This window comes from Pongo pygmaeus, chromosome 13, assembly GCF_028885625.2.
Source record: "Pongo pygmaeus isolate AG05252 chromosome 13, NHGRI_mPonPyg2-v2.0_pri, whole genome shotgun sequence".
Lineage (NCBI taxonomy): Eukaryota > Metazoa > Chordata > Mammalia > Primates > Hominidae > Pongo > Pongo pygmaeus.
In genome coordinates, this window is record NC_072386.2 from 16,464,955 (window position 1) to 16,537,043 (window position 72,089).

The following is a 72,089-nucleotide window of genomic DNA, read 5'->3' on the forward strand; positions in this document are numbered from 1 at the left end:
ACAGTGATTGATCCCATTTAGGTAATGGAAAGAATACTTTTGTTGTCAGTTTTGCCCAAAAGAAGTTAATATGAGGATTTCATTTGACCAAATCTAAAATTGTCTTTTCTTCTACCTTCAGATGCATTAAAATCCATGTGGCTGGCCTACATTCTAAATTATTTTTCATTTAAATTGTACTGCACTACAAAACCAGAAGTGATCTTCAGGTAAGTTGAAACAAAGAGAACCTCCATTGTTCCTTCTTTTTTTTTTTTGACAGTCTCGCTCTGTCGCCCAGGCTGAAGTGCAATGGTACAATCCTGGCTCACCGCAACCTCCACCTCCCTGGGCTAAGGAGATCCTTCTGCCTCAGCCTCCTGAGTAGCTGGGACCACAGGCACGCACCACCATGCCTGTCTAATTTTTGTATTTTTTGGTAGAGATGGGGTTTTGCCATGATGGCCAGGCTTGTCTTGAGCTCCTGACCCCTCAGGTGATACACCGCCCTCTGCCTCCATTGTTATTAGAGGAAGTGTGTGAACAGAAGGGCCCCAGGCATTATTGATTACCATCAAAAAGTATCCAGGAGGAAATCCTAGATAATCAGAAGTGGGCACTTGAAAACATTTCTGTCAAGACTCTGCTTTTACAGAACTTTACTTTGGGAAGTTTAGAAATGATGTATCTAATATGGGAGAGTAAGGTGGAAAGTAAGGTACAGAATGTAACTAGGCACCGGCAATATTACTTAAAGCTGACAAACTAATTAGTAAAATTATAATTAACATTACAAATATAAAAACTAAGAAATAAAGGAAACTAAAATTGGAGGTTGAAGAATGAGTTGAAAGATAAACATACTGAGGCCGGGCATGGGGGGTCACGCTTGTAATCCCAGCACTTTGGGAGGCCGAGGCGGGTGGATCACGAGGTCAGGAGACTGAAACCATCCTGGCTAACCCGGTGAAACCCTGTCTCTACTAAAAATACAAAAAATTAGCCGGGCATAGTTGTGGGCGCCTGTAGTCCCAGCTACTCGGGAGGCTGAGGCAGGTGAATGGCATGAACCCAGGAGACAGAGCTTGCAGTGAGCTGAGATTGCGCCACTGCACTCCAGCCTGGGCGACAGAGTGAGACTCCATCTCAAAAAAAAGAAAGATAAACATACTGATTTTGTCATTGGTTATGCAATAGGAATTATTAAATAACGTTTAAATAAACATTGTCCTGTTAAAATTGCTCCAAATAATGGGAATATTCTATACTTGCATTTTCAGCACAATAATTACTTGATACAAGTAGCTATTGGGCACATTAAATCTGGCTAAAGTGACTGAGGAACTGATTTGTTGTTATATTAAATAATAAAGGCAAATAGTTACATGTGGTTCATGACTCTCATCAGGCCACGGAGCTCTAACTAAATAGATAATTATGGAAATTACATAAGATTCTAGTCAAGAATTATAAAGGGCATGACATTTTACCCTATATGCAAGCTAACATGTTAGCTTGCCAAGTTTCATGGATTCTGGCAGGAGATACAAGACTTCTGGGTCAAAGACAAAGGATTTTATTGCTCACAGCCACAACCATATCCAGGGCACCAGCATTTTTTTGTGTTGTGATGGCATGCAGGGTACACGTATGACAAGCTTTCAGTATAAAATTATTTTTGGAAACAAAACATTTAAAAGGGATTAACAGCTTGTCTAGACTAAAGCAGACCACACTATGGATTTGTAGAGTGGTAGTGTGAACACCAAATGTCCATGCAATTGAGGTAAAACTTTTGTTTTCAGAATGTTGTCTCTTAATTCTTTTATCTACTAGTATCTTAAGCAGTGATTTTGAGGCCATATTAGGTTTTACAGGACTGGCCTAACATTGTTGCCTGGAATGTGGGTAGCAGCAGGATGGTAACAGTAGAGTACACACAAGAATTTTTATAAGAGATAAAAACTAAAAACTCTAAGGAGTATGTCTAAGGCTCTTTGAATCAACAGAAAATAAATATCTTGAAAAGGAGGTGGAATATGAGTTGAAGATGCATCAGGGAAATGACTGTTTTGGCAAAAATAAGTGAACAGATGGGAAAGAGGAAAATTGCAATTTGATGGTGAGGATGATCACTGTTGAACAACACTGATATCATAAATAGACAACGGAGCCAAGATACAGTAATGAACCCAATCCAGAGAAGTGGAAAGTGACTTTTACCCCCACCAGTTTTATACTTCTGCTTGTGCATTTATGTCTGTGATGTGATAGGGATATTACAGCCTGGGTTATAAGTCTGTTCTTTAAATATAGGTAACTGTTGACATCCTAAATTTATTTTCATGATGAGTGGAATGGAAAAGAGAAGTCCAACCGGAAGTATATGGACTAATGAGTATCCTACCATTGTAACTTATAATTGACAGTTGGAGAATCTGGACCCTGTTATCCCTCTCTAATCTAAACCCTGTCTCTGATAAAGTCCTGACAATTTTTGTGCACTGATTTTGCTTTTTATTCTACTTACTCTTCACATTTCTTGTTTAATTCACTATGTTATCTGATTTTCCAGTTCCTAGAATTAATCTTAAAGACTATTGTCCTCTATTCACTATTTCTTTATTTTTCTTTACCACTGAGTTTTGAAAAATCACATTTTAAAATACCAAAATACCTGTGTACATTCAATGCCAGTTTCCCAAAGACAATTTTTCTGAACATATTTTTTTCCAAATGAAGAAAATATAGAAAATATACACTTGGAATCACTTTATTCTGTGGATAATATGCCAGAAACCAAAATATCTAATCTGTAATAAGGCTTATGTATATAAGTCTTATTTTATAAGAAAGGATTAAGAGACCTTATTTTTTCTCATTTTTAGAGGACCATCAACTTGATAACATCTTAGAAAAGAGTAAAGAATTAAAAAAACAATTTATTTCAGTTTTATTCACAACTTTGGAGAGTATACTTGCTCCCTAAAGAGCAAAAGTATGTTTCTAGGAAACTATGAGATCTGGGCATAAATATATTTTCTTCAAGAAAAATGCCCTGTAAGTATGCACTGCAGGCCCTCATAACCTGAGTATGAATTCACTGGCCTTGTGTTATCAATATTTAAGAAAAAGACATGGCTCTCCAATATTAGAGATCAGAGAACAAACACTGGAAAGATATCCTGTAAGAATTGTCAAAACTTGAAAGCCTTCAGAGCTGTTGAGTGATGCCAGGGAAAATGGTAAGGTAGAAAGCATCAGGGCTCATCCTTCACAGAAACACACACACAAAAACAGAGCAAAATCTGTCAGAATCAACTTTGTCAGAACTCTGAAAAATAGTCACAGTTTATAGCAACCGAGCAAATGCTAAGCCAAAACAGAGGCAACTGAAACATGTGTTTAAGGAAATCTCTGTCAAACCACTAGCTGACCACAAGATAAAGGAACAAAAAACTTCAGAGGCTATCTTAGTCCATTTGGGCTTCTGTAACAAAATACAATAAATGGGTAGTTAATAAACAGCAGAAATTTATTTCTTACAGTTCTGGAGGTTAGAAAGTCCAAGATGAAGGTGCCAGCCTGCCCTTTCATAGACAGTGCCTTCTCACCATGTCCCTACATGATGGAAGGGGCTACTTAACTCTCTGAAGTTTCTTTTATAAGGACATTAATCCCAATCACGAAGTATCAGCTCTCAAGATCTAATCATTTCCCAAGACCTCACCTCTTCACACCATTTCCTTGGCGGTTAGGATTCCAACATAGGAATTTTGAGGGAAGACATATACCATAGCGGGTGCCATAAAAAACAAAGAATACAGTCTTTAAAAAACTGGTTTATAAAAGTCAGTATACAAATAAGCAACTACAAACCATGGCGAACAACAGTAACAGAACTTTAAAAGAGAAAAACATATTTTCAGAGTGACCACATTATAACATTTAAAATGTCCAGTTTTCAACAAAATATTCTAAGTCATGCAAAGACATAAGAAAAAAATGGCTAATTTACAGGAAAAGAGAAAAGAGAAAGTATCCTTGAACAAGAACAGACATTGAACTTTATAGACAAAAACTTTGAATCAAATGTCCTATAGATGCTCAAAGATCTAAAGGAAATCATGGAAAAGTAACAAAAGGAAAGCAGAATGCAACGTATACAAACTAGAAAATATCATCAAGGAAGTGGAAACATAAAAGGAACAGAATAAAAATTTAGGAAATGAAATGTACAATATGCAAGATGAAAAGGTCACCAGAGGCTTTCAACAACACATCTGAGCAGGCAGAAGGTAGAATTAACAATCTTGAAGATAAGTCATTTGAAATTTTTCAGTTGGAGAAACAGAAAGAAAAAAGAATAAACAATAATGAACAGAGCTTGAGAGACCTGCGAGGCATCATCAGACATACTAATGTATGCATACTGAGAGAAAAAAAGGAGGGAAAGAAAATGACTGAAACTTTCCAAATTTGATTTTTTAAAATGAATCTACCTATCCTAGAAGCAGCAAAATGGTGCTGGAAAAGTAGATATCTACATGCAAATGAATGAGCTGACCCTTACCTTACACCATATACAAAAATTAACTCAAAATGGATCAGAGACCTAAACTAAGTGCTAAAACTCTGCAACTTTAGAACACAATGGAGGAAACTCTTCACAACACTGGATTTGGCAATGGTTCTCTAGATCTGACATAAAATGTACAGGCAGCAAAAGAAAAATAGATAAATTGGAATTTATCAAAATTGGTAATTTTGTGCATCAAAACAGTCTCAGCAGAGTGAAAAGGTAATACACAGACTGGGAGAAAATGTTTGCTAATCACATATCTGATAAGGGATTAATATCTAGAATATATAAATAATTCCTACAATGTGACAACAAAAAGAAACAATCTAGCTTAAAGATGTGCAAAGGACATGAATAGAGACATTTCCCCAAAGAATATATACAAATGGCTTAGAGACACATGAAAAGATAGCCAACATCCCCAGTCATGAGGGAAATACAAATCAAAATCACAAGATATGACTTCACACTGATTAGAATGGTTATTAATTAAAAAATAATAATGTGTTGGTCACGATGAAGAACAATTTGAATGCTTGCACATTGCTGGAATGCTACAGCTGCTGTGGGAAACAGCATAGCGGCTTCTCAAAAATTAAACAGAGAATTACCATATGACCCAGAAATGGCACTTATGGGAATATATCTAAAGAAATTGAAAGCAGGGACTTGAACAGATATTTATATTCTCGTGTTCCTAACAGCATTATTCACAACAGCTAGCATGTGAAAGTAACCCAAGTGTCCATTAATGGATGAATAGATAAATGAAATATGGTATATACATGCAACGGTGCATATTCAGCCTTAAAATGGAATGAAATTCTGATAGTTGTTATAACATGAGTGAACTCTGAAGACATTATGCTAAGGGAATGAAATAATCCAGTCATAAAGGACAGATATTGTATGATTTCACTTATATGAGGTATCTAAAGTAATCACACCCATAGATACAGAAATTAGAAAGGCGGTTGCCAGGGGCTACGGGGAGGAAGGAAGAGGAAGTTATTGTTTTTAATGGGTACAGATTTTCAATTAGGGAAGATGAAAAAATCTTGGAGATGGATGGTGGGGATGGTTGCATAGCAATGTGAATTGAATATTCTTAATTCCACTGAACTGTACACTTAAAAATGGCTAAAATGATAAACTTTAGTTAATGATAAATTTTATGTTATTTTATCTCAAGAAATTCTTATTAAGCTATCATGAATGGATTTAGCAGCTGCTGATGATTACCGTCTACAACAATTATTTCAGGTTGCACGGTGGTGATAGTCTTTTAATCCTTGTGAAATTATTAACTCTATTTTTTCCTGCAAAGAAGGCCTTTTCCTCTTTAACTCTGTTACCCTAAAACAGTTTGTACTGCATCATTTTTAATAGTAGTCATGATTTTTTAATGATAATCAGTTTCATGCAGTTTGAATGAGCATCGGGTGATATGGCTTCAAATTCAGAATATTTAAGAATCTCTGCTATTTGAAAAATGTGTGTAATATTTGTGAACTGAGAAAAGAACCCAAAGTAGCTTCAGAATAACAAGAAAATAGTTATTCTAGGCCCGGCGTGGTGGCTCACGCCTGTAATCCCAGCAGTTTGAGAGGCCAAGGCAGGTGGATCACGAGGTCAGGAGATCGAGACCATCCTGGCTAACACGGTGAAACCCCGTCTCTACTAAAAATACAAAAAATTAGCTGGGCATGGTGGTGGGTGCCTGTAGTCCCAGCTACTTGGGAGGCTGAGGCAGAGAATGGTGTGAACCTGGGATGTGGAGCTTGCAGTGAGCCGAGATCATGCCACTGTACTCCAGGCTGGGTGACAGAGCGAGACTCTGTCTCAAAAAAATAAAAAGAAAGAAAAAGAAAATAGTTATTCTAGCCAGCCAGACTCGTAAGCAGCCATTCTGGTGGGTGTGTAAAGGGATAGTCATTCTTATTCTCTCTCAGTCGCACTCTCCATTGCTCTGATTACTCTTGTCTTGGTCTAGTTGGCCTGGGAGTGACGGACATTTTCATAAATTAACTTCTTGATTTGAATAATAAATAATTACTTTAAAAGAAGGAAAGGACCCATATCACTTTGCCTTCTTCATCACTGAGGTTTGCTTGACAGTCTAGCTCAGACAAAAGAGAAGGTGGTTGCTAGCCTGGCTTGTGGTAGGCACTTCTCAGAGTAAAGCCAAAGGAACATTCTTAATGGCTTCAAGTGTCTGCACTTGACTTTTATGTCTTCCTCAAATGGGATAAAATCTTTCCCATAGCGAGCGCTGGTTTTCCTGAGTGGGGGCTTACCCTCCATTCTGCACGTGATCTCTTCCCGCCTTCTGAGCGTGAGTGCCAGTGTTACCTCTTCAGAGAAGCCCCTGCCAACTACCACGAGAATTCCTGTCCTTGTCTTCTGCTCTGTTGTCTCTCATCATAGTCCTTATCATCTCCACCTCTAGATGCTAAGCTAGGGGAAGGTAGGTAATGTCTTGTTAATTACCAGAAATCCACTGCCTAGTAGTATCTAGCAGATTTAGGTCCTTGTTCCTTTCTCAAGAAATTTTTGAGCACATATATGCTCAGTGAGACAAAGACAAGCTCCCCGTCCTCAGGAAGTTGACATTTTGTTGTTAGTCAACATACTTAGGATACTTTGTGTAGTGAGAGAACTATGAGAAAAAAGAAAGATAATAACAGAGGTGAGTAGTGCTACTATGGATGGTCACAGACTCAATTAGCTTAAATTCTTTGATAAGATACTTCATGGAATGAAGTAGAAGCCCGGAAGCAAGTCTGACTAAACTTCACAAAGACCTGTTCTTACAGCATAAAGCAATGCAATTCAAAACACAATAAACAGACTTTGGTTTCTGGTCTGATGCAAAGAGTTTGGAAGTCATTATTCTTATCTTCCTAGCAAGAATAAGGTTGAACAAACTGAAAACTAACAACTCTTCTTAGCTCAAGTAGAGAATTGAGATCATGGGACAAACTGCTATCAGGACAACTGGAGAAACAGACAGGCAGATACAGAGAATCACAGCTTACCAGGAGCAGATGCCCAGAGGAAGATGTCCACAGCAGTATGGGCAGCAACCTTTTAAACTGTAATTCGTAAATTGCTAGAGGCTCAATGTGGACTAACTTTAGAGTTAAAACCTCAGAAGAAACCTGGTCTTGGAGGCAGCCCCCATACTTCACAGAGTTTTACTTGCAAGATCCCTACCAGGTTCTCAGTATAGAGATCAGAGAAAATTCCTTTGATGATTTTTCTCAGGGTGGAGGGGAAAAGTAACCATTTTTGAGACGTGCTCAGAGCTCTCTGCTCCCCTTAACAAGGCCCACACTCAGGGGAACTACTTTACCAGAACCCAGCCTAATGGGTTTTTATGAAAACCTAAGTGACCTGGGGAAGGCAATCCCCAACCCCAGCTCCCTTCAGACTTTAACAGGGACGAAAAGAAATATATAACTTCAGTTCACTAAAAGACTGGGATCTAACCAGAGGGTTATAGAAGGCTTGCCCTCCTCCCACTCATTACTACTGCATCAATAGTGCTCCTGCATGATAGCCTGGAATTACAGTTAAAAGAACTGAAGGCTCAGACCCTATTTCCGGAGTCTATGAACACCCAAAGACAACAGGGGAGACAGAAACAAGGACACTAGAGGAAATTTTTGCTTTTAACATCACAGCTATGGCAAACAGGAAACACAGTTTAACTCTTAGCCAGACAAACATTAAACTTTACATTATCTATCTACTGCAGTTCCTTTTATCTGATACATCGTATTCAGCTTCCAATAAAAATTGCAGTGCATTAAAAGGCAAAAATAACACAATCTGAAGAAACAAAGCAAGCATCAGAACTGGACTCAGAATTGGCAGAGGTTTTGGAATTACTAGACTTGAAATTTAAAATGACTCTGATTAATATGCTAAGGGCTATAATGGAAAAAGCGAATACCATGCAAGAACTGATGGATAATGTAAACAGGGAGATGTAAGCTCTAAGAAAGAATCAAAAGTAAATGTTACAATTCAAAAACGATGAAACAAAAATGAAGACTGCTTTCATGTGCTCATCAATAGATGGCATATAACTGAGAAAGACTCCGTGAGCTCAAAGATATGGCAATATATACTTCCAAACGTTAAACGCAAAGAGATAAAAGATTTTTTAAAAACAGAACAGAATATCCAAGAAGGTGAGATAATTACAAAAGTAACATACATATAATGGGAATACCAAAAAAGAGAGGAAAAATAAAGATAAGAAATAGTTGAAGTAATAATGGCTGATAATTTTTGAAAATTAATAACAGGCACCAAACTATAGACCAGGAAACTAAGAGAACACTTAGGATAAATATCGGATAACATACACCTAAACATATCATATTCAAACTGTAGAAAAATAAAAAACAAAGAGAAAATCTTGAAAGGAGGTGGGGGGAGGGGATGTTACATGTTGAGAAACAGAGTAACAACCACATCAGACTTCTCTTCAGAAACCAGGCAAGTGACAGTGGAGTGAAATATTTAGTGCTGGCCGTGGCTCACGCCTGTAGTCTCAGCACTTTGGGAGGCCAGGGTGGGCAGATCATGAGGTCAGGGGGTCGAGACCATCCTGGCTAACACGGTGAAATCCTATCTCTACTAAAAATACAAAAAAAAATTAGCCAGGCGTGGTGGCGGGCACCTGTAGTCCCAGCTACTCGGGAGGCTGAGGCAGGAGAATGGCGTGAACCTGGGAGGTGGAGCTTGCAGTGAGCTGAGATCGCACTACTGCACTCCAGCCTGGGCGACAGAGCAAGACTCTGTCTCAAAAAAAAAAAAAAAAAAGAAATATTTAGTGTTGACAGAAAAAAATTCATCAACTTAGAATTTCACATCCAATGAACAACTCTGTGCCCACAAATTCTATAACATAGATGAAATGGACCAATTCCTTAGAAGACAAATACACCAAAACTCACACAAATAAGAAATAGACTACTTCAGTAGGCCTATATCTATTAAAGAAATGGAATTAATAATTAATAACTTTTTATAAAAAGCTCCAAGCCAATATAGTTTCACTGGTGAATTCTGCCAAACATTAAGACAGAAATTCTCTACGATCTTTTCAGTAAAATAGAGGGGATACTTTCTAACTAATTCTATAAGCCAGCAGTGGCCTAAGACTAAAATCAGACAAAGATATTAAAAGATAAGAAAACCATAGATCAATGTTTCTCATGAATATGGAAGTAAAATCCCTCAACAAAATATTAGCAAATAGAATTCAACAATATTTAAAAGGAATTATATACCATAATTTGGATTTAGCCCGCGTATGTATGCACAGCTGTTTCAACATAGAAAATCAATTAATCTGGGCTGGGCATGGTGGCTCACACCTGTAATCCCAGCATTTTGGGAGGCCGAGGCAGGCAGATCACGAGGTCAGGAGTTTGAGACCAGCCTGACCAACATGGTGAAATCCCGTCTCTACTAAAAATACAAAAATTAGCTGGGCATGGTGGTGTGCATCTGTAATCCCAGCTACTTAGGAGGCTGAGGCAGGCGAATCACTTGAACCTGGAAGGCAGAGGTTGCAGTGAGCCAAGATCGCAACTGTACTCCAGCCTGGGCAACAGAATGAGACTCCATCTCAAAAAAAAAAAAAAAAGGAAAAAGAAAATAAATTAACCTAATCCATCTTGTCAACTGGTTAAAGAAAAAAATCATATAATCATATCAATAAATGCAGAAAATGCATTTGACAAAATCCAATCCCCATTTATGATAAATACTCTCAGCAAACAAGGAATAGAGGGAAGCTCCTCAGCTTGATAAAGAACATTTACAGAAAACTCATGGCTGACATCGTAGTTAAATGCTGAGAAAGAAAATGCCCCTAAGATAGTAATCAAGGGAAGGATGTCCCCTCTCACCACACCTATTCAGCATCATACTGAAAGTCCTAGCTAATGGAACAAAACTCTAAAATGAAGTAAAAAGCCTACAGATAGGGAAGGAAGAAATAAAACTATATTTGTTTGCAGATGATATGATTGTCCCTGTAGGAAACCCCAGAGTTGACAGACAAACATCTGGAACTAAGTGATTATTAGCAAGATTGCAGCATACAAGCTTATTATACAAAAGTCAGTTACATTCCTATAAGCCAACAATGAAAATTGGAATTTGAAATTGAAAACACACAATTTATATTATCATTAAAACAATGAAATACTTAGGTATAAATCTAACAATATGCATGCAAGATCTATATGAGGAAATGTACAAAACTCAGATGAAAGAAATAAATAGCTAAATAAATGGAGAGATACTCCATGTTAATGGATAGGAAGATTCAATATTGTTAAGATGTTAGTTCCTACCAACTTGATCGATAGATTCAACACAATCTCAATAAAATATCAGCAAGTTATTTTGTAGACATCAACAAACTGATTCTAAAGTTTATATGGAAATGCAAAAGACCCAGATGGTCAACTCAATATTGAAGAAAAACAAAGTCAGAAGACTAATACCACCTGGCTTCAAAAATTACTATAAAGCTACAGTGATCAAGGCAGTGTCATATTGGTGAAATAACTGACAAGTATTAATAGATCAATGGAACAAAATAGAGAACCCAGAAAAAGACCCACACAAGTATCAGCAACTGATCTTTGACCAAAGAACAAAGGCAATACAGTGGAGAAAAGTAGCCTTTTCTACAAATGTTGCTGGCACAATGTGAAATAAAAAAAGCTATGCTCCAAAGTTCCTTCCACATTTTCAGGTATCTTCATAGCAGTACCCCACTCCTGGTTCCAATTTTCTGTATTAATCCATTCTCACACTGCTATAAACAGCTACCTGAGATGGGGTAATTTATGATGCAAAGAGGTTTAATTGACTCACAGTTCTGCAGGCTTACCAGGAAGCATGACTGGGAGGCCTCAGGAAACTAACAATCATGCCAGAAAGTGAAGGGGAAGCAATCACATCTTTACCATGGCAGAGCAAACGAGAGAACGAAGGGGGAAGTGCCACACACTTTTAAACCATCAGATCTTGTGAGAATCCACTATCACCAGAGCAGCAAGGGGGAAATCTGCTCCATGATCCAATCGCCTCCCATCAGGCCCCTCCTTTAATTTGACATGAGATTTGGGCGGGGACACAAATCCAAACCATATCAGGCAGTGAAACTATTTTTTATGATACTGTAATGGTGGATATTACATCATTGCATTAGTGGAAATCACACTAAAAGACATGCATTTGGCAAAACTCAGAACTGTAGAGCAGATAGAATGAAAGCTAATATAAACTATGTATTTTAAATGTACTAAGCTAATGCAATATATTAATAATAGGGGAAACTGTGTGTGGGTTGATGAGCCGAGGTATATGGGAACTCTGTGCTTTCTGCTCAATATTTCTGTATACCTAAAACTGCTCTGTACATCTATTAATATCCCAGCACTTTGGGAGGCTGAGGTGGGCAGATCGCTTGAGCCCAGTAGTTTGAGACCAGCCTGGGCAACATAGTGAAACCCCATCTCTGCCAAAAAAAAATACAAAAAGGCCAGGCATAGTGGCCCACGCCTGTAATCCCAGCGCTTTGGGAGGCCGAGGCAAGGTGGATCACCTGAGGTCAGGAGTTTGAGACCAGCTTGGCCAACATGGTGAAACCCTGTCTCTACTAAAAATGCAAAAAATTGTCTGGGCGTGGTGGCACATGCCTGTAATCCCAACTACTCGGGAGGCTGAGGCAGGAGAATCGCTTGAACCCAGGGGGCAGAGGTTGTGGTGAGCCGAGAATTGCACTGCAGCCTGGGCAACAGGAGTGAAACTCCGTCTCGAAAGAAAAAAAAAAATTAGCCAGGCATGGTGGCCCGCACCTGCAGTCTCAGCTACTCAGGAGGCTGAAGTGGGAGAGTAGCTTGAGCCCGGAGATGGAGGTTGCAGTGGGCCGAGATAGCGCCACTGCACTCCAGCCTGGGCGGCAGAGCAAAACCCATCTCAAAAAAATAAAATAAAATAAAATAAAAATAAGAAAAGTCTATTAATTAAAAAAAAAGTTATAGTACCTATCGATTCCTAATTCTTTAAACAGTCAGATGGGTATACACGTTTCAAAAAAGGTTTCCTCATGAAAATGCAAGGTTGGTGTAATAATCATTTTCATATTTTGGGTTGCATGTGTTTTCACGCGTTACGTATGTATTTTGAACAGCTAGCTTCCTCCTCCAACCCCCATAAACCCTGCTGATCACAGATGTTACTCGTTTATGTATTCTAGTATTTGTTCGATTTCACAACCTTATTCATAAAGCTATTTTTATGTACTTTTACTTCCCTTGGCAACTTTGAGTTTAACGGCATACTTCTGAAGGGATAGTAAAGCCTCTCCACTCCCTCTGCACTGCACTGCCCCACACGTCTTTTACTGAGTATGAAAAAAAAGAATCAGACCCTCAGAATGGTAGAAAATAGTAAAATGAACATCATATGCACGTATTATACAGATTTAACAATTCTTCACTTATTACTATATCTGCTTTCATTGTTTTGAGAAATTATTTTTAAAGTATTTCAATTAAACTACAAGCATACAATTGTAAATGTTTCTGTACATATCTTTTAAATATAAGAACAATGTCCTACATCTTCTAGCTATTATTCTCAAAGTAACGGTAACTTTCTTTAATATTTCTAATGTCCTGTCGATAGTCATGTTTCCCCAATTGTTAATGTCTGTTTGAAGTGCTTTTTTCTCCAACCAGGACCGCATCAAGAACCACGCTTCGCAGTTTGTGGTCATGCTGACAACCTCCGGGAATTTGGGAAATCCCTGGGCTCCGAAGGTCCCTCCCAGCCGGTCAAAGCAGCAGAAAAAATTATAGTACTTCCTTCGGACGCACGGGCTTACGGGAATTGTAGTTTTCAATGTTAACGCGCCTACCGCGCAGCACTTTGGGAATGGGGCTTCGGCGCTCGCTCTGCGCATGTGTAAACCCAGCCCTACCTCCTGCAGTCCGCCCTCCCGGGCCTGAAAGGGACACGGCGGTGTCCGAGTCTTTAGGTCTGCGCGGGAGCGGAGGCTGCGCACCTGGGGTGAGAGCGTCGGTGACAGGGCTCCGCGCGGTCCAGGAACCTGGGGACGGGCGGGCTTGTGTGCGGAGGACAGCAGCAGGCAGTCTCAGGAGTCCCCAGGATGGCCCTCCCCTCTTCTCCCCGGCCCAGTCCGCGGGCCCAGGCCGAGTCCTGTCCGCAGGTGTAGGGGCTGCTGGGCCCTGCGGGGTTGCGGGCCGGGAAGAGGAATGTGCGTGGATAAGGTTGACGGCGAACAGGAGGAGGTTACTAGTAACTCGTGTTCCTATTCTGAGAATTAAATAAGTTGTCACCTGTAAAGCATTTTGTCAAGTGTCTGTAATAGTCACTGTGTGAAATGTAAGCTGCTCTCACAATTATGAGACACTTATTCTCATCGTTTGGTATTCCACCTGACCCTCACGACAACCTCTTTGGTATAAACGTGCCATTTTTAAAAAAATGGACGAAAGTTCATGGGGATGGGTACCCCAGGGCACACACTAGTAGGTGAGAGAGGTGAGATGCAAATGCTGAGAGATGTGACTCCCTCTCCTGCTCGTTCTAATATGCTGTCTGCCTGAAACCCAGACTTGCCAGTACCTGCCTAAAGCCTTCAGAGCACTTATGCAGAGTGGCCTGTTACCAGATCTGTGTAGATGATTGTGAAATGTGGACAGAATCTCACCAAGTGGTAGATACATTCTGCGATTTGTCCGGTCTCTACAAAACCTCTGATTCAGGCTTAGGCTCCTGAATCCTCTTGTGTTGTTCCCGCTGTCTCCTCAAAGGCACAGATTGATATTCTGGTGCTGTGCTGTCCAATAGAAAGATAAGGCAAAACACAAATATAAATCAGAATTTTTGGCCAGGTGCGGTGGCTCATGCCTGTAATCCCAGCAGTTTGGGAGGCCTAGGCCAGTGGATCACTTGAGGCCAGGAGTTCGAGACCAGCCTGGCCATCATGGCAAAAGCCCATCTCTACAAAAATAAAAAAATTAGCCAGGCGTGGTGGTGCACTCCTGTAATCCCAGCTACTTAGGAGGCTGAGGCACGAGAATTGCTTGAACCCGAGGCGGAGGCTGCAGTGAGCCGAGATTGCACTACTGCACTCCAGCCTGAGTGACAGAGTGAGACTCTGTCTCAAAAAAGAAAAAAAAAAGAGTTTAATATTTTTCAGTAGCTACAGTAAAAAAGAAGAGGCAGGCAAAGTCAGTTTTACTGCTTTATTTTACTTAACTCATTGCATCCTAAATATTCGACTTGTGGCACTGGCCAAACTTCAGGTGTTCAATGGTTCTATGTGGCTGATGGCTGCAGTGCTGGATAGCACATTTCTAGTGAATCTCAAGAGTCAGGTTTAGGGTATTAGGTGAAGGTTTCAATTGAGTTTGTTTCTCAGGCCTAAGTCCCAGCCCCTCTGGAACAAAGCAGCTCCTATGAGGCAGTCAAGAGGGAGTCCTGGGGACTACTGCCATAGAAGAACAGCCCATATGATGGAGACCTCTTCTAGAGCATCAGAGCAGAGGCAGAAGATTCTAGAAAGAAGCAGGTCCTGATTGCTTCCCCAGAGGCGGTTGTTGATTCCCTATATATGCGTCAGATTTCGTGATGTCGCCACATCCAGAAGCCATCACAGACCATGTGACTTTGCTGTGGACTAACTTGCAGAAGGCAATTCCCTGGGGTGGAGAGGGATGAGTGACTATCAAGCTGAGTGGAAAAAGACACTTTACTGGAGGGCTGGTTAGGTCATGATATCCAGGGAAGACGTAATCAGCTGTCCAGATCCCAAACAGCAGCCTATTTTCCTTTCTTCCTTCACTTCTTCCACATTGTGAGTCCCTCTCACACCGTGTTCATCACCACATGTGGCATTTAGAGTGATAATAATGCTCCCTCTTTCCTGGTAGTAGAGGAAGAATTTCCTATATTGGAAGCCCAAAAATATGGGGCCTGAAATTCCTTGCATGAAACATCCCATCTTTATTTTTTCCATGGAAGCGCTAATTCTGGGTGTAAAGACAGTAAGAACTTGGTTAATAAGTCAGCCCGAGTAGTTCTTTTTTAAAAAAATTATTTTTAAATTTATTTATTTTTGATTTTTTTCTATTTTTAGTAGAGACAGGATTTCGCCATGTTGACCAGGCTGGTCTTGAACTCTTGGCCTCCAGCAGTTCATCCCCCTCGGCCTCCCAAATTGCTGGGATTACAGGCGTGATCCACTATGCCCGGCTGAGTAGTTCTTTGACATTAGCTTTAATGAAGGTAAACAGCTTCATCTCTGTGTACCTGAACTTGCTTAATCCTTTGTTTTCTTTTTACTTTTTTCTTAGTCAAAAGGGAACATAATTGTTAATAAATCAACATAATTATAAAATCAACAAAAAACAGTATTTACTCAGTGAAAATGTAAGTTTAAGCACACATAATCGTATCAGAGATGCACATATTCAGGTGTGGCTATCTTTGAGTGGTCCTTCCTGTCCCTTTTCAAGAGTCAAAGGGATATTCTGCATTGGGAATCCTTTTCTCCAGCTGAGTGCAATGACATTTTTTTTTAGGCACATGAATAGGATTACATGCTCCTTGATTACAGTAGGGTTATGTCGCAGTAAAACCATTATCAAGTCGAACCATCTCATGTCAGGGACCACCTCTGTAAGAACTGTGAGGCAGACCAGGTCTCTCATGACCCCATTGCTCTTTCCTCCTCCTCAGCTGAACCTCCACAGTTCTCTACACTCTTCCAGGAGCAGCAGAAAATGAACATGTATCAGGTGAGTTCGGTTTTTAAAAACCAGTTTATTTTACAATAGGTTTTGTAAGGGTTTATGTGTCTGTACATTAACATGGAAAAGTAGAAATAGAAATGGATCAGACACATTCATAGAAGATGTAGAAATGCAGATGAATAGCAGAGCAAAGTGGCATGTGGATAGATGCAGATCCTCTGATATTACAAATTTACCAAATTAAGTTTCAGATTTATTTCTGAGGTTATTGACAGTCATGGTGGAGTGTCAGACAGACAATACTCAAAGGTTTACATTGATGAGAAAGATAAAGCAAACTGATTTATCATGGAATATAAACATAAAGATAACAAAATGTATCTGTTGTTCTTCAAGTAGGTGACTTAGTTAATAAATTGCCAAATAACAGAATATTACTTCTTCAATAGAAGTAGAAATTGTAATGCTAAATTTGAACACATTCAGTACTATTTTTCAAGTACTCCAATGCAAGGGTTGAATTTAACATTTTTCTGATGAATCAACTGAGTGTCTTTAAAATCACTCTCCATAAATATTTTGAGTACCCATGATATTCAGGTTGCTCAGCAGATGGTCCAAAATTCTGTTCTCTTTCAGATATTTCCACACTTAGCATTTAACATCAACTCTCCATGGGATGCCTTGATTTTTTCTTGCCACTTGCCTGGGACCTCCAGTGTCCCTACCCAGAGTATAATCAAATCCAGTGGATGTGGTCTTTTCCTTAACTTGCTTGGCTTTTCCGCAGCACTTGCCTCAATGTCTCACTCTGTCCTGGAACATTTCCGTTAGTGATACTTGCACCTCACCGGTCCTTCACCGGCTGATGCCTTCATGGAGCCACCTTCCTCGTCCTTTCACTCGGCTCAGCCTCAGTTTCTGTCCTTGGCTCTTTAGTCTTCTCTGTTGTCTCCAAATGATTTTGTCTTCTCTTGTTTTTTTCTTTTTTTAAAACCACTTTTTTGAGTTTCATTTCATGTATCTTACCATGTACCCATTTAAAGTGTAGAATTCAGTGATTTTTTTTTTTAGTATATTCTCAGATAATGTGCTAATATCACCACAGTCAATTTTAGAACATTTTTATTGCCTTAGAAAGAAGCTGTGTACATTGTAACTACCACTTGATTCCCTCTGAGCCCCAAACAACCACTAACCTACTCCTCTGTCTCCATAGTTTTGCTGAACCACTCCCTTTATTATTTCTTATAGGCAGTCTTGCCTGTGATGAATTCTCTCAGGTTTTGTTTACCTGGGAAAATTACAGTTTCTCTATTTTTCCTGGATATAGAGGTTATTGGTTGACAGTCTTTGTTTCAGCACTTTGAATATGTCACCCCATTGCCCTCTGTCCTCCATAGTTTCTCATTAGAAATCAGCCTGTAATATGATAACTTGTTTCTCTGTTGCAGCTTTCCGATTGTCTGTCTTTTTAACGTCTGATTCTCATGTCCAGGTATGGATTTCTCTTTTCTTTTTTCTTATCTTTTTTTTTTTTTTTTTAGACAGTCTCTCACTCTGTCATCCAGGCTGGAGTGCAGTGGCATGATCTCGGCTCACTGTAACCTCCACCTTCTGGGTTCAAGCAATCCTTGTGCCTCAGCCTCCTAAGTAGCTGGGATTACAGACATTCACCACCATGTCTGGCTAATTTTAGTATTTTTAGTAGAGATGAGGTTTTACTATGTTGGCCAGGCTGGTCTCGAACTCTTGGCCTCAAGTGATCTGCCTGCCTCCTAAAGTGCTGGGATTACAGGCGTGAGCCACTGCGCCCAGCCAGTGTGGATTTCTTTCTCCAAGTTTATCCTACTTAAAGTTTGTGAAGCATTTTGGGCATGTAGATTTATCATTAATATCAGATTTGTGGGGTTTTTTGGCCATTACTACTTCTGATATTGTTTTAGACCCTTTCTGTCTCTATTCTGTTAGTCTATTTGGCATATGTTGATAAGCTTGATGCTGTCCAACAGTTCATTTCTTGTTATTTTTCCTTCTGTTTCTCACTGCATAATCTCAGTGGGCATGTTGTCCAGTTGCTTCATTCTTCTACCCGTTCAGACCTGCTGTTGAACAGGTGTTTTTGGTAAAATGTTTGTTTTAGTTTTGTACTTTTCAACTTCAGAGTTTCTATTTGGTCCCTTTTTATAGTTTCTGTCCATTTATATCCTTTATCTGGTGAGATATTATTCTAATACTTTCCTTTGGTCCTTATATATCATTTCCTCTAAGTCTTTGACCATATGTAATATAGTTGATTTAAAGTCATCGTCTGTTTAAGTCCAATGCCTGCTTCCTTGTGAGCAGTTTCTGTTGATTGTAGTTTTTTCCTGCATATGGGTCTTACTTGGTTGTTTCTTTTCTTGTTTTGCATTTTTTTGTTGAAAACTATACATTTTAAATAAAATAAGGTGGCAACTCTAGAAAACTTTCTCAATTTGCAGGAGTTGTTGTTGAAATTTGTCTAGTGACTTTTTAATTGATTCAGTAGAGCCTGTGTTTATTGTCATGTGTGGCCGCAGAAGTCTGCAGAAATTTTCTTAAATGCCTGAAACCTTAAGTAAGGCTCTCAGTCTTTGCCAAAGAGCCTCATGAGTGCTGGGGCATTCCTTCAACAGACATCCAGGCAATTTATAACCCCATGTTAACCTTCACTTCCTTCACTTCCAGTTCACCCCAAACCCTAGGGTCACCCAGGGTGACAGTTTAGGGCCTTCTCACATCTTTCCAGAGCATAATCACAGCCCTGGGCATATGCTCAGCTCTATGCATGTAGGTGACCTAGAGTCTCTAGAATCTATAGGAGCCTTTCAAAAGCTTTATGAACATCCCATTCTCCAGTTTTTCCTTTCTAAAAAGCTTTTCAATTAGGCTGTTATTTATGTCAGGTGTTATCCACCGCCTCAGGTAGCTGCTAAGTTAAACAATTGCCTTTGAATGTTTTTGGCAAATGCCTTCAAAAATAAGGCTTTTCACACTGGGGAACTCTGACTTAATTCAGAGAATCAGCCTTGCAAGTCAGCTCTTCCAGGGAACCACAGATTAGGTCAGATAATGAGGGTTTTCTGGGAATGAGGCTTTGGTCAACCTTTGACCCAGTCTGCCTCATCCAGTGGATACCAGGCCGCTGGATTCTCCTGTTGTTTCAGATGTTTCTCAAACCTAATGCTGAGTGGCAGTGAGAGGGAAGGAAATAGGGCAGGTTGAAATGACACAAGATCATTGTTCTTACTGTGATGCAGCTGTTTTTCTCATGTCAATGTTCCGCAGATTGCTGTAAGCCTTTGGTAGCTTCTAGAGTTCTGAAAAAGTCGATTGTGCAGTTTTTGCCAGCTTCTCATTGCTTTTATGGAAGAAGGAATTTTCTTGGATCTTCAGTATCTTCACTGTCATCACTTGCTAATTTGAATTTGAAGTCTTCTTGTTGTGGAAACTTTCTCTTTTCTCAATTTCTAAGACTCTGCCCCCTCCTGATTCTATTATTATTTTTCGGAAAACATCTCTGGCTTTGTGGCCTGTACTTTTTCTGCTTTGTGGTTCCTCAGGTGTTGTTTTTGGTTCTTTTCTTTCTTCAATCCCTGTGTGCTCAAGGAGCTGTCTGTCTGTCTCTGCTAACTTTACTCACCACCTAAATTGCTAGTGACTCCTAAATGCTTATCTTCATCCCCATCTTACCTTCTGTGCTCTAAAATCATGTGTATCCTGGTTGAAGGAACAGTTCTAGCTACGTATCAACATGAACAGAACTCTCACTGAATCTTCTAACACATGCTTTCTTCTTTCCCAAATACCAATTTTGGCACCACCAAGCAGCTGCTTATTTTGAAATATACATTACATTATTTTTCACTCTAGTCATCATCCTGTGCAATAGCTCAAAAACTATTCCTCTTATGTAACTGAAACTCTGTGCCCTTGACCAATGCGTCCCCATTCCTCACCCCTCACCCCCAGCCTCTGGTAACCACCATTCTACTCTCTACATCTATGAGTTTGAACTTTTTAGATTCCACATGTAAGTGAATATAATTTGAAATATTTGTCTTTCTGTCAATTAAAAACAAAATTTTTTTAAAAGGAGCTTCTCATACAGCTAGATTGAGTAGCTGTACAAGAAAGTATTGTATTAAATGGGTGTTGCTTCTCTTGTGTGATTATATCCCTATTCTTACATCCATTGCTGTGACCTCAGTGTAGGAAGTGTTCTTTTATGCGAGTCTCTTTGGTTACAACTATTGTAGCTGTTCTCTGCTCTTCACCTGCTCTACCCTTATATATTTCTATACATTTATTTAAACATAAGTTTGGTCAGGGTATCTCCAGACTTCACATATATCCCTTCTTTAGCCCCCAGAATTTACAGTGATTATGTCCAGGGAGGGTGTGAATGTCCCAGAGACTACCCCGGATAATTTGCGGAGATGTGGAAGAAGGAAGGAGGTGGTTGGAAGGAAGTTGTTTTACATTGAATTTTTTTGTCTTACAAAAACCTAGAATTCATAAATACATAGAGAAATTATGGCAAGTTAAAAAATGTTTTAATTGAGTTACATATGTTAAGACAATTTTGGGTCTAAAATAGGTCTTTATAACCATTCATTTGAGTAGTAGCTCTCAAAGATATTTTCTGTGTCACCCAATTCTGAACCGTTGAACAAACCATTGTTATATTTGTTGTGATAAATGTTGTTACAGGCATCAGTGTCATTCCAGGACGTGACCGTGGAATTCACCCAGGAGGAGTGGCAGCACCTGGGCCCTGTCGAGAGGACCCTGTACAGAGATGTGATGCTGGAGAACTACAGCCACCTCATCTCAGTGGGTGAGCACAGCTTACCATGGGGCTCTCTCGAGAATATATGTCCCTTTTTAAAAAGTGTCAAAACACATGGACCCTTTATAGAGATTAAAGGGCTTTGGATTAAAAGGTCTGAAGTAGTTGAAACCTTTACAGAAACAAAAGCAACATGTCATTACTTTCCCATTAAAAATTTCAAATGAACACCCTCAGTTAATGCTTTGCTGCCATATCTTTTTTTACTTTTGGAAACCCAAAATCCTGTGAATCTGGTCCATGTATACCCTCAATTATTTTGTTTACAGGATATTGCATTACTAAACCCAAGGTGATCTCCAAGTTGGAGAAAGGAGAAGAGCCATGGTCCTTAGAAGATGAATTCCTGAACCAGAGGTACCCAGGTGAGTGGGCATTAACAGAAGGAGTCCCCTGGGGGTACTTAGACTTTAGAGGGAGAGCACCTTTGAAAGCTTTTTTGAAACAGCTTTATTGAGATATGATTCACATGCCTGCAATTCACTCCTTTAAAGTGTACAGGTCAGTGACTTCAAGCAACCACAGATAAAACTATTCAGGGAAGAAATATTGCACTTTCATTCAACATGTATAGACATTTTTTTCCTGTCACTATTCCCTGAGCAATATAGTATAACAACTATATACATGGCATTTAGATTGTTATTAGGTAGCATAATTAATATGGTGATGATTTAAAGTATACAAGAGGATGTGCATAGGTTATATGCAAATACTATGCCATTTTGTATCAAGGACTTGGGCATTTGTGGATTTTGGTATTTAAGAGAATCCTGGAACCAATTCCCCATGGATACCAGGGAATGACTGTATATGCAGACATCACCACAGTTAATTTTCATCACCTCAAACATACCTGTACCCTTTAGTTATCACTCTCCCATCCCCCCTGCCCTCTGCAGCCCTAGGTAACCACAGTCTACTTCTGTGTCTATAGATATGCCTATTTTAGACATTTTATATAAATTGAATCATATATAATATGTGGTCTTTTGTGATTGGTTTATTTTGCCTAGCATAATGTTTACAACTGATATAAAATACACGTTTCATTCTTTTTATGGCCAAATAATGTCCCGTTGTATGGATATACCACCTGTTTGTCCATTTATCAGTCAGTAGATATTTGGGGTTCCACCTACAAATAATGCTAATATAAACATTTATTTACAGGTTTCTGCATGGACAATTGTTTTTATTTCTCTTGTGTATATTCCTAGGAGTGAAACTGCTGGGTCATATGGTATCTGTGTCTTTATCTGTTTGAGGAACCACCAGACTGTTTTTCTAAATGCAGCATTTTTCCATTCCTAACAACAGCATATGGGGGTTCTGATTTCTCCACATCCTCACCAATACTTGTTATTATTTGACTTTTTGATTCTAGCCACCCCAGTGGATGTGAAGTGATATCTCACTGTGGTTTTGATGCACATTTCTGTATTAGTCAGCTAGGGCTATCATAATAAAATACCGTAGGCTGGGTAGCTTAAACAACAGAAATTCTCATGATTCTGGAGGCTGGGAGTCCAAGATGAAAGTACTAATAAGTTGGTTTCTGGTGAAGCGTCTCTTCCTGGCTTGAAGACAGCCACTTTCTTCCTGTGTGTTCATGTGGCCTTTCCTCTGTGCACATGCAGTGGGAGAGAGAGAATACTCTGGTGTTTCTTCCTCTTCTTATAAAGGTATCAGTACTACTGGATTAGGGTCCTTCCCTGTGACCTCATTTTTACCCTTTTTGCCTCCTTGAAGGCCTTGCCTGCAAATACAGTTACACTGGGGGTTAGGGCTTCAAGATAAGAATTTGGGAAGGACACAAATAAGTCTATAACAATTTCCCTGGTCACTAATGATATCAGGCATCTTTTTATATGCCTATTAGCCTTCGTACGAATAAATGATTCCAGAAATCTTAAAAAGTTAGAGTTTTCAATGTCATTTTTAGAATAAAAAAGTAAAATCATCTTATTAGAAGTGAAGCACAATTAAGGTTTTTGTTTGAAGCCGTACCAACACATAGCATCACATAAAGATTGACATAATTTAGATCAAGTATGTTGCTGAGTCACTAAATGTAAATTATTGGATCATATTGATTGTGTAAAAAGGATATCCCTAAATAAGCAACATAGAAAGATCATTATAAAAGATCAGTAAAGTTGGGCCAGGCGTGGTGGCTCATGCCTGTAATCCCAGCACTTTGGGAGGCCAAGGCGGACGGATCACGAGGTCAGGAGATCGAGACCATCCTGGCTAACACGGTGAAACCCCATCTCTACTAAAAATACAAAAAATTAGCTGGGCGCCTGTAGTCCCACCTACTTGGGAGGCTGAGGCAGGAGAATGGCATGAACCCGGGAGGCAGAGCTTGCAGTGAGCCAAGATAGCGCCACTGCACTCCGGCCTGGGCGAAAGAGTGAGACTCCGTCTCAAAAAATAAAAAAAAAAAAATCAGTAAAGTTGTTGAGTCAATAAAGATAAAATAATGTAGGTTTCATGTTCTATATCATTCAGATTTGAATTCAGGCAAGAAATTCATTAAAGTAGGAAAAGCTCTCATTCAAGAGCACAGGGAAATGAAAACCTTTAAGGATTTGAATGACTGCACCAAATAATATAATATCAATGTTTCTAAAACATAAAATAATGGAGTTCTAAGAACTTAAAACTCATTAGAATTAGGACATCATAATATGTCTCATCTGATTAAACAGTAGGTACAATGGACATTAAATAAATATGCCTAGAGAGGGTATAAATTACATTTGTATTAAAGTGAACCATACATTTGTGTATATGTATGCTAATGCAAAAAACAAAACTTTCATGTTTTAATGGAATAATGATAAAATAGAGTATACTATTAGTCTAAAGAGAAAACCTCAATAAATCTAACAAATTAGAATAAACACAAACAGTATTCTCTGAACCTAGTTTGGTAAATCTAGAAATTAATAATAAAATGAAAAAAATCCACATGAAAAAATTTTAAAGTATCTCTTTTAAACAATATACAAAAAAGTGTAATGCAATTTTGGATTTGATTTCTGTAATGAAATAATTGTAACTGCCAGTTAGAAACCATCAGGTGTAGCTAAAGTAGTGGACAGAAGGAAGTTCATAGTCTCAATAAATTAAGCAAGAACAGCATCAAAAATACAATAGTGAAAACAGAAGAATTTAAAAGTAAAATTAGAAATTAATAAAATGGAAAACAGAAATGGAATGTTTCTTACAAGAAAAAGAAAATGAATTAAACTTCAGCTAACCCTGTCAAAGATAAAAGAGAGGAAACACCTATATAATAAATTCAAGTCGGGATACATTTGTAAAGAGGTAATGTTATAGCAAACACAATCCCATTCATAAAAACGAGTGATACAGGAGGATTTGCTGCTCTACCAGATATTGAGGCTTTATGTAAAGTGCTGTGTAGCTAAGTAGCATGGATCTGGGGGGTGGGATGATTTAGTAAATTAGTGAAACAGAGTAGAAAGTTCAAGAAAAAAACATGAGGCCAGGCTTGGTGGCTCATGCCTGTAATCCCAGCACTTTGGGAGGCCAAGGTGGGTGGATCGCAAGGTCAGGAGATGGAGACCCGTCTCTACTGAAAATACAAAAAAATCAGCCAGGCGTGATGACAGGCACCTGTAGTCCCAGCTACTTGGGAGGCTGAGGCAGGAGAATGGCGTGAACCCAGGAGGCAGAGCTTGCACTGAGCCGAGATTGCACCACTGCACTCCAGCCTGGGCGACACAGCAAGACCCCATCTCAAAAAAAAAAAAAAAAAAAAAAAAAGAGAGAAAAGAAAACATATACTTGATAGACATCTTAGATAGATGACACTGGAGAACAATGAGGAAAGGATCTTAAGGTATCCATATAGATCAAAGCAAAACAAAAAGTCAAATTCAGTTGGCTTAAGACCTAATTATCAAAGCAAAAGTGGAAATATTCTAGAAGGTCATATAGAATAGGTTAATGACTCTTCTTAGGGAAGGATTTAATAAAATGCAGAATGCATTACCCAGGGGAAGGATGGAGTAAATGTATTCCTTTCTACTCTACCCACGAAGTGCAGCTAAATATCTGTATATAGAGGCATGCCTCAGAGATATTGCAGTTTCTGTTCCAGACCACTACAATGAAGCAAATTTCACAATAAAGCAAGTTACACACAATGTTTGTTTTCCTAGGGCTTATAAAAGTTTTATGTTTACACTATACTTTAGTCTTTTAGATGTGCAATAACATGTCTAAAAAACAGTATGCATGCCTTAATTAAAATATTTGTTTGCTAAAAACTGCTGAGTCAGACACAAAGTGAACACTTGCTGTTGGAAAAATGGCACCAACAGACTTGCCCAACTCAGGGTTGCCACAAACCTTCAGTTTGTAAAAAATGCAATATCTAGCCAGGCACAGTGGCTCACACTTGTAATCTCAGAACCTTGGGAGGCTGAGGCAGGCAGATCACTTGAGGCCAGGAGTTTGAGACGAGCCTAGCCAACATGGCAAAACCCTGTCTCTACTAAAAATACAAAAAAATTAGCCAATCATGGTGGCTCGTGCCTGTAATCCCAGCTGCTTGGGACGCTGAGGCATGAGAATTGCTTGAACCTGGGAGGTGGAGGTTATGGTGAGCCAAGATCACACTACTGAAGGGTGGAAAGAAGAATGAAGATGCACTAGGGGTCTTGGCATCTGACAAAATACAAGGTGGTTAGTGTTATCAGAGTCCTTGTGGGGCTCCTGATCTTTCACCCATGCCCAGGGTTAATGTAGAAGCCTCAGCTAGGCACAGTGGCTCACACCTGTAATCCTAGCATTTTGGGAGGCCGAGGCGGGCAGATCACCCAAGGTCAGGAGTTCGAGACCAGCCTGACCAACGTTGCAAAACCCCATCTCTACTAAAAGTACAAAAATTAGCCAGGTGTGGTGGTGGGTGCCTGTAATCCCAGCTACTCAGGAGGCTGAGGAAGGAGAATCGCTTGAACCCAGGAGGCAGAGGTTGCAGTGAGCTGAGATTGTGCCACTCCATTCCAGCCTGGGCGACAAGAGAGAGACTGTCTCAAAAAGAAGGAAAAAAAAAAAAGTAGAAGCCTCCTCTTCCACCCCCAGGGCATCAGATCAATGGGGAACTGGACTTCCATCCCTACGTAGCAGGCAGTGATGCTGCACCTCACTCCCGCTAGTATAACTTCAGAGGAGGCTCACTAAAACTGAATATTAATTTTGATAAAGTCCAACTTACTAATTTTCTTTTACAGAACCTGCTTTTGTTGTTCTATCTAGAAACTTTGAAACTCAAAGTAACAGATTTAGGAATCCTATTTTCTTCTAGAAATTTTACAGCTTCAGTTTTTACACTTAGTTGATAATCCATTTTGTGTTAAATTCTATAGAAAGTATGAATTATGTGTCAAGTTTAATGTTTTTGGAACAGGGAGTCCAGTTATTCCAGCATCACTTTTTGAAAAGACTGTTACTTCTCCAATGAATAGCATTTCCACCTTTCTTAGAAAACAGATGGCTGTACATTTGTGGGTCTATTTTTGTAGTTTCTATTCCTTTTCATTCATCTACATGTCTTTGCTTATGCCAATACCACATTAACTTGATTACTCTAGCTTATTAAGTTTTGAAGTCAAGTACTTCTCCAGTTTTCATCTTCTGTATAAATTTTTAAGTGAGGTTCATAATCTTTACAAAGGAAACATGTTGGCATTTAAACTGGAGTGGCATTGAATCTGTAGAGCTTAGGAGAACTGATATCTTAACAACGTACAGTCTTCCAGTCCATACACAAAATATCCCTACTGATTTATTTACTATTTCTTTTATTTCTTTCATCAATGTCTTTTAGTTTTTAGAGCACAGATAATGAGGCTTTTTTAATTTTTGTTTTTAATTTTGTTTTGGTGCTGTGATAAATATTGTTTCTGTGATTTAAAATTCCAATTCATCATTGTATGTTTGTAGGCATACGTTTGTATATTGGCATTAGATTCTGCCCTTGCTAAAAACACTTATTAGTTCAAGGAACTTTTTTGATTTTAAATTATTTTCTGTGTAAATTTACTCTGTATCTTTGTGTTTTTATTCTTACCTTTTTGCACTGGCCGGTCCTTCCAGTGCAATCTTGTGTAAAGCTACTGGTAGTGGGCATCTTTGTCTTTTTCCTGATCTTAGAGGGAAAACATTCAGTCTCTCTTGAGTATAATGTTAGTTATAGGCTTTTTATAGATTACTTTTATTAAATTAATAAATGGATTTTGAATTTTGTTAAAATTTTTGGTATTGGTGTATTGTGTGATTTTAGTTCTTCAGACTACTGGTAGGAGATTACATTGACCTGAAATGCAGCATAAAAACTATGGTTTTTATAGTATTGCAGTATAGTAACTGTTTGGCATTTTAGAGGTAAATTTCACTGATATATTATCTATGTTTATGTATTTTGGTGTACTTTTTGGGACATTTTTGCATTTATGTTATGGGAGATATTGGTCTGAAAGTTTCTTTTCTTGAATAGTATTTGCCTAATCTTGCTATGAGGATGAGGCAGGCCTTATAAAATGATTTGGGAAATATTCCATCTTTTATTTTCTAGAAGACATTGTGTAGGATTGATATTATTTCTTCCTTGGATGTTTGGTAAAATTTACTAGTTAAAACCATTTGGTCCAGAAGTTGTTCTTTGGAACTGCACACACACACACACACACACTCACACACACACACACACACACACACACACATATATATATAGAGGAAGATTTCATTACATTCTTAAGCCTTATTTACATATGCAAACATAGTTAAAATTTGAGTAAATTAGACATTCAGTTAACATATCCTCCATCATAATGAAGTAAGTTAATATGTTGTCGTAAATATCCTTTTCACTGACAGCTCATTTAGAAAAAAATGTCTTTTAGATTATTCTACCATTATGTTTTAACATTTGACATAGAATATATTCTCTGTGGTTACAATACACATTCACCTGCCCCTTCTTTCCACTTAGATTGTCCAAATAAAGTTAGTTTGCTTTTATAGTTAAAAAAAAAAGAGAGATTAGAATGCTGTTACAAAACGGTGTCAGAGCTAGCTACTTCACTTTTCACCATGTAAGGATATAACAAGAACTGAGTGGTCTGTAAACCAGAAGACATCTTCACAAGAACACAGTCATGTTGGCACCCTAATCTCAGACTTCCAGTCTCCTTCACTGGGAAAAATAAATGTGTATTCTTTAAGCCATTTAGTCCATGGTAATTTGTTGCAGTAGCCTGAACTAAGACAGAGTTATTGTTAATGTTGTTTTATTATCTTGTGAATGTCTGTTAGTAGTTAGTCCTCTCTTGAATTTTTGGTATTGATAATTTGTGTCTTCTCTTTTTTTCTCTCTGATGGTTTTTATCATTAAAAAAACTTTTAAAAAAATTAAGCTTTTGGTTTGACTTTTTTGTCATCCTTCTACTTTCTTTCAACTTAATGTCCTGTCTTTATTTAGTTTCCTAAGGGGGAAACAAGCATCTGACTGGAGATCTTTCTTTTCAAATATAATTTTTTTAAAGACAGAGTCTCACTGTATCACCCAGGCTGGAGTGCCGTGGCGCAATCTCAGCTCACTGCAACCTTCACCTCCCAAGTTCAAGCAATTCTCCTGCCCCAGCCTCCTGAGTAGCTGGGATTACAGGTGTGCACCACCATGCTTGGCTAACTTTTCTATTTTTAGTAGAGAAGGGGTTTCACCACGTTGGTCAGGCTGGTCTCAAACTCCTGACCTTGTGATCCACACGCCTCAGCCTCTCAAAGTGCTGGGATTACAGGCGTGAGCCACCCCATCTGACCAAAAAAATTTCAACCCCAAATTTATCTCTGTATACTGCCTTAGCTGCATCCACAAATTTCTGTATTCTAAGTTGTTTTGTTTACATTCACTTCAAAATATCTCATTTGAGAATTCTTCTTTCACCCATGGGTTAATTAGGAATGTATAACTTACAGTTCTTTTGTATTTCTCCAGATAAATTTGTGTTTACTGATTTCTGGTATAATTTCTCTGTGGCCTAAGATCATCCTCTGTATAATTTATTTCTTCTATATTTGTGAAGGTTTGTCTTACAGTCTAGAATATAGTCTGTTTTGATGATTGTTCCATGTGCATTTGAGAAGAATGTGAATTCAGCTGTTGAATGCATTGTGTCTTCAGGTTTGAAGCCATGGTTATCACAAGTGCTACTTTATCTTATCTCTTCTGCTTGAGTATTGGGCCAACTGTGTGTTCCTGCCTCTGCTCTTACTTCTGTGCTTCTTTTTTTCTTCTTTCCTTCCCATAGCTGCTATGAGTTCTGTCAGTGCCCTAAAACAACTTATTATATTCTTGCCCTTGCAGATTAAGACATTTGTTCCATAAATTAGATAATAATTTGGTTCCAGGCAGAATTTTGGTAGTGGCTGCTGTGACCATCTCCCAGCATATGCCAAGAATGGAACTTTCTCAGGATTCTTCATGGCTCATGGAAGAAAACATATAAGAGCATGCAGATCCTGTGTATCTATGGCAGGGAACATTAGCTCCCTGCTCAGCCTCCATGGAACCACAGGAGTGTATCATTTTGGTTTGGCCTGAGCATGAGAAAACATCAAAAGTGTTTCCTGTTCTGTTAGACCACCATTTTCTCAGACCTCTGGCTGGAAGAAGCAGGCTTTTCTTTGTGCTCTTTTTGTCTGTGCCTGTCAGTGCAGGATTGTAGGTTTCTTCAGCACCCAGTCTAGGATATAGAATAGCCTTGGAATTCCATACTGTGTCGTTTCTTAAGTCCTGAAGTCCACTTTCTTTCCATTTTGTAGTCTTTGTATATTTGTTAATCTTTTTTTGTTGTTTTGTTTTTTTCTCTAGGGATTTTTAATTGTAAGAGGGAAGGTGGGAGGAAAGGGGTTACTACTCCACCTTGACTGGCCCCGGAAATAATTCCTGTTTTATAAACAGCATGGATGAGGAGAGAATCTGTCTGTGTGCATGAATTATTTAATATTTGGAAACATGACCAGAAACAATAGAATAAAATACATAACAAAACATGGGCCGGGCACAGCGGCTCATGCCTGTAATCCCAGCACTGTGGGAGGTCAAGGCGGGAGGATCGCTTGAGCTCAGGAGTTTAAGATCAGCCTGGGCAATGTAGCAAGACCCTGTCTCCACTAAATATAAAAAAAGTTAACAGGACATGGTGGCATATCCCTATAGTCCCACCTAGTAGGGAGGCTGAAGTGGGAGGATCACTTGAGCCTAGGAGTTCAAGGCTGCAGTGAGCTATGATCACACCACTGCACTGCAGCCTGGGTGACAGAGCAATACCCTATCTCAAAAACCAAAATCAAAATATGAGTATAAGTTCTTCTCCATGAGAAATGTAAGATTTATAGTATATTTTCAATTTTTCTCATTTTAGGATATTTTAAAGTTGATCACATCAAAGGGATCCAGGAAAAACAAGAAAAACCTCTGTGGCAAGAAATATTCATCAATGATGCTGACAAAACATTGAGTAAAGAAGGACAGAAAGTTTTAGAAAAACCATTTAATCTGGAAATAGCTCCAGAGTTCTCAGAAAAAATATCCTGTAAATGTGACTCACGTAGAATGAATTTGCCAATTGCTTCTGAATTAATTATAAGTGAGAGAAAATATTCAAGAAAGAAGACTGAATACATGAATGTGTGTGAGAAATTGCAGCTTGATATTAAGCATGAGAAAGCTCATGCTGGAGAGAAATCTTATGAACATGGTGAAAATGCGAAAGCTTTCAGTTATAAGAAAGATCAGCATTGGAAATTTCAAACTTTGGAGGAATCTTTTGAATGTGATGGATCTGGACAAGGTTTACATGATAAGACAATTTGTATTACACCTCAAAGTTTTCTAACAGGAGAAAAGTCCTGTAAGGATGATGAATTTAGAAAAAACTTTGATAAAACCACTTTATTTAACCACATGAGAACTGCCACAAGGGGGAAATGCTCTGATCTTAATGAATATGGGACATCCTGTGACAAAACCACTGCTGTTGAATACAATAAAGTTCACATGGCTATGACAAACTATGAGTGTAATGAAAGGGGGATTAATTTCAGTAGGAAGTCACCCCTCACTCAATCTCAGAGAACTATTATGGGATGGAGTGCTTTTGAAAGCAATAATTGTGAAGAAAATTTTAGCCAGAGCTCAGCCCACATAGTACATCAGAAAACACAAGCTGGAGATAAATTTGGTGAACATAATGAATGTACAAATGCCCTCTACCAGAAATTAGACTTTACAGCACATCAGAGGATTCATACACAAGATAAATTCTACCTTTTGGATGAACATGGGAAATGCAGAAAATCCTTTTACCAGAAAGCACACCTCGTTCAGCATCAGAGGCCCCACTCAGGAGAGAAAACTTACCAATATGAGGAATGTGCAAAATCCTTTTCTTCAAGTTCACTTCCTATTCAGCATCCTGGAACTTATGTGGGATTCAAACTTTATGAATGTAATGAATGTGGGAAAGCTTTCTGTCAGAATTCAAACCTCAGTAAACATCTGAGAATTCACACAAAAGAGAAACCTTGTGATAACAATGGCTGTGGGAGATCTTACAAGTCACCCCTCATAGGACAGCAGAAAACAGATGCAGAGATGGAACTCTGGTGGCAGTGAATATGGGAAGACATCACATCTCAAAGGACATCAGAGAATTCTCATGGGGGAGAAACCCTATGAATGTATTGAATGTGGGAAAACTTTCTCCAAGACATCACATCTCAGAGCACATCAGAGAATTCACACAGGTGAAAAACCCTATGAATGTGTTGAATGTGAGAAAACTTTCTCTTACAAGACACACCTCAGTGTACATCAGAGAGTTCACACAGGGGAGAAACCCTATGAGTGTAATGACTGTGGGAAATCTTTTACCTATAACTCAGCCCTGAGAGCACATCAAAGAATTCACACAGGTGAGAAGCCCTACGAATGCAGTGACTGTGAGAAAACTTTTGCCCATAATTCAGCCCTCAGAGCACATCATAGAATTCACACGGGGGAGAAACCTTATGAATGTAATGAATGTGGAAGGTCTTTTGCCCATATTTCTGTTCTCAAGGCACATCAAAGAATTCACACAGGGGAGAAACCCTATGAATGTAGTGAATGTGGGAGATCTTTCACCTACAATTCAGCCCTGAGAGCACATCAGAGAATTCACACAGGTAGAAAACCCTATGAATGTAGTGACTGTGAGAAAACTTTTGCCCATAATTCAGCCCTCAAAATACATCAGAGAATTCACATGGGGGGGAAACCCTATGAATGTAATGAATGTGAGAAAACGTTTGCCCATAATTCAGCCCTTAGAGCACATCAGAACATCCACATGGGAGAAACTATGAATGTAGTGAATGTGGAAAAACTTTTTTCCAGAAGACACGCCTCAGTACACATCAGAGAATTCACACAGGGGAGAAACCCTATGAATGTAGCAAGTGTGGGAAAACTTTCTCCCAGAAATCATACCTCAGTGGACATGAGAGAATTCACACAGGGGAAAAACCGTATGAATGTAACATATGTGGGAAAACTTTTGTCTATAAGGCAGCCCTCATAGTGCATCAAAGAATTCACACAGGGGAGAAACCCTATGAATGTAATGAGTGTGGGAAAACTTTCTCCCAAAGAACACACCTCTGTGCACATCAGAGAATTCATACTGGGGAAAAACCCTATGAGTGTAATGAAAGTGGGAAGACGTTTGCTGATAATTCAGCCCTCAGGGTACATCACAGGATTCACACAGGGGAGAAACCCTATGAATGTAATGAATGTGGGAAGACTTTCTCCAAGACATCACATCTCAGAGCACATCTTAGAACTCGCTCAGGGGAGAAACCCTATGAATGTAGTGAATGTGGGAAAACCTTCTCTGAGAAGTCGTATGTTAGTGCACATCAGAGAGTTCATACGGGGGAGAAACCCTACGAATGTAATGTATGTGGGAAGCCATTTGCCCATAATTCAACCCTCAGAGTACATCAAAGAATTCACACAGGGGAGAAATCCTATGAATGTAATGATTGTGGGAAAATGTTCTCCCAGAAATCACACCTTAGTGCACACCAGAGAATTCACACAGGGGAGAAACCCTATGAGTGTAATGAATGCGGGAAAGCTTTTGCCCAGAATTCAACTCTCAGAGTACACCAGAGAATTCACACAGGGGAGAAACCCTATGAATGTGATGAATGTGGGAAAACTTTTGTCCGTAAGGCAGCTCTTAGGGTACATCACACCAGAATGCATACCAGAGAGAAAATCCTAGCATGTAATGGATTTGGGAAGTCCTGAGGGAATGCATACCTTACCATGTCACACGTAGTGCAGAAACTCATGTGACATAAGCTGGGAACTTGTTTCCCTTATCCATTTCCCTTTTCATTAGGCTCATAGCTTGTCAAAGAATCCCAATATGCCATTTATTCAGGTGGGGCTGACCATGGGATGTGGTGCTAATGATATATATTACATTTACTCTTGGCCCTTAAAAAAAAACCACCTCACAGTCTTCCTGGTTCATAAGATGGATTTGGAGGTTATTTCTGCAGCAAACTTGGGTCCTGTGTGTTAAAAACCATAGAGCACAAGGTCAAGGAAGCTAGAGTCTGAAAAACAAACAGAATTCACTTCCAGGTCTTCACCAGGGTTTTGTTTTTGTTGTTTTAAAGCAAGAGTTAAGTTTATAGTCTGTTAAGCTCTTACAAATTTGGCTTATTAGTTAAATGGACATAGTTTAGCTTAACCTTTCCATTAGAGTGAGATGAAACCCTATGAGTATAATCAGTTTTAAAAAAACTAATCAGTTTATTGTGCATCAGAGATGTCACATGAAGAAGAAAACTTGTCAACATCCAGGATGATCAGGAGCCTTCATTAAAACAAATTTTAGGGAAAACCACAAAAGCCTTCTTAAAGTGAATTGCATTAAACATCAATTATAATAAAATTTCATATTTTGAATAAATGACATTTTTCTAGGTATTTTTTTCTGAGGAAATATGTCAGTTTTAGAATTGGAGATAAAATATTCACCTAGAACTGATGTACCAAGCTTCTGTTTTGTAATATCAAAAATTTTATAGAACATATATAAGAAAATATTTACCTGTAGAAAAACTCACTGTAGAATGTGAAGTTAAAAATGGAATAATTTGAATTCTATGGAGAATATGAATAAATGTGAATAGTCTGAGCTCTGTGGAAGATCTTTTAGTCTGTATATAAACGTTATAACTCACTGGTGAGTTCTAGTGGGCGCCAACAGCCAAATCTGCACTGGGCATGTTCACTTCCTTTTCTGAGTGACTGTGTCCTCTGTTGGCTTCCCTCAATGCTGTTAGATTTTGGCCTGCCTGCTATGTCTGGATATTAATTAGTTTTGTCCTAAAACTAGTCTTGCCTATTCTTCTAGGACCTTGGAGATAGCTGAGATTTCCCCAGTCACCTTGTGTGTTTGTGTGTTTGGAGGGGGGTTGCTGGGGAGGACAGGGTGATTCTTACATACTTTTTGTTTGCCTTTATTTTTATTTTACCCCACTCCACTTACTCATTTTGCACAGGATGATAATAAAGCAAGTGGTCTCCTCTCCTCCGTTGTATGCATATAGCCTCAGCATCCTGTTTGGAATATTTTCCTCCAACATCATGATGCCTCCTCACACTGCGTCGCAAACCAGTGGTATTTCTACCAAACGAAGACAGCAGGTTTTGGAATTGGAATGAAAAGGGCTACTTTGTCCCAGAAGTACAGTCCTGGTATGAGAAAGCAGACTCACTTTTGGTAAAACAATATAGTGTGGCATAATCTTAGCCAAGAAAGCATTTAGTTTATGTGCCATCATTTTAGCCTACGGTTTGATGAGCACAGAAAAGAAAGTAGACAAAATCATTTTTAAAACCTAGACCAGTAACAATTTTTCCCAGCCCTGATCATCTTGCTTTCTGCAAGTTTGATCTGATAGGTTAAGCATGAGGACAATAAATCAGTTGACCCAAGAAAAATGTCTCTAATGCCCATCCCTTGTTATATTGTGGGCAAGGATAGTGTGAGGGAGAATGATGGCATCTTTAGAATTAGTTAGAGGACAGGTGTCTCCTTGACACTGTTGTTAACAGTTAATTGAGTAGCGTCACTGCAAAGATGAGCCATAAAAGAAGAGCCCACCTTCGGACGAGGACCATATCAGCACCTCCAGGGCTGGCACATCAGACACTGAGGGACTACTTTGGGCAGCTCATGAGGAAAAAGGGAGGAATGATGAAGGAGTTGGTGTGGGACTGGCCCTGGTGCTGCTTACCTTCCTCAGGTACTTACTGCTCCTGGCAGAAAGGTGCCATCTGTTATGGAAATATGTTTCCTTCTTTTGTATTCTCCTTAGTCTCTGATACCATGATGCTACTTGAGCTTACTGCACAGTGCCCAAGGGAATTGAGGGTCAAAAAGCATACCTTTCTACATGCTTAATCTTCAGAAAAATATAGATGAAAAGGAGTACTCTTTTTTAAAAAAATTATTTGAGAATGTATTTACAGAAAAATTACAATGATAGTTTGTATATACTCCTCACCCAGTTTCCCCTATTAGCATATTACTATGGTATGTTTTTATAACCAAGAAACATTGATAACATTATTAACTAGACACTTTTTTTTTTCAGATTTCACTAGTTTTTCCCTATTGTGCTTTTCTACTTCATGATCATGTTTGGGCTCAGAAAAGGATACGCTAAAGTGAAGGCCTCAGAAGCTACGTTTTCTCTGTCAGTTATGGACAGGTAACTCCCTAGGCAGTGAAGCAAGTGACACCTTGAGAAATGGCCACAAGGCCTAAAACTACAGAACTGCCACATTACAAAAAAATGTGGTACTTTAACAGTGGCAGTTAAACAAGAGTCAATTGCTAATGAAGGCTCACAAGGCCCAAAATGACAGTGCTTAAATATCTACCATTTATTAAGGGAACGGGTACAACATAGCAATACCACTAAAGTCAGTATTTACATCACAGCCAAAGGCTGCCTAACAGCAAGGGGTCTGGGTAAGGGCCATGCACGAACTCCATTTTTCCTTGTGCAAGTGTTGTATGGACACAATTTCACAATCACATAAGGATTCAACATGTGCACAAAACACATCAGAAACCCCAAAATGGATTCTCTGCTGGCGTCTCTTATACCCTGCTGGACACATAGGCATATTCTTGCTAGGAAACAAGCCCCAACAGCAGAGGACTCTGAAGGTTCCAATGAGACCAGGCATAAATCATCAGTCTCACTGTTAACGGTAAACACTGCTGATGCACTGTTAAAACCTGCTCCCAAACATCTTGGACTCATGGATGAAAAGCAGCACTATTAATCAGTATGTTTTATTCCTTGACCAATGATCAGTGATATGCAAACACTTCAGTTCACACTAATTCCAGGTCTGCTGGGCTTACCTTTTACAGCATTCCACTCCACCCCCATAATTTTTGGTCAGAGCTTTTTACAACAAAACAATCAGTCTTAGCTTGACGGAATCATTTGGCTTTCAACAGCATATAATCAATAGGCAATCAAAACACACATACAGATTTGAAAGAATTGTAATCACCCCTGAGGGGTTGTGAATTTAAACCATCCTGTAATGCCAACAGGAAGTGCCACATATTTTGTACATTTTTTTCTCCCTGATCTTCAGCTATCTGTATTGTATGATATACATCAATTGAGATTTATACTTCTATTAGTATACATTTATACTAATTGAATTCTCTATGAAACGAACCATATGAGACAGCCACATTAGTGTTGTTTCACATAGTCATTGCCTGAGCTCCAGTCTGCTTATTGATTAGAAGGACATAGATCAATAGTGGAAGTATATTTATTAGATTAGTCATTTTACAGCTTCTTCATTTGTTTAAAGTGGAGAAAGTTTTGGCAGTCTTTTGCCCTAGGGGACATCTGAGTCAAAGCTAAGAGAGCATGTTATTCACTTGTTGTAAACCTCTCTTAGGACATCAAAATTATCTTTGATTTTTCCCTTTTGTAACACACACTTACTGGCTCTCTTCCACTCAGCCTGATTCACTTTTCTCTCATTTATCATTAATTTTAAAACAAACCTTTCCTCCTGAAGTCAGTAACTCATTTGGCTATAGTGACAGTAGCAAGATGAGACATGCCAGGACTGCTTCATTTGTCCATTTGCACACATATGGGGATGGATTGGATAAGTACAGAGAAATATTGGCTATTCCACCCAATAGGCAGCACAACATTTGCATAGGCAGTCCCAACTTGCCGAGATGCAGAGTATCATCCACCCCATTAATCTCTTTGGAATTCTTGTCATTAGTCAAAGTGGGCATACTGTCTGGTTTTGTAATATTACCAGACACTTGCACCTTAATTTTAGCCCCATTATAGGGACTTCCAGATCCAGCATTGGAAACAACAAAATTGTTGTGAAGTAGAGAACAGTTGTATATAAATTCCCTTTTATTTTCTACCTTCTCCAGTGCCACCACAAAAACATACCCATTTATCCAACCAAGACCCATCCTTAGTCCTCTCATGATGAGTTGAAAAACACTATACTGGAGATTCGTAGATCAGCTCTCGGCTCTCCAATCCTTTGTCCGATCTCCTATTTTTAAGCAAATATTTTAATTACTCATTTCAATTGTTTATCAAACCATTACTTTGAGGTTAATATGGAATACAATATTTCTTTCCACAGCATCGCACTGCATGGGCAGTCAAGTGAGTCACTTCATCTGAAGAAATGTAACAAACAGGATAAACTGATACAGAATATTTTGTACTGGTCCTTTGATAATATTAGAAGCATTCAGTCATTGGGTACTTGAAGCTAACCCCAGAAAATGTATCAAGTTCTGTCAATATCCGATTAACTTCATTCAGAACAATCAATACTCATTTAACTATACCAAGAGTAAGCAATACTTAACAGTTAGTTACTAGAACCTCCAATGAAAATTTAGATGTTACTCTTACTGGAGTTGTCTTATATGCGATAAGCCATTTTTCTCTTACTTCTTTCAAAATTTTCTCCATATAGCATTCAACATTTTTACTATGATGTGTCTTGGTGTGAAGCATGTTGTGTATATCCTACTTGGGGTTTGTTGAATTTTGTAGATGTTTAATGTTTATTCTCAAATTTGGGAAGTTTTCAGATATTATATCTTTAAATACATTTTTCTGCTTTTTGCTCTCTCTCTCTTGTCCTTCTGGTAATCTTTTCATGCATATATTGGTGTGTTTAATGGTGTCCCACCTTCTGCTGAGGTCTTCTTCATTTCTGTTTGTTGGATTGCATACTCTCTATCCACTTATCTTTTAAGTTTTCTGATTCTTTCTTCTGCCAGTTCAAATCTCCTGTTGAGACACTCAAGTGAAACTTTGATTCAGTTAATGTATATTTCAACTCAAAAATTTTTGATTCTTTTTATAATTTCTCTTTATTGATATCCTCTTTTTCATAAGCCATTGTCATCATATCTTTCTATACCTCTTTAAACCTGGTTACTTTTAGTTCTCTGAACATTTTAAAATTTTTAATTTTTGTGGGCACCTAGTAGGTGTGTATATTTATGGGGTGCATGAGATGTTTTGATACAGGCATGCAATGTGAAATAAGCACATCATGGAGAATGAGGTATCTATCCTCTCAAGCATTTATCCTTTGAGTTACAAACAATCCAGTTACACTCTTTAACCCATTTTGCATTTAGGAAAAAAGAAAGTTGCAGCTCACTGCCAGTGCAGTATTCTTGGGGCAAATGGGAAATGGGTTATTTTAAAATATGCTATTAAGTTATTATTGACTGTACTCACTCTGTTGTGCTACCAAATAGTAGGTCTTATTTATTCTTTCTAACTATTTTGTTTTGTACTCATTAACCATCCCAACCCTCACCCCACCCTCCCACTACCCTTCCCAGTCTCTGGTAACCATTAGTTCTCTGAACAAAATTTATAACTGCTTTGAAGTCTTTGTCTGCCAAATCCCACATCTGGGCCTTCTCATTAGCAGTTTATATTATCTGCTTCTCTTTTCCTTCCTATAGGTAATACTTTTCTATTTTCTTGCATGTCTTACAATTTTTTTGTTGAAAATTGGATATTTTAAATAATACATTTTAGCAACTCTGGATACTAATTCCCCTGACCACGGGGCTTGGTTGTTTTGTTGTTTTCTTGGTTATTGAGTGACTTGGATGGACTATTTTGGTGAAATCTATTCCCCAGCAGTAGCAAGCCTCTAATGTCACTCCTCAGAGGGCACAGCTTTGGGCACTGGCACAGTCACCTTGGGAAGACAGTAGTTTTAGCAGAACTCATGTAGGATGTCTCTTTTCCTGTTCTCTCTGTGAAGCTGTCTGACTCTGTTGGTCATACCCAGCTGTTAATGTTCACTAATTTCCAGCTGATTTCTTTCTTGTGCATGACAGTATCCTGGGCCAGAAGTTCCCCATGCTTAATCCAATTAAATTTGGGTTCCTTTTCAGGGGTAGATTTTGAAGTTTGTTCTGACCCCAGGAGGGGTCTTTACCTGGTCTTCCTAACTAGCTGGCCTGTAGTTTGGCTTATTATCATGGAGCTGCAAACCTCCTCTTAACTGCTTACCAACAAAATCTCCATTGTTTTCAAGTGTTCCCTTAGAGTGGAACTCCCCCAACTCTGGTTTAAATAAAGTCAGAACCTTTGGGAAGAGCATCAGAGCTCTCTGTTTTTATAACATCTCCCCGAGGAAAAAAATCTCTTTGCCACTTCTCTAGAGCTGGGGCTGGAGACAGTGGCCCATTTTTCTCAAAGTGACACTGCTGTTTTTGTGGGTGGAAGGTGCTGGTGAGGGCAGTAGTCTCTGAACTTCTCAGCTTACCTCTCTGGTCTGGAATCTTTCCCTCTGAGCAAGCTGGGGTGAAGGTATCAAGCATTCTCACCCTGCCATGCATGAAATGGAGCCTTTGAGTGGGGGACAGAGGAGCCTCTGAGTGGGGGATAAAAGGAAGCTCCTGACCTCTTGGCTACACTCACCTGGAATTTAGCCTCTGTGCTAAGGAGTTGGGAGAATGAGCTATGCTGGTGGCCTTACCCTCCAAAGGAGCCATCATAGCTCTTGACTGAAAGCTGAGTATAGAGAGAACTCCATCTTTGTGGCCATACCTATCTAGAGTAGAGATTGTGTTACACTGAGCAGTGGAGAGGGAGTAGAGAGAGGGAGCAGGTCAGGGCCCAAGTCTCCAATTCTCACTATTCTTACTGAGAATTTTATGAAGACATTTTTCACTTTCTGTATCCTCTTAAGTTGATTTTCAGAGACTTTAAAAGATTGTTATTTTTAAGATAATTTAAACCAGTTATAGTTGTTTCACTGGAGAATATTTAAATAAAAATATTCAGATACCAAAATTCAAAATGTGTGATATCTAGCAAAAAATTACCAAGAATTCAAGGGAGAAAAATGTGATCCATAATAAGGATAAAATCAATCATGACAGAAGACTCATAATTAACACAGATGATAGAATTAGTAGACAAGAACACTTAGAAAGCTACTGTCAAACTTCTTGCTCGAGCAGCAATGTGTAAATAGGTTGCAAGTTGTCACTTCAGTTCTTACAGCAAGTAGAGCCAGAAGAAACAAAGCTTTTCTTTAAAGCCATCACAGAACTGAGGTCACAGGGCAAACTGTTACCCAAAAATCTAGAGAGATAAGCACTTCTAGAGATATACAACGGAGACCTTCTTACCTAGAGCAGAGGCCACAAAAACCATAAGCTGGTAGAAACTCTTCAGTGGTAATTTTGATGCATTATTGGAGGCTTAGTGTGAATGTGATAGGGACAGGAGGCAGAGAAATTCTGGGCTGGAGAGGGTGAGTCCTTGGCAAAAACCCCACCCTGAAGCCAAAAAGCCTAATACCATGGTCCAAAGTGAGAACTTACATCCCTGTTTTCCCACTCGAATGTTGCCTTTTCCAAAACCACCCATGGCCTGCCTCACCACCCCATTCTGTGCCTATAAAAACCCCAGGCTCAGCTAGGCACGGTGGCTCACGCTTGTAATCCCAGCACTTTCGGAGGCTGAGGCAGTGGATCACGAGGTCAGCTAGGCACGGTAGCTCACGCTTGTAATCCCAGCACTTTCGGAGTCCAAGGCAGTGGATCACGAGGTCAGCTAGGCACGGTGGCTCACGCTTGTAATCCCAGCACTTTCAGAGGCCGAGGCAGTGGATCACGAGGTCAGCTAGGCACGGTGGCTCACGCTTGTACTCCCAGCACTTTCGGAGGCCGAGGCAGTGGGTCACGAGGTCAGCTAGGCACGGTGGCTCACACTGTAATCCCAGCACTTTCAGAGGCCGAGGCAGTGGATCACGAGGTCAGGAGATTGAGACCATCCTGGCTAACACGGTAAATCCCTGTCTCTACTAAAAATACAAAAAATTAGCCAGGCGTGGTGGCACACACCGTCTGTAGTCCCAGCTACTTGTGAGGCTGAGGCAGGAGAATCACTTGAACCCAGCAGGAAGAGGTTGCAGTGAGCCAAGATCGTGCCACTGCACTCCAGCTTGGGTGACAAAAGCGAGACTCCATCTCAATTAAAAAAAAAGAAAAACCCAGGCTCAGCCAGCAGAGAGAGGAGAAGAGAAGAAGCAGCTGGACTTTAGAAACTATGGTTTGATGTTGAAAAGAAGCAGTTTGACTTCAGAGGGACAGCTTGACCGCATAGGCCAGAAGGAGAAGTCTGGCCTGGGATGGCTGGACTTCAGTGGAGGAATACCTTCCCACTCTGTCCCCTTTCCAGCTCCCCTTACTGCTCAGATCCACTTTCATCGGCAATAAAATCCCCCACATTTACCATCCTTAATTCATTTGTGTGGCTCCATTCCTCCTGGATGCCAGACAAGAAGTCAGGGGCATGAGTGCAGGTATAAAGGCTGTCTCACTGAGCCTCCACTGAGCTGTTAACACTTAAGTCATCCATTGATGGCAAAGCTAAAAGGGCACTGTAACACTCCTTCTGGGGCATCAGGGGTTGTGGGCACCCTCCTGTAGATGCTGTCAGGGGGCTGGTATGGAGTTCGTGCTTGCCGATGTCCAATAGCGCTAGCTCCAGCTCCGGCACCCAGTCTCCTGCATGCTCCCCCTCCCATGGGGGTTGAGCATGGTGGGCCAAGTGAGTGGAGTTTGCCCCTGCCAGTGCCTCTGTGCACTCCAGTTCCTGCCTGTGAAGGGGGCCTGCTTTGATTACTTTGAGTAGGAGAAACTTCTTAGTTCTAAGGGCCCCAGTTTTAGGATGGCCCTAACACTTTAATAGGTTTTACTTGTAGGAACTCCGACAGGGCTCAGGGTGGAGATTTAAGAAAGATCTCTCATGGTTATAGTTGGAAAGGGGAAGAGGAATCACTATAAAATACACCTAGAAACTTCTCCAAAAAAAGCATACTCACCGGGAGAAAATATTTTGTAAGAGCTTTATCCTGGTTGGTGGAAGGAAATTCTTCCCACTCCAGCCAATTTCAGCCTTCTTGTATCACCTAAGGAGGAAAAACAGAAATCAGAGCTTCAAAAAAATAGATGGAAGATTTTGTAGCCTGGGAAAGGATTGAGGGCTGGGGATAAGAAAAGCTATACACCATTGGAGAAGAGTCAGAAATACTTGTAAAGTTCACAGTCCTGGGACATAGCCACACAAAAAACTGAGATTTAAATGGAAGATTACAGACCACTCTCTCTCCCCTAGACCGCACCTCTATCCCAACAGAATCCCATAGCGTTACAGTGAATTATAGCCAAAAGAGTTCCAAGAAACAGACTGTCTCTGGAGAGCAGTAACCTGGGAAGCCCAAAGTCAAGAGGAGACAAAAAGGTGGGCAGCAGAGAAATTTGCAGCATTTTAGATGTATAGGTAGAGAAAATACTAAACATAGCTTAATTCCTAGCTATAAATCCCCACGTTGCAGGTCTATTTACCCCAGTCCATATTACCCAATACAGACAAGAAAAAAATTACAAGGCATGACAAATGACAAGAAAAAAAGTCACAACAAAACACTATCAGAAGCAGACTGAAGTATGATACAACTATTGGAATTTTCCAGACAGAAAATGTAGACTAATTGTGATTAATATATTAAGGACTCTAATGGAAAAAGCAGACCACATGCAAGAACAGATAGGTGATATAAAAAAAGAGATGGAAACTCTAAGAAAGGAAAAATAAAAGAAATACTAAAATTGGGTTAGGATTAATATCAGAATATATAAAAAACTCATACAACTCAACAGCAACAAAAAACTCTCAAATATCCAACTTAAAAGTGAGCAAAGGACTTGAATAGACATTTCTCCAAAGAAGATATGCAAATGACCTGTAAGAACATAAAACGATCATTAAGAAAATGCAAATCAAAGCCACAATGAAAACCACATCATACCCACTAGGATGGCCAATATACATGTGCACATGCACACACACAATCATACATGTTGGCAAGGATATGAAAAAATTGATGGCACATTTTTGATGAGAATGGAAAAATTGATAGTGCAGCTGCCACAAAAGACAGTATGGTGGTTCCTCAAAAATTAAACATAGAATATCATATGATTCACCAATTCTACCTCCAGATATATATTCAAAGGAATTGAAAGCAGAGACTCAACAGATGTGTGTACACCGATACTCGTAATAGCATTATTCACAATAGCCAAAAGATGAAAACCATGCAAATGACCATCAATGAATAAATGGATAAACATTCAATAGAATATCATTCAGCCTTAAAAAGAATTATCTTGATATGGCTGCCATCACAAAGTACCACAGATTGTACAGCTTAAACAACTGAAATTTATTTTACCATAGTCTGGAGCTGCAAGTCCAAAATCATGTGCGTCAACAAGGTTGTTTCTTCTGAGGCCTCTTTCCAAGGTTTTTTTGATTGTTTGTTTTGTTTTTCTGAGATGGGGTCTCCCTCTGTCGCCCAGGCACGATCTCGGCTCACTGCAAGCTCTGCCTCCCAGGTTCACGCCATTTTCCTGCCTCAGTCTCCCGAGTACTGGGACTACAGGTGCTCACCACCATGCCCAGGCTAATTTTTTTGTATTTTTTTAGTACAGACAGGGTTTCACCGTGTTAGCCAGGATGGTCTCGATCTCCTGACCTCATGATCCACCTGCCTCGGCCTCTCAAAGTGCTAGAATTACAGACTGTGCCTGGACTCTTCAAGGTTTATTGGTATTTGTCTTTTCCCTCTGTCTTCACATGGTCTTTCCTTTGTGTGTGTCTGTGTCCTAATCTCTTCAATATGACACCACTCATATTAGCTTCATATCCATCTGTATGACCTCATTTTACCTTGATTACTTCTTTAAACGTTCTTTCTTCAAATATCACATTATGAGGTACTGGGGATCAGGACTTCAACCTGTGAATTTTAGAGATATACAATTCGGCCCACAACATAAATGAACCTTGAAAACATTATGCTAAGTGAAATAAATGAGACATAAAAGGACAAATATTGTATGATTACACTTACATGAGATACATGAATAGTCAAATTCAGAGACAAAAAGTAGAAGAGTGGTTACCAAGGCCTGGGGAAAGGGTTGGAGGAATGTGGAGTTATTGTTTAATGGGCAGTTTTGGGATGATACAAAAGTTCTGAAGGTGGATAGTTACGATAATTGCACAATAATGTGAATACACTTAATGCCACTGAATTGAATATTTAAAAATCGTTAAAATGATAAATTTTATATTATGCATATTTTACCGCAATAAGAAAGAAAACTCTAGAAATAAAAATATACTAACAGAAATGAAGAATGCCTAGCAATGCATTGGAGAGGGAATAAATGGTATTAAAATTAAATCTTTTATTTTTCTTATTCTTAATCTATGTAAAGCATAACATTTAAAAATAATAGTATTACAATGTATTGCATGATTATCAAATATGGGTAAGTGCAATTAATGATAGCAGTATTATGAGGGACACGAGAGAGAAGTTGAGAATACTCTGTATGAGGTACCTATACTGTACACAAAGTCATATAATGACATCTGAAAGTGGACTGAGAATCGTATATTGTAAACTGTAGAGCAACCATTAAAAACCTTTTTAAGAGAAGTATAATTACTATTCTAAGAAAGGAAATAAAATGGAATCATATAAAATGATCAATTAAAAAGAAGACAGAAAAAGAGTAGGAAATAACAAACAGCAAATTCAATTAGCAGAAAACAATGAAAAACATAGTAGATATCACTCCATCTATATCACTTCAATTATGAATGGTTTAAAAATGCTATTGTAACTACTCCATTTGCTTAAGAAGGTAGATGAAAAGCTATATACATTAAGGAGAGACATGGAAGATACAAACACTAAAATAAAACTTCTAAAGGTAAAAATACAATATCTGATATAAAAATTCATTGGATTAGATTAACAGCAGATTAAACATTGCAAAGGAAAAGATTCATGAATAAAAATCATAGCAACTGAAACTATCCAACATGTCACCCACAGATTTAAAAAAAGACTGAAAATGATGAAGAGGGAATCAGTAAGCTAGATAAACTGCAAGCAGCTTAATATATGTAAGATTGGAGTTCCCAAAAAGTAGTAAAGAGGAGAATAATAAAAATGAGGGCCAGGTGCAGTGGCTCACACCTGTAATCCCAGCACTTTGGGAGGCTGAGGTGGGTGGATCATTTGAGGTCAGGAGTTCAAGACTAGCCTGGCCAACATGGTGAAACCCTGTTTCTAATAAAAATACAAAAATTAGCTGGGCCTAGTGGTGGGTGCCTGTAATACCAGCTACTTGGGAGGCTGAGGCATGAGAATTGCTTGAACCTGTGAGGCGGAGATTGCAGTGAGCCGAGATTGTGCTACTTCACTCCAGCCTAGGCAATACAGTGAGACTCAGTCTCAAAAAACAAACAAACAAACAAACAAAAAACAACGAATATTGAGTACACAATGGCTGAATATTTACAAATTTCATGGAATTCACAATTCCAAAAATCTCAATAAACTCAAACATGAAAAAATTACAAGGCGCATTAAAGTCAGATTGTTTAAGACTACTGATGGACAGCGTTAAATGCATCCAGATGTGGAGCACACAAGATACAAACTAACAAAGAATGAGATAAGAATGAAAGCATATTCCTCATCAAAAGAAATGCAATCAAGAAAACAAGTATAGCTTTTCTATAATATGGAAAGAAAATAAAAGTACTGAAATAGTTCTATAGTATTTGTACTCAGGGAAATCAGATTTTCACAAATGAAGGCAAAATAAAGAGCTTTTCAGACATGCAAAAGCTAAAAGAAATCAGTACCAGAACCATACCACAAAGAAATGTTAATGGAAATTCTTCAGGCAGAAGGAAATGATACCCAGTGAAATCTACCTCTATTCAAAGGAATGAAAAGCATCAGAAATTACAGTTACATGAGTAAATATTTGTTTCTTATTAAGTAAATTTCTTTTTTATTATTACTATTATTTTTAAATTATACTTTCAGTTCTGGGGTACATGTGCACAACATGCAGGTTTGTTAACATATGTATACATGTGCCATGTTGGTGTGCTGCACCCATTAACTTGTCATTTACATTAGATATATCTCCTAATGCTATCCCTCCCCTATCCCCCAACCCCACGACAGGACCCAGTGTGTGATGGGGGCCTGTGTCCAAGTGTTCTCATTGTTCAATTCCAATCTATGAGTGAGAACGTGCGGTGTTTGGTTTTCTGTCCTTGCGATAGTTTGCTCAGAATGATGGTTTCCAGCTTCATCCATGTCCCTACAAAGGACATGAACTCATCCTTTTTTATGGCTGCATAGTATTCCATGGTGTATATGTGCCACATTTTCATAATCCAGTCTATCATTTTTGGACATTTGGGGTTGGTTCCAAGTCTTTGCTATTGTGAGTAGTGCCACAATAAACATACGTGTGCATGTGTCTTCATAGCAGCATGATTTATAATCCTTTGGGTATATACCCAGTAATGGGATGGCTGGGTCAAATGGTATTTCTAGTTCTAGATCCTTGAGGAATCACCACACTGTCTTCCACAATGGTTGAACTAGTTTACAGTCCCACCCACAGTGTAAAAGTGTTCCTATTTCTCCACATCCTCTCCAGCACCTGTTGTGTCCTGACTTTTTAATGATCACCATTCTAACTGGTGTGAGATGGTATCTCATTGTGGTTTTGATTTGCATTTCTCTGATGGCCAGTGATGATGAGCATTTTTTTCATGTGTCTGTTGGCTGCATAAAAGTCTTATTTCAGAAGTGTCTGTTCATATCTTTTGCCCACTTTTTGATGGGGTTGTTTGATTTTTTCTTGTAAATTTGTTTACGTTCTTTGTAGATTCTGGATATTAGCCCTTTGTCAGATGAGTAGATTGTAAAAATTTTCTCTCATTCTGTAGGTTGCCTGTTCACTCTGATGGTAGTTTCTTTTGCTGTGCAGAAGCTCTTTAGTTTAATTAGATCCCATTTGTCAATTTTGGCTTTTGTTGCCATTGCTTTTGGTATTTTAGTCATGTAGTCCTTGCCCATGTCTATGGCCTGAATGGTATTGCCTAGGTTTTCCTCTAGGGGTTTTATGGTTTTAGGTCTAACATTTAAGTCTTTAATCCATCTTGAATTAATTTTTGTATAAGGTGTAAGGAAGGGATCTAGTTTCAGCTTTCTACATATGGCTAGCCAGTTTTCCCAGCACCATTTATTAAATAGGGAATCCTTTCCCTATTGCTTGTTTTTGTCATATTTGTCAAAGATCAGATGGTTGTAGATGTGTGGTATTATTTCTGAGGGCTCTGCTCTGTTCCATTGGTCTCTGTCTCTGTTTTGGTACCAGTACCTTGTTGTTTTGGTTACTGTTGCTTTGTAGTATAGTTTGAAGTCAGGTGGTGTGATGCCTCCAGCTTTGTTCTTTTGGCTTAGGATTGTCTTGGCAATGCAGGCTCTTTTTTGGTTCCATATGAACTTTAAAGTAGTTTTTTCCAATTCTGTGAAGAAAGTCATTGGTAGCTCGATGGGGAAGGCATTGAATCTATAAATTACCTTGGGCACTATGGCCATTTTCATGATATTGATTCTTCCTACCCATGAGCATGGAATGTTCTTCCATTTGTTTGTGTCCTCTTTTATTTTGTTGAACAGTGGTTTGTAGTTCTCCTTGAAGAGGTCCTTCACATCCCTTGTAAGTTGGATTCCTAGGTATTTTATTCTCTTTGAAGCAATTGTGAATGGGAGTTCACTCATGATTTGGCTCTCTGTTTGTCTGTTATTGGTGTATAAGAATGCTTGTGATTTTTGCACATTGATTTTGTATCCTGAGACTTTGCTGAAGTTGCTTATCAGCTTAAGGAGATTTTGGACTGAGACGATAGGGTATTCTAAATATACAATCATGTCATCTGCAAACAGGGAAAATTGGACTTCCTCTTTTCCTAATTGAATACCCTTTATTTCTTTCTCCTGCCTGATTGCCCTGGCCAGAACTTCCAACACTATGTTGAATAGGAGTGGTGAGAGAGGGCATCCCTGTCTTGTGCCAGTTTTTGCCCATTCAGTATGATATTGGCTGTGTGTTTGTCATAAATAGCTCTTATTATTTTGAGATACATCCCATCAATCCTAGTTTATTGAGAGTTTTTAGCATGAAGGGCTGTTGAATTTTGTCAAAGGCCTTTTCTGTATCTATTGAGATAATCATGTGGTTTTTCTCTTTGGTTCTGTTTATATGATGAATTAAATTTATTGATTTGCATATGTTGAAGCAGCCTTGCATCCCAGGGTTGAAGCCCACTTGATCATGGTGGATAAGCTTTTTGATGTGCTGCTGGATTCGGTTTGCCAGTATTTTATTGAGGATTTTTGCATCGATGTTCATCAGGGATATTGGTCTAAAATTCCCTTTTTTTTGTTACGTCTCTGTGAGGCTTTGGTATCAGGATGATACTGGCCTCATAAAATGAGTTAGGGAGGATTCCCTCTTTGTCTATTTATTAGAATAGTTTCAGAAGGAATGGTAACATCTCCTCTTTGTACCTCTGGTAGAATTTGGCTGTGAATCCATCTGGTCCTGGACTTTTTTTGGTTGGTAGGCTATTAATTATTGCCTCCATTTCAGAGCCTGTTATTGGTCTATTCAGGGATCTAACTTCTTCCTGGTTTAGTCTTGGGAGGGTGTATGTGTCCAGGAATTTATCCATTTCTTCTAGATTTTCTAGTTTATTTGCATAAAGGTGTTTATAGTATTCTTTGCTGGTAGTTTGTATTTCTGTGGGATCGGTGGTCATATCCCCTTTATCATTTTTTATTGCATCTATTGGATTCTTCTCTCTTTTCTTCTTTATTAGTCTTGCTAGTGGTCTATCTATTTTGTTGATCTTTTCAAAAAACCAGCTCCTGGATTCTTTGATTTTTTGAAAGGTTTTTTGTGTCTCTATCTCCTTCAGTTCTGCTCTGATCTTAGTTATTTCTTGCCTTCTGCTAGCTTTTGAATGTGTTTGTTGTTGCTTCTCTCATTTTTTTAATTGTGGTGTTATGGTGTCAATTTTAGATCTTTACTGCTTTCTCTTGTGGGCACTTAGTGCTATAAATTTCCCTCTACACACTGCTTTAAATGTGTCCCAGAGATTCTGGTATGTTGTATCTTTGTTCTCATTGGTTTCAAAGAACATCTTTATTTCTGCCTTCATTTTGTTATGTACCCAGTTGTCACTCAGGAGCAGGTTGTTCAGTTTCCATGTAGTTGAGTGGTTTTTAGTGAGTTTCTTAATCCTGATTTCTAGTTTGATTGCACTATGATCTGAGAGACAGTTTGTTATAACTTCTGTTCTTTTACATTTGCTGAGGAGTGCTTCACTTCCAAGTATGTGGTCAATTTTGTAATAAGTGTGATGTGGTGCTGAGAAGAATGTATATTCTATTGATTTGGGGTGGAGAGTTCTGTAGATGTCTATTATGTCTGCTTGGTGCAGAGCTGAGTTCAATTCCTGGATATCCTTGTTAACTTTCTGTCTCGTTGATCTGTCTAATGTTGACAGTGGGATCTTAAATTCTCCCATTATTGTTGTGTGGGAGTCTAAGTCTCTTTGTAGGTCTCTAAGGACTTGCTTTATGAATCTGGGTGCTCCTGTAGTATTGGGTGCATATATATTTAGGCTAATTAGCTCTTCTTGTTGAATTGATCCCTTTACATTATGTAATGGCCTTCTCTGTCTCTTTTGATCTTTGTTGGTTTAAAGTCTGTTTTATCAGAGACTAGGATTGCAACCCCTGCTTTTTTTTGTTTTCCATTTGCTTGGTAGATCTTCCTCCATCCCTTCATTTTGAGCCTATGTGTGTCTCTGCACATGATATGGGTGTCCTGCATACAGCACACTGATGGGTCTTGCCACTCTGTGTCTTTTAATTGGAGCATTTAGCCCATTTACATTTAAGGTTAATATTGCTATGTGTGAATTTGATCATGTGATTATGATGTTAGCTGGTTATTTTGCTCGTTAGTTGATGCAGTTTCTTCCTAGCTCGATGGTCTTTACAATTTGGCATGTTTTTGCAGTGGCTGATACCGGTTGTTCCTTTCCATGTTTAGTGCTTCTTTCAGGAGCTCTTGTAAGGCAGACCTGGTGGTGTCAAAATCTCTCAGCATTTGTTTGTCTGTAAAGGATTTTATTTCTCCTTCAGTTATGAAGCTTGGTTTGGCTGGACATGAAATTCTGGGTTGAAAATTCTTTTCTTTAAGAATGTTGAATATTGGCCCCCATTCTGTTCTGCCCTGTAGAGTTTCTGCTGAGAGATCCTCTGTTAGTCTGATGGGCTTCCCTTTTTGCATAACCCGACTTTTCTCTCTGGCTGCCCTTCACATTTTTTCCTTCATTTCAACTTTGGTGAATCTGACAATTATGTGTCTTGGAGTTGCTCTTCTCGAGGAGTATCTTTTTGGCATTCTCTGTATTTCCTGAATTTGCATATTGGCCTGCCTTGCTAGGTTTGGGAAGTTCTCCTGGATAATATCCTGTAGAGTGTTTTCCAACTTGGTTCCATTCTCTGCGTCACTTTCAGGTACACCAATCAGATGTAGATTTGGTCTTTTCACATAGTCCCATGTTTTTTGGAGGATTTGTTCATTTCTTTTTACTATTTTTTCTCTAAACTTCTCTTCTCACTTCATTTCATTCATTTGATCTTCAATCACTGATACCCTTTCTTTCACTTGATTGAGTCAGCTACTGAAGCTTGTGCATGCATCACATAGTTCTCATGTCATGCTTTTCAGCTCCATCTGGTCATTGAAGGTCTTCTCTACACTGTTTATTCTAGTTAGCCATTCATCTAATCTTTTTTCAAGGTTTTTAGCTTCTTTGAGATGGGTTTGAATATCCTCCTTCAGCTCGGAGAAGTTTGTTATTACTGATCGATTGCAAATGTTGCTGCCTGATCCTTCCTCTGGAAGCTTCATCTCAGAGGGGCACCAGGCTGTATGACCTGTCAGTCGGTCCCTACTGGGAGGTGTCTCCCAGTTAGGCTACTCAGAGGTCAGGGACCCACTTGAGGAGGCAGTCTGTCCATTCTCAGATCTCCAACTCCATACTGGGAGAACCACTACTCTCTTCAAAGCTGTCAGACAGGGACATTTAAGTCTGCAGAAGTTTCTGCTGCCTTTTGTTCAGCTATGCTCTGCCCCTAGAGGTGCAGTCTACAGAGACAGGCAGGCCTCCTTGATCTGTGGTGGGCTCCACCCAGTTCGAGCTTCCTGGCCGCTTTGTTTTCGTACTCAAGCCTCAGCAATGGCAGACACCCCTCCCCCAGCCTTGCTGCCACCTTGCAGTTTGATCTCAGACTGCTGTGCTAGCAGTGAGCAAGGCTCCATGGGCGTGGGACCCTCCAAGCCAGGCACAGGATATAATCTCCTGGTGTGCCATTTGCTAAGGCCATTGGAAAAGCACAGTATTAGGGTTGGAGTGTCCTGATTTTCCAGGTACTGTCTGTCAGGGCTACCCTTGGCTAGGAAAGGGAATTCCTCAGCCCCTTCTGCTTCCCAGGTGAGGCAACACCCCGCCCTGCTTTGGCTCATGCTCCATGGGCTGTACCCACTGTCCAACAAGCCCCAGTGAGATGAACCTGGTACCTCAGATGGAAATGCAGAAATCACTCATCTTCTGCGTCACTCACGCTGGGAGCTATAGACTGGAGCTCTTCCTATTTGGCCATCTTGGAACCTCCCCTCATGTAAATTTCTTTTAAAGATAATTGGTTAAACAGAATGATAACAGTGTGTTGTTATTGCAACATATGTATATACAAATAAAGTATATGACAACAAAGCATAAAGACTGAGAGGGGAGAAATGCAAGTATACTATTGTAAGGTTTGAATAGTATATGTGAAATGGTATAATTCACTTGAAGCTAGATTGTGATAAGTTTAAGATATATACTATTACCCCGCAGCAAACACAAAATTAGCAAAATAAACAATTATAATTTTAAGCCAAAAAATACCAGAGACAAGTCTCAATCAATTCAGAAGTTTATTTAGCCAAGGTTAAGGACATGCCCATGACATAGCCTTAGGAGGTCCTGAGAACATTTGCCCAAGGTGTTCTGGCTACAGCTTGAATTTACATGTTTTAGGGAGGTATAAGACATGAATCAATACATGTAAGACATACACTGGTTAGGTCTGGAAAGGTGGGGTGTATTAGGGTTCTCTAGAGGGACAGGACTAATAGGATAAATGTATATGTGAAAGGGAATTTATTAAGGAGTATACACTGTCACAAGGTGAAGTCCCAAAATAGGCCATCTGCAAGCTGAGGAGCAAGGAAGCCAGTCTGAGTCCCCAAACCTCAAAAATAGGGAAGCCGACAGTGCAGCCTTCAGTCTGTGGCTGAAGGCCCACAAGCCCCTGGCAAACCACTGGTGTAAGTCCAAAAGTCCAAAAGCTGAAGAACTTGGAGTCCAATGTTCAAGGCCAGGAAGCATACAGCATGGGAGAAAGATGAAGTCCAGAAGACTCAGCCAGTCTAGTCCTCCCACATTCTCTTGCCTGCTTTCCTTTAGCTGTGCTGGCAGCTGATTAGATGGTGCCCACCCAGATTTAGGGTGGGTCTGCCTCTTCTAGTCCACTGATTCACATGTCAGTCTTCTTTGGCAACATCCTCACAGATACACCCAGGAACAACACTTTGCACCCTTCAATCCAATCAAGTTGACACTCAATATTAACCATCACATGGAGCAATGTGAAGGGGGAGGAAGGGGCTGTGGGGGGCGGTTGTGGCCTGCAAGTCATAAGTGGATTAAAAGATTTCCTGATTGGCAACTGGTTGAAAGCTTTTATCTAAAGACCTGGAATTAATAGAAGGGTTAAAATAAGGGGTTGTGGAGACCAAGGTTTTTATTACGCAGATAAAGCCTCCAGGTAGCAGGCTTCAGAAAGAATAGATTGTAAATGTTTTTTATCAGACTTAAAAAGGTACCAAACTCAGTTAATTCTCTCCCAGATCAGGAAGAAGACCTGGAAATAAAAGGAGATTTTCTATAGAAGGTAGATTTTCCCATAAGAGACAGCTTTGCAGGGCCATTTCAAAATATGTTTAAGAAATATAGCCAGGCACATTGAGTCACACCTATAATCCTAGCACTTGGGGAGGCTGAAGCAGGCAGATCACTTGAGGTCAAGAGTTTGAGACCAACCTGGCCAACATGGCAAAACCACGTCTCTACAAAAAATACAAAAAAATAAGCCAGGAATGGTGGTGGGCACCTGTAATCCCAGCTATTCAAGAGGCTGAGGCAGGAGAATCTCTTGAACCTGAGAGACGGAGGTTGTGGTGACTGAGCCAAGATCATGCCACTGCACTCCAGCCTGGGCAACAGAGGGAGACTCCATCTCAAAAAAAAAAAAAAAAAAAAAAGAAGAAGGCGAGAAAAGAAACATCTTTATTTATTTTAGGGCTTGCTGTCTGTCATGTTGGTGTCTTAATGGCTACCAAGAGTCTGTTTCATCAGTTGTAAGGTCTCTGTTTTAATGTTAAATGCTGGTCAGCTGTGCTTGAATTCCAAAGAAAGGTGAGTATAGTGTGGCATGTCTGACCTCTACTACCCATCATGGCCTGAACTGATTTTCCAGGTTAACTTAAGAATGCCCTTGTTTGAGAGGAGGGGTCCATTCAATTGGTTGATGGGCTTAGAATTTTACTTTTGATTTACATAGTTAATGAGCCAGAAAGGAAGATGAAATGTAATAAAAATGTTTGATCCAAATGGAAGAAAACAAGAAAAAAGAACAAAAATCAAAATTATCGACTCAAACCTAACTATATAAATAATCAAATTAAATGTAAGTGGTTAAAAGTCAGGAATTCTCATGTAATTTTTTTAGGAAAACCCAATTCTATGCTGCTTACAAGAAATACACTTTATATATAAAGAAACAAATAAGTTTAAAAATACATACCATGTTAACAGAAATCAACAGAAAGCTGATAAAACTAGCCAGATTAATCAGGCATTAGAAGAAAAAAAATGCCAGTAGCAGGAATGAGAAAGGTGACGTGACTTTAGGTTTTACAGATGTTAAAAGAATCATAATAAAATATTATATATAACTTCATGTCAATGATTTCCACAATTGTCATAAAATAGATGAACTCCTTGAAATACGCAAACTACCATATCTCACTCAAGAAGAAATACATAATCTGAATAGCCCTACATCTGTTAGAGAAATACAATTTGTAGTTACAAAACCTTCACATAAAGAAAATGCCAGGCCCAAGTGGCTTCACTAGTGAATTATATCAAATATTTAAGAAGTAATACTATTTTTACATGAACTCTTCATAGAAAATTTTTGAGAAGCTAATTATTTCCTACCTCATTCTATGAAATTAGCATTACCCTGATGTAAATGTCAAAGACATTACAAGAAAAGTAAACTAGAGACAACATCTCTCATGACATTAGTTGAAAAAATGCAATTTTAGCAAATAAATTACAGCGTTACGTAAACAGAATAACACACAAGGACCAAGGGGGCTTATCCTAAGAATGTGAAATTGTTTTAACATTTAAAAATCACACAGTGTACTAAAAAGAAGGAAGACAAAAACAGAAATGAAAAAGACATTGCAACTGATGTCACAGAAATCCAAAGATCATAAGAAACTGCTGTGAAAAAAATACACCAATAAACTGGATAACCTAGAAGAAATAGATAAATTCCTAGAAACACAACCTATCAAGAGTGCATCATGAAAGAAACAGGAAATTTAAACAGGCAAATAGTGAATAAGGAGATCGAATCAGTAATAAAAATAACTCCCAACAAAGCAAAGCCTCTGACCTGATGACTCTGCTGCTGAAGTCTACCAAATATTTAAAGAAGAATTAATACCAATCATTTTAAAACTCTTCCCAAAAATCAAAAAGGAGAGAATATTTCCAAACTCATTTCACGAGGCCAGCATTATGTGAATTTAAAGACAGACAAAGACACTACAAAAAGAAAACTACACGTCTATGTCCCTGATTAATATAGATGCAAGGATCCTCAACAAAATAATTGCAAACCAAAATTAACAGCAAATTAATAGGATCATACACCATGACCAAGTGGGACTTATCCCTGAGTTGCAGGGATGGTTCAACATATGAAAATCAATTAATGTGATACAGTTAATAGAATAAAAGATAAAAATCACAAAATCATCTCAATAGATTTAAAAATAATAATTTGATAAAATTCAACACTTTTTCATGTTAGAAACTCTCAACAAACTAGGAAGAGATGGAAGTTACCTCAAGATATTGAGGCGAGATATGAAAATCCCACAGCTAACACCACACTCAAAAGTAAAAAACTAAAAGCTTTTCCTCTAATATCAGGAAAAAGACAGGGATGTTCACTTTTACCACTTCTATTCAACATAGTAATGAAAGTCCTGCCCAGAATGATTATTCAAGATCAATACAAAAAATGCATCAAGTTCAGAAGGACGAAGTGAAATTGTACCTGTTTAAACATGATCTAATATACAGAAAACTCTAAAGACTCCACAAAAAACTGTTAGAACTAATAAGTCAATTCAGCAAAGTAGTATGATAAAAAACAATATGTAAAAATCAATTGCATTTCTATACACCAAAAATAAACTCTCTGAAAGAAAATTAGGAAACCAATCCCATTTACAACATTATCAAAAATAATCAAATACTTAGGAATAAACTTAGCCAAGGAGGTAAAAGACACACTGCAAACTACAAAACATTAATTTAAGAAATTTAAAAAGACACAAGTAAATGGAAAGACATACTGTGTTCATAGATTGGAAGTCTTAATATCTACACTACTCAAAGCAATCTACAAATTCAATTCAATCTTCATAAAAATCCTAATAGCATTTTTACAGACAGAGAAAAAACAATTCTAAGATTCGTATATAATTGGAAAGTACCCTGAATAGCCAAAACAATCTTGAGAAGAAAGAGCAAGGCTAGAGGCATCACTTCCTAATTTCAAAATATATTGCAAAGCTATAGTAATTAAAATAGTATGTTAACAGCATAAAGATAGACATATAAGACCAATGGGTTAGAATAGGGAGCCAAGAAATAGATCTGTGTATATACAATCAATTGATCTTTGACATGGATGCCAAGAATGCACAATCAGGAAAGCACAGTCTCTTCAACAAATGCTGCTGGGAAAACTGGATATCTCCATGCAAGAGTAGAACTGGATCCTTGTCTTATACCATACACAAAAATTAAATCAAAATGGATTAAAAACTTAAATGCAAGGTGAGACTGTAAAGCTTCTATAAGAAAACATTGGGAAAGAGATTAATTTCCAAAATACGTTAGGAACTCAAACAACTCAGTAGATAAAACTAACAATCTGATTTTTTAAATGAGCAAAGGACTTGATAAACATTTTGCCAAAGAAGAGAAATACCCACAGGTATATGAAAAGATGCTCAGTGTTACTAATCATCAGAGAAATGTAAATCAAAACCACAATGAAATATTTCCTCACACCTGTCAGGATGATTATTATTAAAAAAAAAAAAGACAAGTGTTGGAAAGGATGTGGAGAAATGGAACCCTTGTACATTGTGGGAATACACGATGGTGCATTCACTATGGGAAAAAAGTATGAACGTTCTTCAAAAAGCTAAAAACAGAGGTATTATATTGCTCCAATAATCCCACTTCTGGGTATTTATCCAAAAGAATTGAAATCAGGATCTTGAAGTAATATTACCATTCTCATGTTCATTGCAACAGTATTCGTAATAGCTCAGATGTAGAAACAACATTAATGTCCATTAACAGATAAATTCATAAAGCAAATGTGGTATAGACATAAAATGAAAATACTATTCAGCATTAAAAAAGAAATGACTAATACTGCAGCTATGTCTAGCATATTGTGTTAGAAAACATGCTTAGCCTCTCTGTAAGAGAGAGCCCCAGAGACCTGGAAACGTTTATCTATGTAGAACCATATATCTAGTAGAACCATAGAACATTTATCTATGTAGGCTGAATGTGCGATTTATCATATTCTCAACAATAATCCTATGCTTGGTGAAATGTATAAGGGACCTTTGTGTACCTTTTTTTCTTTTCGCAACTTCATGTGAATCTACAATTATTTCAAAATAAAAAAATTTAAAAAGTACATGTGTCAAAAGAAATCTCTTGATAAACATAAAACAATAAAAAAGGAACCTTTGTCAGAAACACATGGATAGGCTCTCTGTGCTTGTCTCTCATGGCTGTTGCTTAACTTGAATAAAAATTCACATCATGTCAAATATTACAAGCAACATATCTGTGACATTGTCTATTGAAGCAGTCACATTGGCATTGGGGAGATACACAAACAAAGCGAACCATAGCCATCTGGTATTCTCAGCTTGTTTACAAAATCACTTAATGAGGCTAAGTTGAAGATGTGGAAATAGAGGTGCATCTGGGAGTGAATGGTCTCACCTGTCCCCGACTTACTTTTCTCTCTCTCCATTTCCCTCAGGGCTCAATGAAGAGGGAGTCATGAAGAATTTGGAAGAGCAAGTGCCCCAGTCCTACGTATTTATGTCTCCCCACTGATGCACAGTGCTCCATCTGTCATGTCTATGGACTCAATTCTGAGTCATTTACTGGACTTCTATTTTTTTCCTTTGGGCTATTTCATCTATCAGGAGATTTGCCCCGTGCTGTCTTGAGGCTAACATTATGAATTTTGATTGGTGGTACGGCAGTTCCTTACATCTTATTATTATTATTTATTTATTTATTTTATTTATTTATTATCATTATACTTTAAGTTTTAGGGTACATGTGCACAATATGCAGGTTAGTTACACATGTATACATGTGCCATGCTGGTGTGCTGCACCCACTAACTCGTCTACAGATTTGTTTTCAATTCTTCGGCCTTTGACTTTTTTTTTTTGTACGAAGGTAAGAATTATTAATAGTTGTTTAAATACTCAGAAAACAGTGAAAATTTTTAGGGGAAATGCACTGAATATATCTATCAATTTGAAAATGGAGGCTAGGTGTAGTGGCTCACACCTGTAATCCCAGCACTTTGGGAGGCCGAGGCGGGCAGATCACCAGGTCAGGAGATCCAGACCATCCTGGCTAACACGGTGGAACCCTGTCTCTACTAAAAATACAAAAAATTAGCCGGGTGTGGTGGCGGGCGCCTGTAGTCCCAGCTACTCGGGAGGCTGAGGCAGGAGAACGGCATGAACCCGGGAGGCGGAGCTTGCAGTGAGCACAGATCGCGCCACTGCACTCCAGCCTGGGTGACAGAGCAAGACTCCGTCTCAAAAAAAAAAAAAGAAAGAAAATGGAGAAGCTTAAAATCATGAGTTATATATTATTATCTTACATATTACTATATAGATAATTCAGTGAATTATAGTATTCAAGAATATAGAATGAATTTTCATTTAGTTTTATAAATTTCTATGTTTCTTGATCTTATTGAGCATTCAAGGGAATCAATAAAATATACTTCTGGTACTAGAAATTCCTTATATTTTCTGGGTATTTTTTGTGGCATCTGTATATTGCAAATACTTTCTACCAGTCTAAGGATTGGTTGTGACTTTGTTAGGTTTTCTTTAAGTTGTTTTTTCTTTTTGGCCGGGCACGGTGGCTCACGCCTGTAATCCCAGCATTTTGGAAGGCCAAGGTGGGCGGATCACTAGGTCAGGAGATCGAGACCATCCTGGCTAACCCCATCTCTACTAAAAATACAAAAAATTAGCCTGGCGCGGTGGCGGGCGCCTGTAGTCCCAGCTACTCAAGAGGCTGAGGCAGGAGAATGGCGCGAACCCGGCGGGCTGAGGTTGCATTGAGCCGAGATTGCGCCACTGCAGTCCAGCCTGGGTGACAGAGCGAGACTCCGTTCAAAAAAAAAAAAAAGACATTTTTTTCTTTTCAATATGGAAGAGTTAAATTTTCTTTTCCTATTGTGGTTTTGTTTCAGACAGTATTCATAAGAAAATTCTCTTATTCTTTTTACTAAATGACTTACATATTTTGTTTCAAATTTAAGTTTTTAATCCCACTGGGATGAATTTAGTGTAAGGCGTAAGTACGGATCCACAATGTTTCCATATGGATATCTGAATGGTTTAACTGCTTTTATTTTATTTACTTTATTTATTTATTTATTTATTTATTTATTTATTTTGAGATGGAGTCTCGCTCTGTCACCCAGGCTGGAGTGCAGTGGTGCGATCTTGGCTCACTGCAACCTCCGCCTCCCGGGTTCGAGTGATTCTCCTGCGTCTGCCTCCCGAGTAGCTGGGACTACAGGAGCCCCCGCCACCACGCCCAGCTACTTTTTTGTATTTTTAGTTGAGACGGGGTTTCACCATGTTGGTCAGGCTGGTCTTGAATTCCTGACCTCAAGTGATCCGCCCGAGTGATCCCCCGCCTCCGCCTCTCAAAGTGCTGGGATTACAGGCGTGAGCCACAGTGCCCGGCCTTGACTGCTTTTAAAATAGTCATCTTTCTAAATTGCCCTGCTGTTTCCACTTTCTCATAGGTATCTGTTACCATTTTGTTTCTTCAGTTTCATTGGCTTGTCTCTCTTTTGCCAATACAAAACTATCTTAATTAATTTATTTTCATCATAAATTGTAAGGTCAAGTAGATAATTTCTCTCATGTTATTACTGCATGAGAGTGTCTTTGGTTTTCTTTGGTGTGAGGTTTATTTTTTCATATTAATTTTACATCAGCTTATGAAGGACATTAGGAAATCTGGTTGAGGTTTTGGCTGGAATTAACATTGACAATTTGGGTGGAATTGATTTTTATGATTTTGACTTTTCCTATTGATATTTGCAGTATAAATCTCCATTTATTTGCTTTTATTTTTTTCTCTTATGAATAAGTTCGCCTTTAAAATGGTGAAACCATAGTATTCATCTCTCAGGGTAGGTTAAATTTCTTACAATAGTGAGGGGACTATAAAATACTTTTTATCTTTGGTGAGATTTACCCCTAAGTTCATAGCATTTGAGTTTGCTATTGAAAAATTTGTTATTTATATTTTTAATTTAACAATTACACATTTTTTTAAACCAGTTAATCACCAAGTATGCTAATCCTAAATTACATTTTCTCTCCTCTCCTCACTGATGTGTGTGTCCCCTCTGTAAGACACCATGTGGATATAAATGCTAAGTATGATTCTGGGCCTCTGGTCTTTTCCTGTGAGCTACTTTGTCTCTCACTATGCCTATACCACTGTCTTGATGAGTCTGGCTTTCTAAAACCTTGATGGTAGTAAGGCACGTGTTCCAAATGTATTTGTTTCTTTTACAGATATTTTTGAGTTTTCTTACCTCTCTTTTTTTCAAATATATATGCAAATCTGGCTATCAGTGTCCTCACTCAACCTAGTGGATATTTTAAGTGGAAAAATATTGTATATAGAGAGCATATTGAAGTGTGAGATGCTTCATGTATGGAACTATCTTATGCATGAACATAGACCTGATTAAGTTATGTGCATTGACAGGTTGGAAAGATGCATTTAAGATTTAAGAACAATAAATGACTTCCTCTGTTTCCACTAGAGTCCCCACAAAATTGAAACACATTAGGGGAAAAATGTAGATGAAGTCCAAAATATTTTTAAAAATAGCTCACAGATAATGACCCATAGGACAAAACATTTAGGGTTGGAGCTCAGCCAGCTTTAAGTTCTCAGAGCTTAAAGGGTCAGGGTCACTAGCTCAAACCTGAGTCCCCTAATCAGCCTGGCACCTCTTCTAAGATTGGAATGGGCTGATACTTTGCACTGGACACTCTTGTTCCCTGAGAGATGCCCACTTTGCTCTACTTGCCTCATTTGTTCTAATAAGATCCTATACTGGTGATGTCAGCAGGTGTCTGATACAAGGAAATATGGTGTATGGAGTGGGAGAGGTGAAGAGTAGTGAGCTAGTGATTTCATGGTGTGGGATACATTAGGACCAACCCACTTAGAAAAAAATGGCCTTAGCAACAATTTTTTACCAGTAATGCCCTTAGCAAAAACATCCTTAAGAACAATTGCCCTTAGCACCAACACTTTTAAAAATATGCCTATCACAACAGTGAATCTTATTAATAATGGCCCTTAGCAACAAATCCCATAGCAACAATACCCTTAGCATAGACACCATCAGGAATAATGCTTTAAGACAACATTGTTAATATTAACCCTTTTAGCCAAAAGACTCTTGACAACATAATCCAAGCAACAGTGACATTAGAAAAATGCCCTCAGCTATAACACTATTTGCCACAGTTGTTCTTAGCAACACCTTTGACTGACATTAACACTCCTAGAAGCAATATCTTACATTAGCAATCATGGACCTTAACAACTACCCCAAACAACAATGACCTTAGCAACAAATAGCTTGACATGAATACCTTTACCAAAATGTCCTTTAAAAAAATGGCATTTAGCATCAAGACCCTTAACAAAAATGGCCCTTAGGAACAATGGCCCTAGAGACAACACTCATAACATAACAACAATGGCCCCTAACAACAATGTCCTTAGCAGCAACATCATTAGCAATGGTGCACCTTACTGACAAATCTCTAAGCAACAACAACCTTAGCATAATTGCCTGTAGAAATAGTGGGAATTATACCAATTGCAACAATGCCCTTGGCAACAATGTCTTTAAAATCAATGTCCATAGCAACAATGTCCTTAGGAACAATGGTATGTCCATTTACCTCTATAAATTGCCATGGTACTTTGGAAATGGTCAAACCATGGCCTGTTAGTGTATCTTAGCAAAAACACCCTTAGAAATAATACCTTCAAAAACCATGACCCTTAGCAATAACAAAATTAGAAATAAAGCAATTAGCAACAATGCCCTTACAAAAATGTCCTTTATAATGGCATTAACAACAGTACTCTTACCAATGGCACCTTAGTAAAAATGCTTTTAGTATCAACTCCTTAGCAATAATGACATCAGCAACAGTGTTATTGGCAACAGCACACTTTACAGCAATGCCCTAGCTACAAAATACATAATATCAATGAACTTAGCAACAATGGCTCTTGGAGACAATGCTCTGAATAGTAATACTCATAGAATCAACACTCTTAACATCAGTACCATTAGCAAGAAAGGGGTAAACAACCGACCTTAGAAATGACATTCTTAATAATGTCCTTAGTAAAAAAATCATGAGCATCACCCCCATAACCAGTGCCCTTAGCAACAGTGCTCTTATCCAAACTTGCCTTACCAACAATACTTATAAACAATGGCCCTTAGCAAGCACACTCTTTGCAACAATGTCCTAACAATATTACTATTAGCAAAAATCCCCTAAGACCAGCATCCTTGACCACAGCCCTCTTGGCCCTTAGAAGCAATGACTTTAGCAACCAACAGTGGGCCATAAAAATAAAGCCTTGGTAATAATGCTCTTAGCATTGACCTTAGTAAAATGGTCTTAGCAACAGTCTTTAGCAACAGTGACTCTAGAAATGTCCCCTTCCCAACAATGCCCTTTGGAGAAAATACCTGTAACAACAATGCCTTTAGTCACAATGCCTTCACCAAAAATGTCCCTTGCCAACAATAACACCCTAGGAACAATGATCTTAGAAACAGTGTTCTTAACAATAATATACAAAAACATTCTAAGCAATAGTACCCTAAGCAACAATATACTTAGCAATAATACCCTCATTAACAATACTCTTAGCAACACGAGATTTAGGATCAGTGCTGGTAGAAACAGCATCACTAGCAATAGTGATAATGCCTTTAGCCACAATGACCTTCAACAGTTCTCTTATGAACATCACCCATAACTACAATGGCTCCAGGAACAATGCACTTAGAAATAACTTCCTTAGCAACAGTGACCTTACTATCAATGCCAATTGAAATATCACCCTTAGGCACGTGTTCCATGGCAGCAACATCATTAGTAACCACAGCCTTTGTAACAATGACTTAGCAAAAACGTTAGCATAGTGCCTTAACAAAGGCCCTTAGAAACAATGCAACTACAGGCGGGGCAAGGTGGCTCGTGCCTGTAATCCCAGCACATTGGGAGGCTGAGGTGGGTGGATCAGTTGAGGTCAGGAGTTTGAGACCAGCCTGGCCAACATGATGAAACCCCATCTCTACTAAAAATACAAGAATTAGCCGGGCATGGTGGTGCATGCCTGTAATCCCAGCTACTCGGGAGGCTGAGGCAGGAGAATCACTTGAACCCGGGACACGGAGGTTGCAGTGAGCTGAGATCATGCCACCACACTCCAGCCTGGGCAACAGAGGGAAAATCCATCTAAAAAAAAAAAAGAAAAGAAAAAAGAAACTGCAATTATCATCAATTCCCTTAGCAACAGCACTCTTAGCAACAACATCCTTGACAACAGTGTACTTAGCAACAATGCCTTTAGCTAAAATGGCCGTTAGTAAAATCAACTTTAGCAACAATGCCCTTATAAAAGATGCCCCTTGTAACAGTGTCCTTAGCCAGAATCCCTTTAGGAACAATGCCTTTACCAAAATGTATTGCAACAATGTCCTTAGCAAGAGTCCTTTTGTAACAATACTCTTAGAAACAAGGTTCTTACTAACATTCCCTTAGGAACAACACTATCAGTGACATTAATGCTCTTAGCAACAATGACCCTTGAAATAATGCCCTTAAAACAATGTCCTTAGAAACAATTGTACTTAGACACAATGACCTTTCATAACAAATGCCCTTAATAACAGACCCCTTCAGCAACAATGCCCTTAGCCTCAGTTCCTTAAGTAACAGTGCTTTTAGCAGTAAACCCTTAGGTAAGGTGCCTTTACCACAGTGCTTTCAGTAATAATGTGTTTAACTTCAACACCCTTAGAAACAATGTTCTTAGCAAAAATGGCCCTTAGCAACAAAGCTCTTATGGATTCACTAAGAAACAGTCCCCTTAGCAACAATGCCTTTAGCAATAATCACTTTAGCAACAAGACACTTTACAAAAATGCCTTGCAATAACGTACCTAACATCAACATTCTTAGCAATAATGAGTTTTAGTAAAAATTATCTAAACGTGTTTTTAGCATCAGGGTCCTTAACATCAAAACCCTTATATTTAACGGCTATAACAATAATATCTTTAACACAGTTCCTTAGCAACAGCCCCTAATAACAATAGTCTTAGGAACAATGCCTTTACTATAATGCACTTAAGTTCAATGGCCTTAGCAACACTGTCCTTGGCAATATTACATCTTAGTGACAATGCTCTCAGCAGTGGTGGTACTCAGCAATGATTTCTCTTACAACACCCTTAACAACAATACCCATAACAGCAACACACTAAAAAACAGGCTTAGCAACAATGTCCTTAACATCAATGCCTTTTGGAACATCAACCTCAGCAACAATGACTCTTAGTAAGAGTGGCTTTGGCATCAGTCCCCTTAGCAATACCACCATCCAAACCAATAGCCCTTAGCAACAATGATTCTAATAATGGCACACTTTATTTTCTTTTTGACAGAGTTTCGCTCTTGTTACCCAGGTTGGAGTGCAATGGCATGATCCGGCTCACTGTAACCTCCGCCTCCCAGGTTCAAGCCATTCTCCTGCCTCAGCCTCCCAAGAAGCTGGGATTACAGGTGTGCACCACCACCCCAGCTGATTTTGTAATTTTAGTAGAGATGGGTTTTCACCATGTCAGTCAGGCTGGTCTCAAACTCCTGACCTCAAGTGATCCACCAGCCTCGGCCTTCCAAAGTGCTGGGATTACAGGCGTGAGCCAGCACACCCGGCCAACAGCACACTTTCAAACAATACCTTAACATCAACATCCTTAACTCTCTTTGCAACAATACCCTTAGGAATAAGTCCCTGAGCAATAGTCATTAACAGCAGTGTATTTAGTAGCAATGCTTCTTTACTGTAATACACTTAACAATAATGAACATAGTAACAATGCCCTTAGCCATAAAGGACTTTACAACAACAACCTTAGCAACGACACTCACAGTGACAGTGTCCTTCAAATGAGTTTCTTAGAAACAGTGGTCTTAGGATCAACATTTTAGCATGAATGCTCTTTGCAACAATTATTCTAGGAAAAGTGCTTCTAGCAACTAGCCCTTTAGCAACAACACACTGAACAAGAATGCTCTAGCAAAAATGTACTTAATAACAACATCCTTAGCAAAAATACCCTTAGCAACAATGAGTCTTAGTAACAGAGCCTTAATGTCAATGTCCTTAGCTACGATGCCCCTAATATCATTGTCAGAGTGACAATATCCTTAGCAACAATAGGCCACATCAACAACACACCTAGCAGCAAGTTCCTCAGTGACAATGTGCTTAATATAAATATCCTTACTCACAATGTCCTTTAGCAGCTCTTACAGGCAATGGCCTTAACAATAATATTCATAATAATATTTTCCTTACAACAGTACTTAACCTTTGCACAGCACCCTTGGAAAAAAGCCAATTTAGCAAAACCTTTCTTGGCTACCAACCATAGCAACAATGCCCTAAGCAATAACACTTTTAGTATCAATTCCCATAGAAACAGTGGCTGTAAAACAAGGCCATCAGTAACAGCATGCTTAGCAAAAATATCTTTAGAAACAATACTCTTGGCATCAACACCTTAAAAACAACCTCATTATTATAACTGCCTTTAATAAAAATGCCATGAACAACCAGGCCCTTAGCATTGGTGCGGTATCAACAGTGTCCTTAGAAACAGCACCATTGGCAACAACTCTGTGAGCAGCACTATTCGCAGCAATGTCCTTATTAACTCTTGGATTTAGCAAGAGTATCCTTTTTTTTTATTTTTTTATTTTTTATTTTATTTATTTATTTATTTATTATACTTTAAGTTTTAGGGTACATGTGCACAATGTGCAGGTTAGTTACATATGTATACATGTGCCATGCTGGTGCGCTGCACCCATTAACTCGCCATTTAGCATTAGGTATATCTCCCAATGCTATCCCTCCCCCTCCCCCCACCCCACAACAGTCCCCAGAGTGTGATGTTCCCCTTCCTGTGTCCATGTGTTCTCATTGTTCAATTCCCATCTATGAGTGAGAACATGCAGTGTTTGGTTTTTTGTCCTTAGCAAGAGTACCCTTAGCAATTGGCTCTTAGCAACAACACATTTAGAAACAGCACTCATAGCAACAGCTCCCTTATCAACATCACTCATAGCAAAATCTGTTTTATTTTCAACACTCTTACTATCAAGGCCTTTAAGAACAATGACTCTAAGAAAATAGCCCATAACAACAATTTCCTTAAATTCAACACTCTTTCCTTAGGAACAGCACCTTTAGCACCAATGATCTTAGCAACAGTAGCCTCTGCAATAGTGGCCATGGCCATAATGTTCTTAGTAACAGCACCTTTAGCAAAAACATCCAACAACAACATTAACATCAATGCCTTTGGCTGGGCACAGTGGCTCATGCCTATAATTCCAGCACTTTGAGAGGTGGGAGCGGGAGGATTGCTTTAGACCAGGGCTTCAAGACCAGGTTGGGCAATGTAGTGAGATCTCATCTCTACCAAAAAAAAAAAATTAAAAAAATTAAAAAGGTAGCTACGTGATATGGTTTGGCTGTATCCCCAACCAAATCTCATCTTGCATTGTAGCTCCCATAATTCCCACGTGTTATGGGAGGGACCCAATGGGAGGTAATTGAATCATGGGGGCAGGTCTTTCCCATGCTATTCTCATAATAGTGAATAAGTCTCATGAAATTTGATGGTTTTATAAAGGGGAGTTTCCCTGAACAAGCTCTCTTGTCTGCTGCCATGTAAGATGTGACTTTGCTCCTCTTTTGCCTTCTGCCATGATTGTGAGGCCTCTCCCGCCATGGGGACTGTGAGTCAATTAAATGTCTTTCCTTTAAAAATTACCCATTCTTGGGTATGTCTTTATTAGCAACATGAGAAGAGTCTAATACACTAGGCATGGTGGAGTGTGCTTGTTGTCCCAGTTGCTTTGGAGACTGAGGCAGGAGGATCACTTTGAGCACAGGAGTTCAAGCCTGCAGTGAGCTGTGATCACGCAACTGCACTCCAGCTTGGGTGACAGAGTGAGACCCTGTCTCAAACAAAACAAAACAAAACAAAACAAAACAAAAATGTCTTTAAGAACAGCATGTTTAACAAAAGACCCTCAGCAATGACTTCCTTAGCCACAACAACCTTGGCAAAAATATTATTACTACCATTCTCTTAGCAATTAAGTCCTTAGGAATAATGCTCTGAGAAAAAAAGTGCTTTTAGCAACAGTTTCCTTAGAAACACTAGTCATAGCAATAACACCCTTAGCAAAACTTTCTTTGCACAATAACTTCAAGGCCTTAAAGAACAATGCCCTTACAAAACTTTTTTGACATCAACACCTGCCTTATACCATTTTGTGTTGCTCAAAATAAATACCTGAGGATGGGTAATTTATAAAGAAAAACCATTTACTTGGTTCTCAATTCTGATGGCTGGGAAGTTCAAGATTGGACATCTGTGTCAGGTGAGGGCCTCAGGCTGCTTCCACTCATGGCAGAAGATGAAGGGGGGCTGGTGTGTGCAGAGCTCACATGATGAGAGAGAGAGAAAGAGAGCAGAAAGGTCTCAGGCTCTTTTTAACAACCAGCTCTGGCAGGAACTGATAGATGACTCACTCAGCCTCAAGGAAGGGGATTAATCTGTTAATACGGGATTTGGTCATATGACCCAAACACTTCCCATTAGGCCCCATCTCCAACACTGGGGATCAAATTTCAACATGAGGTTTAGAGGGGACAAACATCCAAACCATAGCAATAACCTTAAGAACAATAACCTTACCAATAATACCCTTATCAAAAATGCCCTAACAACAGCTTTCTTAGCAACAGTACAGTTACTAACAGCACCCATAGCAAAATTTTAATCTTGAATAACACTTTTAATATCAATGCCTTTAAGAATGACAATCTTGACCAGATATGGTGACTAATGTCTATAATCCCAGCACCTTGAAAGGTTGAGGCAGGAAGATTGCTTGAGGCCAGCAGTTTGAGGTCAGTCTGGGCAATACAGTGAGATGCTGTCTCTACAAAAATTTTTTTTAAAAAGTCAGATATGGTGACCTGTGCTCATAGTCCTAGCTACTTGGGAGGCTGAGGTGAGAAAATTGCTTGAGCCCAAGAGTTTGAGGTTAGTGAAACATGATCATACCAGTGCACTCCAGCTTGGGCGACGGAGCTAGACACTGTTTTTCTTTCTTTTTTTTTTTAAAAAAAGAGGACCTTCAAAATTGCTTCCATCAACAATTACCTTTGCAAACTTTCCATCAGCAGCAATGCTCCTAGCAAGAACATGTGTTGCAACAATGCTTTTAACATATTTCATTTTGCAACATAGAAACAAATGCAGTTAGGAACAGCATCCTTAACAACAACTTTCTTTACAACAATATTAACACAAGAGTCTTGCAACACCCTTAACAACAAGTTTCCTTTGCAACAGGGCCATAACATCAACACTCTTGGTAATTGCATTGGTACCAAAACTTATTTGTGACAATATCCTGAACATTAATGCCTTTAAGAGAAATGCCCTTAAAAATACCTTTAGCAAGCATTTCCGTAGCAAACACTCTCCTGGCAACAGAGAGTAAGTTTTGTAAGGGCATGTGAATATGAAGGCAGAGACTGGAGTGATGCCAAGAAATTTGAAAGATTTCCAGGAACCATCAGAAGCGGGGAAAAACGCATGGAAAAGATCAGAGTGCTCAGAAGGAAGCAACCCTACCACCACCTGATTTGGACTTCTAAGCTCTAGAACTGTAAGAGAAATTTCTTTTGTTTTAAGCCACCTCGTTTGTGGTACTTTGATATGGCAGCCCCGGAAACTAATACAATTCTCTTAACAAAAAGGCAACAATTTCCTTAGCAGTAATAAACTTAGAAATAATGCCTTATCAACAATGACTTTGCCAACAGTGGCCAAAGCAGCCACACCCTCAGCAAAAGCAACTTAGTGCAGATTTCTTAGCAAAGCATGCCAAAACACACTAACAAACATACTAAGAAAACACAAAACACACTAACACTAACAAATAAAGTGCCTTTCTAAAAACTAACATCAACAATCTTATCAACACATTTCATAGCAAAAATTTCCTTAGCACCTTTGCCCCTAGCAATGTTGCCTTTAGCAACAGTTTTCATAGCAGTAGTGACCATCCAGCCTTGATTTAGCAAATGCATCCTTAGCAAAAACTTTCTTGCAACACCACCCTTAATACTAACACCTTTAAGAACAATGTCTTTAGCATAAAGGCCCTCCCAACAATATCATTAGCAAAAACTTGGCAAAATGTGCTTAGCAACCGCACTCTTTGAAAAAGTTCCATTAATAGCAACATACTTAATAACAACGTCTTCAGCACCGGTGGTCATAGGAATTGCTCCTTCTACAAGAGTGGCTACTGTAATAGTGACCAGAGCAATAATGGCCATATCAGCCATGCATTTAGCTACAGTGGCAGTAACAACTATGTCCTTGGTGACAGTATGTGTGGGGAACATTTCTTAGCAACAACACCCTTATCTAAGAGGCCCTAGGAGCAAAATCCATTGCAACACTATATGCAGCAACAATGTCCTTGACTATTAGGTTGATGCAAAGGTAATTGCGATTTTTGCCATTTCAGTGGCAAAAACCGCAATCACCTTTGTACCAACCTAATACAATTCCCTTGGCGACAATCTTCTTAGCAACAACACCCTTGGCAACAAAGCTCTTAGCAATATCCTTAGAAACATTGTCTTTAGCAACATTCCTTAGCAATGGTGCCCATAGCAACAGTTCCCTAGCAACGGCAACCTTAGGAGAAACTCCCTTTGCAAGAGCACATTTAACATCACTGCCTTTAATGAAAAAACACTTAATAAAAAAGTCCTGGCCAGGCGCGGTGGCTCACGCCCGTAATCCCAGCACTTTGGGAGGCCGAGGTGGGCAGATCACGAGGTCAGGAGATCAAGACCATCCTGGCTAACCCGGTGAAACCCCGTCTCCACTAAAAATACAAAAAATTAGCCGGGCCTGGTGGCAGGCGCCTGTAGTCCCAGCTACTCGGGAGGCTGAGGCAGGAGAATGGCGTGAACCCGGGAGGCTGAGGCAGGAGAATGGCGTGAACCCGGGAGGAGGAGCTTGCAGTGAGCGGAGATCGCGCCACTGTACTCCAGCCTGGGCGACAGAGCGAGACTCCGTCGATGGCCTGATGGCCTGCAGGTGTCTGTTGGCCTGCTCTTCCGCCAGTGTGCTTTCGATGACCAGCTGCTTGTGTCTTCTTCTGCTGATGTGTTCCTTATGATGTCCAGCTGCTTGCGTCCCTGCCTTGCTAAGGTCTCTGGTTTTTATAGGCCCATGGTGGGGGCATGGCAGGCCAGGGTGGTCTTGGAAAATGCTACATTTGGGCATGAAAGCACAAGTGCCTGTCTTCACCTAGGTCCGTGGGGGTGGAGCCCTAGCCAGGGACCACGCCCTCCTCTACCCAGCACTTCCCTTCTCCCCTTCCCTATCATTTAAAGGGACCACGCTCTTCCCTTCCCAGCACTGCCATAGCAGTTTGGTACACAGGTGAACTTGTGTCATGGAGGTTTGTTGTACAGATTATTTCATCACCCAGGTATTAAGCCTAATGCCCATTTGTTATTTTTCCCGTTCTTCTCTCTCCTAATGTTTCCCTCTGTGTGTCCATATGCTCTCATCGTTCAGCTCCCACTATAAGTGAGAACATGCTGTATTTGGTTTTCTGTTCCTGTATTAGTTTGCTAAGGTTAATGGCCTCCAGCTCCATTCATGTTTGCACAAAGGACATGATCTCATTCTTTTTTACAGCTGCATAGTATTCCATGGTGTATATGTACTACATTTTCTTTATCCAGTCTATCATTGTTGGGCATTTAGGTTGATTCCATGTCCTTGCTGTTATGAATCGTGCTGCAGTGAACATACATGTGTATGTGCCTTTATAATAGAATGATTTATGTTCTTCTGGGTATATGCCCACACTGTGGCATCTCAAAGGGTGGAGGGTGGCAGGAGGGAGAC

At 39.1% G+C, this 72,089-nt stretch overlaps 1 protein-coding gene across 1 annotated transcript; it reads left to right on the forward strand.

The window, feature by feature from the left end:
• Positions 1 to 13,596: 13,596 nt before the first annotated feature.
• Positions 13,597 to 34,555, forward strand: LOC129044578 (zinc finger protein 658-like). Its single transcript, XM_054502585.2, is given in 7 exon segments — positions 13,597 to 15,485; positions 16,370 to 16,428; positions 21,118 to 21,244; positions 21,526 to 21,621; positions 30,721 to 31,960; positions 31,962 to 32,695; positions 32,698 to 34,555. Coding segments are annotated over 6 exon segments (3,171 nt in total). The 5' UTR covers positions 13,597 to 15,485; positions 16,370 to 16,413; the 3' UTR covers positions 33,657 to 34,555.
• The last annotated feature ends 37,534 nt before the right edge of the window (positions 34,556 to 72,089 follow it).